The sequence below is a fragment of the Lathyrus oleraceus genome, chromosome 7 (assembly GCF_024323335.1).
Source record: "Lathyrus oleraceus cultivar Zhongwan6 chromosome 7, CAAS_Psat_ZW6_1.0, whole genome shotgun sequence".
In the NCBI taxonomy this organism is placed as follows: domain Eukaryota; kingdom Viridiplantae; phylum Streptophyta; class Magnoliopsida; order Fabales; family Fabaceae; genus Lathyrus; species Lathyrus oleraceus.
In genome coordinates this window covers 133,393,595-133,465,683 of record NC_066585.1, presented here as the reverse complement: position 1 = coordinate 133,465,683, position 72,089 = coordinate 133,393,595, and the positions used below count along the sequence as shown (strand labels likewise).

The window sequence follows — 72,089 nt, the reverse complement described above, 5'->3', positions numbered from 1 at the left end:
TTTGATGTGATTCGTGATAGTTAGAAGGTGATAAGGTTCGTAGCTGCGATTGGAGAATCGGGTTCGAGTTGAAGTCTTGGCAGGTTCTTTCTTGAATAAAACCATTAGGGTTTTGTCCTCCAATACGGGTTTGTGTTTGGGGGTTTTTGGACGAATCGCTTCATCAATATCCAGCCGAGCGAAGGTGATTGAGAAGAGGAAGTCTTCTTCAGTCTAGTAGCGGATTCCGTGGCATTGAAGTGAAGGATTCGGGTTCGACTCGTTGTGTTTGAGATCAGCCGGGCCGAGGGTTTGAAGAACGGAAGATTCTTCAACAAAGGGGCTGGAATCGGAGGTCTAGCATCAACGATCGAAGGTCTTGATTCATCTTGAATCAAGGAGCAAGGATAGGAAGCATCATTCAACACATTGGAAGTTCTGTTGTTTACGTGCTTTGCAATCCTTGTATAAACGATTAAATTTCACAGGTGATATCTAATTAATCATCTCAATTCTATTTTTAGAATTGAGGGCAGACGTACCCCGAAGCGAGGACGGCGGGGGAACTGCCTCATCAAATCTGCGTCTTCTTTAATTTTCTGCATAATCTGTTTTTCAGCTTAAAATTTAAGTGATTTCAGTTTAAGCAATTTTTCACCAAACGTTGATATAAGTTGAGTAAGAGTTTAAAACTGCTGTTTGAATACTAAGTACAATATTATATTGTACTAGGATAAATTGAATCACTTACTCAACTCAAATATTACTTGGAGTGTTTATGCACACCAAGTGTTTGTAAAATTTGCTTAAGCCAAATTGTCTTAAGTTTGCATCAGTCTAAATTTGGTGTTTTGATTCATTGGAACTAGGCTTGCTAGTTAGTGAATTATATCCTTGATTGTGCAATTAGTGTAGTGACTTGTATCTCAATCTATCACTTATCCATTAGCTTAACGCATATCCGGTTTTCCAATAACGGTTTGTTTAGACTAAAATTTTCCTCGGCCGCTTCCGCATTTTAAAACAAATTTTCAAAACCAATTTTCTTTTAAATTGGTAGCGCCGACTCAAGTTTTTAATTGGGATCTATTCAACCCCCCTTCTAGATCCGTGCCATAGTCTAACAGAAGCATACCTTAAAACCTCAAGTGTTGAAAAAAATGAAAACATGTTCCGAGGCGGGAAAAAATTGAAGATATTATAACACATGAAAAACGGATCAAAAGTCATTACAAAATATGAGAGCTGCAAAGCAACAATATCTTAAGGAGATCAACAGCGGCTTAAAAGCCCCAAATAAACTGTTTTTGAGCCACAAGAGGCACATCAATCGCAATCGTTGTACTATTTTCATTAGCTAGCAAACAAGAAAGACGAAGGTCAGGTAGGGAAGTGTTGGGGGGAAGTAGCTCATGTTGCCGCTAATAACGACTCACGAATCTAGTTATTGGAGGTAGTGGCCGCAGGAAATTGACTTCTAGGAAGCTATAGTGACTTATGTATGGTGCACTGTGCAACACTCCTCGAAAAACAAGTCTAGTTCAATTGGTTCATTAGTATTGGCTCAGGTCAGGTCACATCATGCTATCACTTGTTAATAAAATATTTTTGTTCTCATTTTTTACATCTCCCTCTTGTTTTTTTTTGGATTTTATTACGAGATTCTCTCTCTCTATATATATAACATCTAGTTATTGGAGGTAGTGGCCGCAGGAAATTGACTTCTAGGAAGCTATAGTGACTTATGTATGGTGCACTGTGCAACACTCCTCGAAAAACAAGTCTAGTTCAATTGGTTCATTAGTATTGGCTCAGGTCAGGTCACATCATGCTATCACTTGTTAATAAAATATTTTTGTTCTCATTTTTTACATCTCCCTGTTGTTTTTTTTTGGATTTTATTACGAGATTCTCTCTCTCTATATATATAACGTGAAAATTCTAAAATAGGAATTATAAAAATCTAAGTCATTCCTATACATACATCACTGATTAACAATACTTTAAGGAGATCAACAGCGGCTTAAAAGCCCCAAATAAACTGTTTTTGAGCCACAAGAGGCACATCAATCGCAATCGTTGTACTATTTTCATTAGCTAGCAAACAAGAAAGACGAAGGTCAGGTAGGGAAGTGTTGGGGGGAAGTAGCTCATGTTGCCGCTAATAACGACTCACGAATCTAGTTATTGGAGGTAGTGGCCGCAGGAAATTGACTTCTAGGAAGCTATAGTGACTTATGTATGGTGCACTGTGCAACACTCCTCGAAAAACAAGTCTAGTTCAATTGGTTCATTAGTATTGGCTCAGGTCAGGTCACATCATGCTATCACTTGTTAATAAAATATTTTTGTTCTCATTTTTTACATCTCCCTCTTGTTTTTTTTTGGATTTTATTACGAGATTCTCTCTCTATATATATATAACATCTAGTTATTGGAGGTAGTGGCCGCAGGAAATTGACTTCTAGGAAGCTATAGTGACTTATGTATGGTGCACTGTGCAACACTCCTCGAAAAACAAGTCTAGTTCAATTGGTTCATTAGTATTGGCTCAGGTCAGGTCACATCATGCTATCACTTGTTAATAAAATATTTTTGTTCTCATTTTTTACATCTCCCTGTTGTTTTTTTTTGGATTTTATTACGAGATTCTCTCTCTCTATATATATAACGTGAAAATTCTAAAATAGGAATTATAAAAATCTAAGTCATTCCTATACATACATCACTGATTAACAATACTTTAATTGGAGATGCAGGGGATCAAACCCTGTACCTCTCGCATGCAAAGCGAGCGCTCTACCATTTGAGCTACATCCCCATATATAAAATTATTCTTGAATTTTTAAACTCAACAATACAGTATTATTTCATCAAAACTAATGGTAAATAAGTTGCATGTTTGATACAAACACATTTATTCATGCAAAGAAGAAAGAACAAAAAAAAAGTCAAATAAATCTAAATCTTCTTTTTTTTATAAATAAAATTACTTTTAAATACTTGTGTTAGCCCTTCAAAAGTCATATAATCACCTTTACGTGATACTGTCAATATTATGGATTAACAATCTAAATTTAGAACAAATTGATTGAGAAAAATTAGCACCGAATGAACATAAGCATTTAAAATGATTTTATATGGAAAATAGCACAATTAAAAAAAGAATGGAAAAATGATACATATTGATTCTATATCTTTCAATTATTGTGTGTGAGAAATACTCTTTTTTTACCTGACACGTATATAATTGTGAAATAGATATATGAAAAAAGAGATTAAAGATATAGAAGCATACCTTAAAACCTCAAGTGATGAAAAAAATGAAAACATGTTCCGAGGCGGGAAAAAATTGAAGATATTATAACACATGAAAAACGGATCAAAAGTCATTACAAAATATGGGAGCTGCAAAGCAACAACATCTTAAGGAGATCAACAGCGGCTTAAAAGCCCCAAATAAACGGTTTTTGAGCCACAAGAGGCACATCAATCGCAATCGTTGTACTATTTTCATTAGCTAGCAAACAAGAAAGACGAAGGTCGGGTAGGGTAGTGTTGGGGGGAAGTAGCTCATGTTGCCGCTAATAACGACTCACGAATCTAGTTATTGGAGGTAGTGGCCGCAGGAAATTGACTTCTAGGAAGCTATATTGACTTATGTATGGTCCACTGTGCAACACTCCTCGAAAAGTAAGTCTAGTTCAATTGGTTCATTAGTATTGGCTCAGGTCAAGTCACATCATGCTTTCACTTGTTAATAAAATATTTTTGTTCTCATTTTTTACATCTCCCTCTTGTTTTTTTTGGATTTTATTACGAGATTCTCTCTCTCTCTCTCTCTCTCTCTCTCTATAACGTATACATCACTGATTAACAATACTTTAATTGGAGATGCAGGGGATCGAACACTGTACATCTCGCATGCAAAGCGAGCGCTCTACCATTTGAGCTACATCCCCATATATAAAATTATTCTTGAATTTTTAAACTCAACAATAAAATATTATTTCATCAAAACTAATGGTAAATAAGTTGCATGTTTGCTACAAAACATTTATTCATGCAAAGAAGAAAGAACAAAAAAAACGTAAAATAAATATATATCTTCTTTTTTTATAAATAAAATTACTTTTAAATACTTGTGTTAGCCCTTCAAAAGTTATATAATCACCTTTACGTGATACTGTCAATATTATGGATTAAAAATCTAAATTTAGAACAAATTGATTGAGAAAAATTAGCACCCAATCAACATAAGCATTTAAAATGATTTTATATGGAAAATACCACAATTAAAAAAAGAATGGAAAAATGATACAGAGTGATTCTCCATCATTCAATTATTGTGTGTGAGAAATACTCCTTTTTTACCTGACACGTATATAATTGTGAGATAGATATATGAAAAAAGAGATTAAATATGTAGAAGCATACCTTAAAACCTCAAGTGATGAAAAAAAGGAAAACATGTTCCGAGGCGGTAAAAAATTAAAGATATTTTAACACATGAAAAACGGATCAAAAGTCATTACAGAATATGAGAGCTGCAAAGCAACAACATCCTAAGGAGATCAACAGCGGCTTAAAAGCCTCAAATAAACAGATTTTGAGCCACAAGAGGCACATCAATCGCAATCGTTGTACTATTTTCATTAGCTAGCAAACAAGAAAGATGAAAGTCGAGTAGGGAAGTGTTGGGGGGGAAGTAGCTCATGTTGCCACTAATAACGACTCATGAATCTAGTTATTGGAGGTAGTGGCCGCAGGAAATTGACTTCTAGGAAGCTATAGTAACTTATGTATGGTGCACTGTGCAACACTCCTCGAAAAGCAAGTCTAGTTCAATTGGTTCATTAGTATTGGCTCAGGTTAGGTCACATCATGCTTTCACTTGTTAATAAAATATTTTTGTTCTCATTTTTTACATCCCCCTCTTGTTTGTTTTGGATTTTATTACGAGATTCTCTCTCTCTCACTAACGTGAAAATTCTAAAATAGGAATTATAAAAATCTAAGTCATTCCTATACATACATAACTGATGAACAATACTTTAATTGGAGATGAAAGGGATCGAACCCTGTACCTCTCGCATGCAAAGCGAGCCCTCTACTATTTGAACTACATCCCCATATATAAAATTATTCTTGAATTTTTAAACTCAACAATACAGTATTATTTCATCAAAACTAATGGTAAATAAGTTGCATGTTTGATACAAAACATTTATTCATGCAAAGAAGAAAGAACAAAAAAAACGTCAAATAAATCTAAATCTTCTTTTTTTTATAAATAAAATTACTTTTAAATACTTGTGTTAGCCCTTCAAAAGTCATATAATCACCTTTACGTGATACTGTCAATATTATGGATTAACAATCTAAATTTAGAACAAATTGATTGAGAAAAATTAGCACCCAATGAACATAAGCATTTAAAATGATTTTATATGGAAAATACCACAATTAAAAAAAGAATGGAAAAATGATACAGAGTGATTCTCCATCTTTCAATTATTGTGTGTGAGAAATACTCCTTTTTTACCTGACACGTATATAATTGTGAAATAGATATATGAAAAAAGAGATTAAAGATGTAGAAGCATACCTTAAAACCTAAAGTGATGAAAAAAGGAAAACATGTTCCGAGGCGGTAAAAAATTGAAGATATTATAACACGTGAAAAACGGATCAAAAGTCATTACAGAATATGAGAGCTGCAAAGCAACAACATCCTAAGGAGATCAACAGCGGCTTAAAAGCCTCAAATAAACAGATTTTGAGCCACAAGAGGCACATCAATCGCAATCGTTGTACTATTTTCATTAGCTAGCAAACAAGAAAGACGAAGGTCGAGTAGGGAAGTGTTGGGGGAAGTAGCTCATGTTGCCACTAATAACGACTCATGAACCTAGTTATTGGAGGTAGTTGCCGCAGGAAATTGACTTCTAGGAAGCTATAGTGACTTATGAATGGTGCACTGTGCAACACTCCTCGAAAAGCAAGTCTAGTTCAATTGGTTCATTAGTATTGACTCAGGTCAGGTCACATCATGCTTTCACTTGGTAATAAAATATTTTTGTTCTCATTTATTACATCTCCCTCTTGTTTGTTTTGGATTTTATTACGAGATTCTCTCTCTCTCACTAACGTGAAAATTCTAAAATAGGAATTATAAAAATCTAAGTCATTCCTATACATACATCACTCATTAACAATACTTTAATTGGAGATGCAGGGGATCGAACCCTGTACCTCTCGCATGCAAAGCGAGCGCTCTACCATTTGAGCTACATCCCCATATATAAAATTATTCTTGAATTTTTAAACTCAACAATACAGTATTATTTAATCAAAACTAATGGTAAATAAGTTGCATGTTCGATACAAAACATTTATTGATGCAAAGAAGAAAGAACAAAAAAAAAAGTCAAATAAATCTAAATCTTCTCTTTTTTATAAATAAAATTACTTTTAAATACCTGTGTTAGCCCTTCAAAAGTCATATATGAAAGAGAACGGCGATCTAAAATGCAGCAGAAATTAAAATTTTCTCCTTTAGTGATCCTTACGAATGGGCATGATCAGTGATAGAATATTTACCTCTTGTGACGATTGAAACCTTTGATGCAGATCTACGAAGCGATCACAAACGTTGAACGACGACAACGCCTCTACTCAGTCCATACGAACAGATTCCTTCAATCTCAGTGCTAGCTGCTATGAATGAAGGCTTTGAGAGAGAGAGAGAGAGAGAGAGAGAGAGAGAGAGAGAAAACAAAAAATGCAACTGCAAAAAAAGAATGCTTCTGCACAAGGGTTCTATTTATAGAACCACTTGTGTAGGCTTCAAGCTAAAAGGCCCACTTAAGTGTATGTGGCCCATATCTTATAATATGCCCAAAATCACTTAAGACCACGGTACCTTCCCAAATTTCATATTCTATTTAAGTACACCATATCTTACGATGTTCTACAATTCACTTAAATGCACCGTGTCACATCACGCGAAAAACCGGCGGGAAAACAAGAACAACAGAGCCGCCACCGTGCGTTATTTATCCCAAAAGAGGGAAAGGAAACGCTCAGAGTAAACCTGGAAAAGACATGGTCTCGCGACCAGAGAGAAATGGGATCGGGAGTCGGTTATGCGAAGGGAAGGTATCAGCACCCCTACGCATCCGTCGTACTCGACGGGATCCACGCACAATAGGAAGGAAAATGGTTGCTAAAACGCTGCTCAAACTCACACACACTGGCTGAAAGAGACACAAGAAAACAAAAGAGACTGACTCGGCAGAATATCGCATCCTGGGCCTACTTAGTCTATCAGGCATAGACATCAGAGTCAAAGTAGTTCGGACTGGGGAAACGACACATGCTCGCTAGGATATCGCATCCTATGCATACGTATCTCCTTTGGACGAAGGAGAATCAGAGCATTCGTAGCTCGGCTGACACACACACAAACAAACACTGGCAAAGGCAAACGTGGAGCCTGAATGCCAATCACTGGACTTACATCAGCATCCGAACCAAAACACACACAAAGAGGCAAACGTGGAGCCTGAATGCCAATCACTGGACTTATATCAGCATCCGAACCAACAAACCCACACTGGAACCCAAATGCCACTCGATGGACTTACATCAACTTCCAGGCACACAACAAGACAAAACAAAGACACAGGCGCCCGGAGAGATCAGCTCATCTCCTGCCTACGTACCTCATCTGGTATGAGGATCAGGGCGACGTAGTTCCCCTACGCAGGGAAAAAGGACTAGCCTAACCAGATAACAGAGGGAGACACAACACTAGGGAGACTACGACTCGAGCCTAGATGTTGTCATGCAAAGTCGTCCCTAAGTTAAGGTTTCTAGCTAACTTGCACGGGAAGCAAGCCTATCCTAAACGTGACTTGCACAGGAAGCAAGCCACACCTAACCTAACTTGCACAGGAAGCAAGGGTCTCGATTGCAACTAGGGCAAGAGAAAAGGGAGGTCTCAATCGCAACGAGGGCGAGAGAAAAGAATTAGTTGTTAGTTGTTAGTCAAACTCGACAAGACATCGCATCTCGTGCCTACGTATCTCATCTGGACATGAGAATCAGAGTTGCCGTAGTTCGGCTAAACTATTCCCGTTGCTTTGTGTTTTTTAAGTGGACAACGTCACTGCACAATCTACCTGATGCTCGACCTTTGGAGACTTACTCATCTGTAGTAGAAGGAGTTAACGTATCCTTAAGAGGGGATAATGTGTTTGTGTTTTAAGAAAGCTCAAGCAAGAAAGGAAGTCCTATACGAAGGAACCGTGCTACCTTAATTGACATGCAAACGAGACTACGCGGAGTCTGACAAACCTAGGGGATACAATCACACCACACAAACACATACAAGCACATACAACATAAGATAAACACACCAACAAGGGGCTCAAACATCAAGGTTAGGTTTTAGTCGAGGGGTCATATCAACCTCAACAAACAAACCTCTGGAATTGGGTGAATGGTGCTCTTAACCTTGCCATTAAGGGGCTAAGGTGAAGCAGATGAAAGGTGAGTGAAGATAAGACTTCACAGCTCTTATCCCTGGCCTGGGAGAGCTTAAGACAAGAATGTGTGGGTTCAGAAAGTGGGAACCCTTCTACACATTTGATACTGACTCAACTGTACAATTGTACAAGATCTTGGGTTTGTATCTGCAATGCATCAACACAGTGGTGTGAGCAAAGCAGATGACACACAGAATAGCAGGGGATAGGTTGCATATCCCTTGATTCTGCCAATTGCCTCTTCACTTAGGAGGTCTTTGACTATGTACAAGGACAAATTAAACATACACAAACATTGCCTCTTAAGGAGGACTTCAGACAGTTGCCTGGCCAAGTAACAGGCCAGGTCTTCCAGACTACATGAAGATTAAGGGATATACCTCAATGCAAATTGCTTATACAAGCAAAGCAAAGCAAAAAGTTCACAAGGAACTAAGCAACTAAAAGCACCTGAAATAGTCAAGCAGATGTTAGTATGCAACTCAAATCAAAGCAAAAGGAAACAGACATTAACAGTTAGTCAGAAGCAAATGAATGTGCAAGGCACAAGGCTTAAGGCTTGAGAGCCAAGCCACCTACAAAACAAACAAGTTAGACAAAGATATTCAAGCAAACTCATATCAAAAGAATTGGCCTCATTGGTCATTTTTTGGTCAACCTGAAAACACAAGCTCAAAAGTGAGTAACAGGACCACTAGGGCAAGCCTAGGGTCAAAAGAGAATGAAAAAGTCAAAACAGCAAAGGGCAAGCATTCCAAATCATGTTTAATCAATCAAGAAACAATCCCAATTGGGTTCATGTTCATATCATGCATCATCATCATTTCATAAGCAAAAGAAGTCAAAGCATGGCAAATGAGAGCTCCTAGGAGTCAACAGAAAGACTTGCATCAAAAGTCAACTCAAACATTTCCAAAAATCACCAAATAAATCATGATCAATCCTAACACATATCATGGTAAGCATGTCAAATTTCATCTCATTTGGACAAGTGGAAGGCAGTCAATGAAAATCAGAAAGTCAAAGCAATTTTGAACATGCTCAAAGAAGTCAACCAAACATGCATCAACTTAGAAAAATCATAAATCAGAGATGGTGTATGATAAATGAATGGGACTAAAACCATGGCAAAGATGAGGATGTCTAGTTATCTCATGTAAATTTTCATGTCCATATAATAAAGTATGAGAATTTCACAAATGAAATGGCAACATGCATCACATGAGGTCAACATTTTGGTCAAACAGGGGAGAAAATCTCAAACAATTAGGAAATGCCTCAAATAATTCCACAAAAAATCACATGCCAACTAGACATATAAGAGCTCAATCATGCAAAAAATCAATTCATTTGGAGGTCAAGAAGCATGGATACAAAAATCATGAAGTTAGACATCATTGGTGTGACACAAATTGTCACACCCTACTTCAAAAATTCACAACTCTCAAACCACATAAGATAAATTCATGATCTTTACATCAAAATAAACATGAGTGAGTCTGGTTTGAGCACAAAAAATTTCAAGTCCAAAAGATAAATCATGACCATTTCACAAAGGTTTTGGTAGAATGTACAAAATATGCATACATGTCACTAATCCTAATGCCAAGCAAAAACCAATGATCACAAAATTCTGGAAAAATTATGATAAAAAAGTGGAAATCATGATGAAGATGATGCAAAAATTCCCATGAGATTTGGAATTAAAATGAAATAATTATGAATTTTGCAAGTTTGATGATCAAATAAAATGAAAATGAGAAAATAAAATGAAAATGAGAAAATAAAATGAATTAATATTGAATTTAAATGGACCGGATGGCAAAGCTGTAATTATGGACTTCATTTAATAAAACGGTGCCGTTTTGGGGCACGGATTGGAATGTTTTCATTGGTTGGCATGGGGAACAGTAACATGCATACGTGATTGGGGCAAAATCTGGGCATGGCTTGAAGAATTCTAGGGTTTTCTAACACACAGCAACAACATTCATCACCTTCAAATCGTGTTCAACAAATTTTCCCAGAAATCTCAATTGAATACACTAAACGACTCAACAAACAACCAATAACATGAATCCAGCATTGATTTTCATTAAAACACAGTATACATCATGAATCGAGCAAGGATCAAAAACAACATCAAACTTCATTTCAGCATAACTCCATAAATATCCAACCATTTCATGCTATTCAAAGCTCAAAATACTCAGGAACAAAAGATCTACACAATACATATCATGGATTTGAGAAATAGAGAGATCGAGTTCTTACTTATTTTTGAAGAATGTTGGGATTCAGTTGCTATTTGGCTAGTATGAGCTCGAACAGATGAAGATTTAGCCTCTACAAGGTGAATGGTGAAGTTACTTTGGCTCCATGAAGCTTGGAACAGTTCAAACCCAACTCTGCCATGGATGATGCTTTGAAGAAAACAGTCGGGCAGGAGGCTTTCCAGTTGTGGAATGATGGTGGAAATGGGCTCTCAATGTTGTTTGGATGGTGAATCAACAAAGCTTGCTCGTGGTCTTTTGAGTTTCTTGACAGATTTTGAAAAAATGGCAAGAAATGAGGTTTTGAGAGAGTGAGTGATTTTCTCTGTTTTTGTGGCTGCTAGGGTTTGCTTCAGAGATAAAATGATGAATATATACCCTGTTTAATGGTACTGATCAAGGTTCATGAAAATGTGGAATGGAGTTGGTGAAAAGTGTACTTTTTGCCAATTTTCAAGCAAGTTGGGGATGGGTGTGTGTACTGCACGAAAATGGGCCTCCAACAAGTCTCAAATGTCATTTCTGAACATATTCCAATGGCCAAAGTGATTACAAATGGTTATTTTAAAAGGTCAAAATTTCACTTCACTTGAAATTAATTCAAGTAAGTCAAAAAATGCCATTTTGATCCATCATGTTTTGGTGAGTGATGGTTACATTTTTGGAATGAGGAGGTCAAATGTGACTTGTTGGAAAAAACCCCACCAAATTTGGCCAAATGGTTTGAGAGATATGGCCTTTTGAAGTTCAAAAATTTCTGAAAATGATTTGATCATAACTTGCCAACCATACATGGGAATTGAGTGTTCTTGGACTTTCTGGAAATGGGAGAACAAGATCTTCAACTTTCATGTTGGGCAAAAATTCATTTGAAGCTTGTATCATGATGTAAGTTTGAGGATCAAGACTTTCCATTTTTGGCAAGTTTCAATTACAGGTCCAGTTTCTATTTTTGGAAATTTCTGATCTGGCTTCAAATTCTTCCATGATGGTGTTTGACATGATATATGAGGCCTATTGGGACATGAATAAGCTCTCTCAAACCAAATCCATCCATCCAAACCATAAAATCAAGCCCAGTTGACCAAGTTTGACTTTTTAGGGTTTCTGACTGACTGTGCATTGACTGATGACTTCTGAACATCCAATCCTTGACCAAAACACTTCAAATGGATCCCCAAGTCATGTGAACATGTTGGGCCAACCCTAGGGCCTTGGCTCCTTGAGAAATGCACTTGCTTGCTTGACTGACTGATCTCCTGACCAGTTTGACCTAGTTCTCTTGATTGGCTTGCACTTGAGGCAAATAGGACAATGCAATGTTATGCAGTGGACCATGTTATGTTATGACCTAATATGAGAATGTATGTACAATGATAGGTGCAAATTTGAGGTGCTACAGCTGCCCCTATTCAATCAGCTGGGAACCCGAATGGATGAGAGCAACGGCTGTCAGACTTTCAGGGTAAACAGGGATTGAATACCAAGAACCGTAGAAATTTGCACACTGCTGGATATGATACAAGAAGAACCACGTCATTTACTGATGACGCCTGCAATTGACAACTTCAGAAAAGCGAAACCATTTACCGATGGTTAGAAACTGGTAACTTGATATTTACCGATATCAACTTCAGCAAGACCATTTACCGATGGCTGCTGGGAAACAACTTCTGAAGTAAAAGGAAGCAAAACCATTTACCGATGGTGGCTTCAAAGAAACTTGACATTTACCGATATCAACTTCAACCCGACCATTTACCGATGGCTACTGCAACTGGGGATCCGCTATTTACCGATATCGAAGAAAACGGGGCCATTTACTGATGGCGGATAAAACTGGTTTTTCAATATTTACCGATATCGAAGCATACAGGGCCATTTACCGATGGCGTCTCCACTTGGGGAGGAACAAAATCTTTGTGGTGTAATCAGACAAGATGTTTACCGACGACTTCTGGGGATCTTGATTTTATCAACAAGGAAACAAAGCATGACCAGACATTTACCGATGACTGGGATGAGACTCGACGTTTACCGACATCGAAAGATGATGTTTACCGACATCAAAACAAACGACCAGACATTTACCGATGACCGGGGAACACTTCACTAAGGAAAAAACGAATATTTGCAACTGGAAACCAGTTAGGACGTTTACCGATGACTCTACTGGGGATTTAGCTGGGGATTATCAGACATTTACCGATGACTGCAGAAAAGACTCGATGTTTACCGACATCGAAAGATGATGCTTGCCGACATCAAAAAATGACCAGACATTTACTGATGACTGGGGAGAAAACCCGATGTTTACAGACACCGAAACAATGGTGTTTACCGACACCCAAAATGATGACCAGACATTTACTGATGACTGGGGAGAATACCCGATGTTTACAGACACCGAAACAATGGTGTTTACCGACACCAAACAAAGAAACACACGCGAGTGCTAGTATGACACTTACCGGTATCACAAGAACGACTTTTTAGATATGTCAAGGCAAGGTTGACCACTTGCTGGGGGTCTCACTGGGGAGAAACAAACTTTCTGTCACCAACGGGTGAGGTAATAAACCTTTGTGGGGATATCAAACCTGAATGCTGTCAAGAGCAACTGTAGCAGACGTGTTGCACCGATGTTGAACAAAATGATCCGCCTCTGCCGGGGATATGGTCTGGTGAGGTTAACACATGAATGCATATGTTTGAATTTTTCAATGGCGTAATGTTCCATATTGAATGGGAATGCTATGCAGTTTGAGGATGCAATGATCACTAAAAATGCAAAAAATGCAAAAATGATGAAAAACTTCGGCTGGGGAGCCAAAACTGATCGGGTACTCCAACTCTGCGGGGAGACTCTGCAAGGAGAGCAACGACTTCTCACTCATGTTGGAGAATAGCACTGCTGCTGGGGGAAGGTAAACTCCGCTGGGGATATCCTTCAGTCCACAGATAGGATAAATGCTGGAGATAAATTTCAATGAGTCTGCCTCACTCGGGAGGAAATCGGCAAATACAGGCCTGCTGGGGATAGGCAATCCTTAGATCTGTTGGGGAATAGAAGGCACTATCCACAGACGTCTCTGCAGGGTAACATAGCTCTGATAGCTTCCAAACTTGCTTGGGGAAAATATCTGCTGAGGAAACGTCCTCACAGATGCCAATCCTGAAAAACAGCACAACAAAATGCCCCCAGGGGATACATGGACAAGATACGCTCAAGTGTCCTCAACATTCAAAATGATTTTCAAATGTTTCATCATCCTGCAAGCTATTGTTTAGCCTTCATGTTTTTATATGCGATGCTTATCAAAAAATTCGGACATTTTTGCAAACAAAACAGTAAAAATAAAAACAAAAGAGCCATTTATCTGAATAACGACTTTTATTGATTGAAAATGTGCCTGAAAAGGCAAATACATTGGGGAGCAATTCCTAGGAAGAGGTAATTGCGCACAAAAGGAAAAAATCTATCCTAATGGCAATGTGAACACGGCATCCACTATTTCCCAATTCTGTTATAACTCACAGATCATCAGTTTTCCTCCCAACTCCTTGCTTTCTGAGAAGAATGACTGGACGGATCACATCTCTCGAGATGGCAGACGACAAAGCTTGATGAAGTACAGACAACTCAGACTGTAGTCTTCGCTTTAATCCCTCTTTTGGCTGGATCGCCCTTTCGGGTTTTCAATCCACCGGGATACCCATTTTTGCCTAAGCCGCCCTTGCGGGTTTTCGACTTACCGGGTGTACAAATTCTTTTCATTTTATCCCTAATTTTTGCCCGAACCTTTCCTTTCTGTTTTTTGGTTCGCCGAGATGCCCATTTTTGCCTGGACTCTTTTTTTCTTTTTGTCCAGCGGGTCAATTTATGCGAAGTATTTTTTGACTACATCTGAGTTAACAGGGGACGGAAAATCTTCACCATCCATAGTTGTAAGCATCAAGGCTCCACCGGAGAAGACCTTCTTCACAACATACGGACCTTCATAATTAGGAGTCCACTTGCCCCTGTTATCTGCACCGGGAGGGAGGATCCTCTTCAAAACTAGATCACCGATCTGATAGCTTCGAGGACGCACTTTCTGATCAAAGGCTCGCTTCATCCTTCGCTGATACAACTGTCCATGGCATACAGCTGCTAGCCGTCTCTCTTCGATAAGGCTCAACTCGTTAAACCTTGTTCGAATCCACTCGGCTTCGTCCAGCTTGACATCCAATAAAACTCTCAGAGAAGGAATCTCCACTTCAACAGGTAGGACAGCTTCCATACCATACACAAGGGAGTAAGGGGTTTCCCCGGTCGACGTACGTACTGAGGTACGGTACCCATGCAAAGCGAAAGGCAGCATCTCATGCCAATCCTTGTACGTAACGACCATCTTCTGCACAATCTTCTTGATATTCTTGTTCGCCGCTTCTACAGCACCATTCATCTTCGGTCTGTAAGGAGAAGAATTGTGATGTTCAATCTTGAAATCTTTACAAAGCTCTTTCATCATCTTGTTATTGAGATTCGAACCATTGTCAGTGATGATTCTCTCCGGAACTCCATAACGACAGATGATTTCCTTCTTGATGAACCGGGTAACCACTTGTTTGGTAACGTTAGCATAGGAAGCTGCTTCCACCCATTTGGTGAAATAGTCAATCGCAACCAAGATGAAGCGATGTCCATTCGAAGCAGTGGGCTCAATCTTCCCAATCATATCAATGCCCCACATGGCAAACGGCCAAGGCGAATTCATGACATTCAGAGGGCTTGGTGGTACATGCACCTTATCAGCATAGATTTGACACTTATGGCACTTCCGAGCATACTTGAAACAATCGGATTCCATAGTCATCCAGTAATAACCCGCTCTCAACAATTTCTTAGCCATTGCATGTCCGCCGGCATGAGTACCGAAGGAACCTTCATGAACTTCCTGCATTAACATGACTGCCTCGGGTCTGTCCACGCATCTGAGCAAGACCATGTCAAAGTTTCTCTTATACAGCACATCATCTTGATTCAAATAGAAGCTTCCAGCTAGCCTTCTCAGGGTTTTCTTGTCATTCTTCGACGCACCTTCAGGATACTCCTGAGTCTTGAGGAAGTTCTTGATGTCATAATACCACGGCTTCTCATCAATCACAACAGACTCGGCTGCAAACACATACGCAGGCCTCTCGAGTCGATTCACCGCAACATGTGGCACATGATTCCACCAATGAACTTTGATCATTGACGACAAAGTTGCCAAAGCATCAGCCATTTGATTCTCATCCCGAGGGACATGGTACAACTTCACCTTCTTGAAGAACGTCAGTATTCTTCTGGTGTAATCTCTATACGGAATCAAATGCGGCTGATTCGTATTCCAATCTCCATTGACTTAATTGACCACTAGAGCTGAATCTCCAAATATATCAAGAGTTTTGATCCTCAGGTCAATGGCTTCTTCTATCCCCATGATACAAGCCTCATACTCAGCTTCGTTGTTGGTGACGTCAAACGTCAATCTGGCAGAAAAAGGTATATGAGCACCTTTAGGATTGATCAGCACCGCACCCACACCGTTACCGTTCATATTCACAGCCCCATCAAACATCAGTGTCCATTTGCCATCCGGGTCCGGTCCTTCCTCGACAAGAGGCTCTTCGCAATCTTTCATCTTAAGATACATGATGTCTTCATCAGGGAACTCAAACATCATAGGCTGATAATCTTCAATCGGTTGCTCGGCGAGGTAGTCTGACAGAATACTACCTTTGATGGCCTTTTGTGACGTGTACTGAATATCATATTCTGTTAGAATCATCTGCCAACGAGCAACGCGTCCGGTGAGAGCCGGTTTCTCAAAGATGTACTTCACTGGATCCATCTTAGAAATCAATAAGGTAGTATGGTTCAACATATACTGCCTCAGTCGGCGAGCAGCCCAGGCCAAAGCACAGCAAGTTTTCTCGAGCAGTGAATATCTTGTTTCACAGTCGGTAAACTTTTTGCTAAGGTAGTATATGGCATGCTCTTTTCGACCAGACTCGTCATGCTGTCCCAATACACACCCCATCGAGTTCTCAGTCACTGACAGGTACATTATCAGAGGTCTCCCTGGAACTGGAGGTATAAGGATTGGAGGTTTCTGTAAATACTCCTTTATCTTATCAAAAGCTTTCTGACAGTCATCATTCCACCTGATTGCTTGATTCTTTCTTAGCAATTTGAAAATTGGTTCACACGTGGTAGTTAGGTGAGATATGAACCTTGCAATGTAGTTCAATCTCCCTAAAAACCCACGGACTTGCTTCTCCGTTTTCGGTTCAGGCATCTCTTGAATAGCTTTGACTTTTGCTGGATCAACCTCAATCCCTTTTTCACTGACAATGAAGCCTAACAGCTTCCCTGATCTCACCCCAAACGTACACTTGTTCGGATTCAACCTCAGCTTGAACTTTCTCAACCGGTCAAACAGCTTCTGCAAATTAACCAGGTGCTCCTCTTCTGTCTGCGACTTCGCAATCATATCATCTACGTACACTTCAATTTCTTTGTGCATCATGTCATGAAAAAGAGTCGTCATTGCCCTCTGATAGGTAGCACCAGCATTCTTTAGCCCAAATGGCATCACCTTATAGCAGAACGTGCCCCAAGGTGTAATGAATGTCGTCTTTTCCATGTCCTCTGGCGCCATCGTGATCTGGTTATATCCGGAGAAACCATCCATGAAAGAGAATACCGAGGATTGAGCCGTATTATCAACCAATACATCAATGTGAGGTAATGGGAAATCGTCTTTCGGACTCGCTCTATTCAAATCCCGGTAATCGACACACATTCTGACTTTACCATCCTTCTTCGGCACAGGAACGATGTTGGCCACCCATGGGGGATAACTCGTAACAGCCAAAAAACCCGCATCCCACTGCTTCTGAACCTCTTCCTTGATCTTAGTTGCCATGTCAGGACTCGTTCTACGAAGCTTCTGCTTGACCGAAGGACATCCTTCTCTGAGAGGTAATCGATGCACCACAATGTCCGTATCCAACCCAGGCATATCTTGATATGACCAGGCGAATATCTCCACATATTCTCTCAGCATCTCAATCAGCCTCCTCTTGACAGAGTCCTCTAAAGCAGCCCCAATCTTGATTTCTCTTTTGGCGTCCTCAGTACCCAAATTAATAACCTCCAACTCCTCCTGATGAGGTTGGATGACCCTTTCCTCCTGCTTCAGCAATCTGACCAATTCTGCAGGGAGTTCACAGTCTTCCTCACTCTCCTCTTCAGCTTGGTAGATGGGATTGTCGAAATCATACTGAGCCATAACAGAACTGTTCATAGTGAATGCCATAAGATCGCTTCTGCATGTTTAATGCTTTGTTTTAGAAAAAAGAGTTCAATAAAGTCACAAAAAACAAAAACATTGCCATTTTTATTGTTTTTGAAAAAGGATGAAAACAAAAAATAGAAAGACAGGGATCACAAAGTTTGATTTCAAAAAATGTCCTTCATTAATGATAATCATTAAAACATGATGAGGCCCTACAATGAATCACTACGCCTTGGGCAGATCGTAGGATTTTCATGCAAAATGACAAAACAACAGAAAATTACTCTGTCAGAAGAGTAACTTGAACCACTTCTTCAGCCGTCCAGTTGTTGATAGACCCCCCTGGTGCACACGGGCGAACCCAGTTGTCCAGATCACAATCACTGTCACAGTCTTCACTACCGGTTGCAGAGACGTCGCCATGATTCATCAGCCCAGCGCTGGTAAAGGTACTCGGACCCGCTTGACCATTCTGCTCTGCTTGGAGAGGCTCATAACCAACGCCAAATTTGTCTTCTTTGACAGGCAAGTCCACCATCTTGCCCCAGCCTTCAGCTTTGCCAGAATCAACAACCTCCTTAGCCTGCTTGTAAGAAGTAATTGAAGCACCTGGCTTCCTCTGCTCAGCGTACGCCACTTTCTCAAGAGCCACAGTCTCAAACGCCTGGCATAAGGTTTCGTGGATCTCGCCATCCACCTCAACATACTTGAACGAGGATAGATGACTCACCAAAATCTCTTCTTCACCGCACACAGTCACAATCTGACCGTTCCAGACATACTTGAGTTTTTGATGGAGAGTTGACGAGACTGCCCCTGCTGCATGAATCCATGGACGCCCCAATAAACAACTATAGGCGGGCTGGATGTCCATAACATAGAAGATGATATCGAATACCTCAGGACCTATCTTCACAGGCAAGGTAACTTCCCCACACACAGAACGTTTGGATCCGTCGAAAGCACGAACGATCAGGTCACTGGGAGTAAGCACAAACCCTTCCACATCAATCTTCTTCAGAATCTGCTTAGGCAGCACATTCAGCGACGACCCGGTGTCTACCAATACGTGAGACAACACTGCCCCTTGCACTCCATGGTGATGTGCAAGGCTTTGTTATGGTTTCGCCCTTCAGGCGTTAAGTCCAGGTTGGTGAATCCTACACCATGCCTGGTGCTCACATTGGCCATCACACCCTCCAGTTGATTGACAGAAATCTCCTGAGGCACGTAAGCCAGATTCAACATCTTCAGCAAGGCATTACGGTGTGCCTCAGAGCACAACAACAGTGAAAGTATAGAAATCTTGGACGGAGTTTGATTCAACTGATCTACAATCTTGTAGTCACTCTTCTTGATTATCTTCATAAACTCCTCCACGTCCTTCTCAAATGTCCCCTCGGGCGCTTCCTTCTGGACAGGTTCTTCCTCAACCACAGCTTGCTTACCCTTTGCTTTGGCGAGAGCCTCAGCATTATTGTCCCTCAAAGGCTGCGGTGCGAACAGACGACCGCTTCTGGTAAAACCTCCTGGACCCCCTACATTATCCACAGCCGGACCAACAGTTGCAGGAACTCTATTCGGTAAACCAATTGTCACTGGAGTTTGATTCACTGGTCTCGTCTGACTTTCAGCCCTTCTGTAACTGCGGTGAGCATTATCATACTTCCACGGCACGGCTCTACTATTCTCAACAGCCCTTCTTCCAGACGCGGCGATAGTAGTTGGAGCACTGATGGTTACAGGCACGGAAATGGTAACTGGGGTACCATTTGTTGCAGGTGCACTAACGACCCTTTGTCCACGTCCTTCAGACGGTTTAAAGTAAATGGTGATAGTTGACACTGTTCCACGATCTTTTACAGCCCTACTGAATTGCAAACAACCCTCATCCATCATACCCTGGATACCGGCCCTTAACTGGTCGCAACCATTCTCAGATTCTGCACAGCCCAAACAATCCTCATCACAGCCCGAGTAGACACCCCCATTCAGCAGACGGCCCTTCACAACTAGCAGAGAAGTCTGAACATCATCAACATTAACAACCAGATCTTCAGCTTCTTTCCCCTCAATATTGTTCACTCTATGCCCACCATGCTGAGGCATAGGGTTGTTTACGACGTTAGGCACTGGAGCGAAGTTGATTGCTTTGGCATCGATCAAATCTTGGACCTTGTGCTGGAGAGCCCGACACTTCTCAGTATGATGCCCTGGTGCCCCAGAGTGAAAGTCACAACGGACGTTGGCGTCGTACCCAGGAGGCAATACTGTAGGCGGAGCCATTGTACGCAACTCAACCATCCCCAACCTGAGTAGTTCGGGCAGCAGTTCGGCGTACGACATGGGTAGCGAATCAAAACGTCGATCAGGCATCCTTTGTCTGGGCTGATACGGACGTTGCTGTTGTTGTTGTTGTTGCGGTTGTTGAACTCTTTGTTGTTGTTGTTGACGAGGTTGAGGTGCCGGAAGGGTCACTGCAGCAACCTGACAACGTTGACTTTTGTTCTGATCTCTGCGGTATTGAACAGCATTAGTTTCACCCTCTCTTCGACGAGGTGCCCCAGCAAACGGCTTCTTAGAAGAAGAGGAACCAGCATCTTGGATCTTCCCAGTTTTAATCAAGCTCTCAGTCCTCTCTCCACAAATGACAACATCAGAAAAACTACCGAATGAGTAGCTCCCCATCCGGTCCATAAACACACCCTGAAGAGTGCCGATAAACATATCTGTCAACTCCCTCTCCAGCATAGGGGGTTGAACTCTAGCAGCCAGTTCACGCCACCTCTGGGCGTACTCCTTGAAGCTCTCTCCGGATTTCTGACATAGACTCTGCAGCTGAGTCCGGCTCGGTGCCATGTCCATGTTATGTTTATATTGCCTCAAGAAGGCCTCACCCAGATCCCTCCAGCATCGGATCGAATCTCTCTTTAATTCCATGTACCAGTCCAAAGAAGCCCCAGATAGACTATCTTGGAAAAAATACATCCACATCTTTTCATCATCGGTATACGCAGAGATTTTTCGATAATAAGCCTGCACATGGGTGCGAGGGCAAGAAGTACCGTTGTATTTATCGAAGGACGGTGCTTTGAACTTGTAAGGGATTCTCAAACCTTCCACCAACCCCATATTGGTAACATCAAAACCGAGAGAATTTTGACATTCCATAGCCCGGATCTTCTCAGCAAGGGCATCAACTTTACGATCCCTCTCATCAACCCTTCCCAGAACGTCTTCGTCTTCACTGAGCAGAGTGAACATATCCTCTTGTCTGTCAACAATCGGAACAGGATTACGGGCCGGGGCACGGACTGCTCTGGCATTAGCGGCATCTGGAGCAATAGGTTGACCGTTGATTCGAATACCCCCCAACTCATCACCTACAGCATAGTTGTTGATGGGTACAGCAGCAGCAACATTATTATCATTGACCGGGCCTCCCTCTGGCGGAGCATGGTTGACCGGTGGAATTGCAGCCTCTTGTCTCTGAACCATGGCTCGAAGTTCTTCTTGACCTTGTGCAACCCCTTGCATCATATTCATAAACTGGGCCATGTTAGCCTTCATCTCAGCCAACTCAGCTTGAACTTGATCCATACCTCTCTGTTGATTCAGTCTTGTTGAGTAGCGGTGCGGACGTTGATCAGCTATCCTGCCTGAACAGGAACCAAGAGTGAGAAGTCACGACCAAGAACACCTGTTATGCAAAATGATATGAGTATGGTGCTAATGATGCGTATGATGCACATGATATGTTCATTCCTCAGGCATTCAAAGAGCCTGAGTCATCCTCAAAAGATGGCAACCTGCAGCAAGAACAACATAGAAGCACAGAAACAACATACACAAGAGTGATGAGTACAAGGTGAAACCAACAACCTCATCTATATGAGTAACAGGATCATACAACAAAGTCGACAAAGAAAGTCCAAACAATCGGAGTACAACAATGAATCCCATCCAACAAGCCTGGAGGTGATTCTCAACATACATATCAAAGATACAAGCTAAGACAAACGGCCTCCCGGAATGAGAGTCTTCAAGTACTGACACTGGTCTATCAACAGGTCACATTCTGAACATTCTGGCAAAAGAGTGATCTTCTCCTTCAGTTGTCGTCTAAGCTCTACCACTTCTCCTCCAAGGTGGTTCTCTGATGCCTGTCTCAAGTCTACTTCCTTCTTCAACTGGATGTCTTTATCTCTGAGTTGCTTCTCCAAGTCTCTGATCTTCTTCTGATAGCTGGCCTCAACTCTCTGCAACCTCAAGCACTCCCGATGTTCTGCATCTAACATGCTCTCCATCTCCTCGTAGGATCTCTTCTTGCTTCTCAGTCTGCTAGCATCTTCTTCTCGCACTCCTCTGAGTTGATGAGCCAAATTCAACCTATCAGCTTTGGCTTTGTACAACTCCATCTGGGTATCTTGCTCCTTCCCTCTCAAACGGCGATTCTCCATCAGGGTTTGCTTGTAGTGCTCCGCAGGCACACTCTCAGCAAGGATCAAAGGTGGTTGCTCCTGCAACGGCTCCATCCTATCGTAGGGTAACAACAAAGTTTCTACTCTCTCCTTGACCCAATCAGTGTAATCAGGCATAGCAACGGCAAACTTCTTCCCTAAGACAGATCCATCCTTCATACCAATAGACTTCCAAGCTCTTCCTATTTGCTCCAATCTATCCGGGTCACTCTGCTTCTCAAAATACACACTTTCTGCTACCTCAGCCTCAAGTGGTCTTCCCTTCATCACAAACCCCAACTGGCGGAGAGAAAGAACCGGGTTGTAATTGATGCAACCCCTAGTCCCTATGAGTGGCACATTACGGAATCCTCCACAGCTCATAATGACGTTACGCACATCCATCCGGTAAGATTGCCATCTGATATCATAGGAAGTAAGAGACATAACCCTCTGAGTCCACTTATGCGTGCTCTGAGCATCCACAAAAGGTCCACTGACTGGCAGGAGAGACAAGAACCATCTGAGCAAAAGCGGGAGACAACACCTGATAGCCCCACCCTTACCATGCCTACTGTGAACAGCATAGTAAGTGTCAGCTAACAGAGTAGGAACTGGATTTCCTCCAATGAAAATACTGACTGCAGCATAGTCAACAAAATTGGGCATACTCGGAAACAGGACGATCCCATAGATCATGACGGCCAACTGAGCATGAAAGGCTTCCCAACTTCCCTTCTCTGCTTCTTCTCTAGCTACCCTCAACAGAAACTTCAAAGGCAATCCTACAACATCCCCACTGGACTTCCAACTATCACTGACTTCCTTGATACCCAAATGGAGAGCTCTGGCAACAACTCTGAAATCAACCTCCTTGGGCACATCCAAGAAAGGAACCTGATACCGGACCGGGACACTCAGCAGAATGGAGTATTCCTCAAGAGTAGGCGCCAACTGATAATCTTGAAAGGTGAAACAATGAAGCTCTGGGTCGTAGAACTGTAGAAGAGTCTGCAACGGCACTGGATCGACTACCATCTTCAACAGTGTCAGAATATCTCCATACTGGTCAACAAACCCCTTCTGGTTACCACTGGTCATAAGGTTGCTCAACTCAATCAGAGACGTCAAAGGTTCACGGTGAAAGCTGTAGGAACAAGTCTTCCGCTTCAACTCTGGGACTGTTGCCATCTCTATCAGTGAACAAGCTCTGGAATGTACCTGAGAAATGATATGCATGCAGGGATTAGCCTTTTTTTTTTCTTTCCTTTTCTCTTTTTTTTCTTTTTTTTTTTTTGCGTATTTTTTTTTAAAAATAAACATGTTATGATGCAAATGATGCAGACAAGACTGGTTGGCTGTGTCTCTCAGAACACAGGATCAAAACTTCGGCTTGAACTCGGAACCACAAATTCATCTGAAACCCAAAGTCATCTGAGACCCCAAAATTCTGAACCAATAGTCACCAACAGGATCACAAGTCACCAACAAGTCACCAACAAGTCACCAACAAGTACCTGTACCTGTAATAATGATCATCCCCTCCCCACTCACGGGTGTCGTCTAGGCCAGGGTAAGGTCGAGAGAAACGCAGCATAAATAACCTTTCGCAGAACATCATCATATACACACCCGAAGTATGTAACGATAATGCCCCACCAGGGTCTGAACTGCTCGTGATATCAATGTTCCGCTAAGTGGCGCAATACCACCCGCTTCCCATGAATCACTCTATTCCTAAGTATCCTAGATTTCACTCATAGCCTGGGTATTGGGCCTTTTACCTCATGTAACTCCCACCCCAACAGAGAGAAACAGACAACCAGCCATCCAGGTGAACAGATGAATATGAATGCAAACATTAATGCAAACATAAATGCAAACAATAAATAAATGAATGCAATAAATAACAGCAAACAGCAACCAAAACCCTAACCTAGAGAGCGCTAGGAGAGACTCGCTTAGGGAAGATGGACCAGCACAGGTCAACTTCTCTATTATCCCCAGCAGAGTCGCCAGCTGTCGCATCACGCGAAAAACCGGCGAGAAAACAAGAACAACAGAGCCGCCACCGTGCGTTATTTATCCCAAAAGAGGGAAAGGAAACGCTCAGAGTAAACCTGGAAAAGACATGGTCTCGCGACCAGAGAGAAATGGGATCGGGAGTCGGTTATGCGAAGGGAAGGTATCAGCACCCCTACGCATCCGTCGTACTCGACGGGATCCACGCACAATAGGAAGGAAAATGGTTGCTAAAACACTGCTCAAACTCACACACACTGGCTGAAAGAGACACAAGAAAACAAAAGAGACTGACTCGGCAGAATATCGCATCCTGGGCCTACTTAGTCTATCAGGCATAGACATCAGAGTCAAAGTAGTTCGGACTGGGGAAACGACACATGCTCGCTAGGATATCGCATCCTATGCATACGTATCTCCTTTGGACGAAGGAGAATCAGAGCATTCGTAGCTCGGCTGACACACACACAAACAAACACTGGCAAAGGCAAACGTGGAGCCTGAATGCCAATCACTGGACTTACATCAGCATCCGAACCAAAACACACACAAAGAGGCAAACGTGGAGCCTGAATGCCAATCACTGGACTTACATCAGCATCCGAACCAACAAACCCACACTGGAACCCAAATGCCACTCGATGGACTTACATCAGCTTCCAGGCACACAACAAGACAAAACAAAGACACAGGCGCCCGGAGAGATCAGCTCATCTCCTGCCTACGTACCTCATCTGGTATGAGGATCAGGGCGACGTAGTTCCCCTACGCAGGGAAAAAGGACTAGCCTAACCAGATAACAGAGGGAGACACAACACTAGGGAGACTACGACTCGAGCCTAGATGTTGTCATGCAAAGTCGTCCCTAAGTTAAGGTTTCTAGCTAACTTGCACGGGAAGCAAGCCTATCCTGAACGTGACTTGCACAGGAAGCAAGCCACACCTAACCTAACTTGCACAGGAAGCAAGGGTCTCGATTGCAACTAGGGCAAGAGAAAAGGGAGGTCTCAATCGCAACGAGGGCGAGAGAAAATAATTAGTTGTTAGTTGTTAGTCAAACTCGACAAGACATCGCATCTCGTGCCTACGTATCTCATCTGGACATGAGAATCAGAGTTGCCGTAGTTCGGCTAAACTATTCCCGTTGGTTTGTGTTTTTTAAGTGGACAACGTCACTGCACAATCTACCTGATGCTCGACCTTTGGAGACTTACTCATCTGTAGTAGAAGGAGTTAACGTATCCTTAAGAGGGGATAATGTGTTTGTGTTTTAAGAAAGCTCAAGCAAGAAAGGAAGTCCTATACGAAGGAACCGTGCTACCTTAATTGACATGCAAACGAGACTACGCGGAGTCTGACAAACCTAGGGGATACAATCACACCACACAAACACATACAAGCACATACAGCATAAGATAAACACACCAACAAGGGGCTCAAACATCAAGGTTAGGTTTTAGTCGAGGGGTCATATCAACCTCAACAAACAAACCTCTGGAATTGGGTGAATGGTGCTCTTAACCTTGCCATTAAGGGGCTAAGGTGAAGCAGATGAAAGGTGAGTGAAGATAAGACTTCACAGCTCTTATCCCTGGCCTGGGAGAGCTTAAGACAAGAATGTGTGGGTTCAGAAAGTGGGAACCCTTCTACACATTTGATACTGACTCAACTGTACAATTGTACAAGATCTTGGGTTTGTATCTGCAATGCATCAACACAGTGGTGTGAGCAAAGCAGATGACACACAGAATAGCAGGGGATAGGTTGCATATCCCTTGATTCTGCCAATTGCCTCTTCACTTAGGAGGTCTTTGACTATGTACAAGGACAAATTAAACATACACAAACATTGCCTCTTAAGGAGGACTTCAGACAGTTGCCTGGCCAAGTAACAGGCCAGGTCTTCCAGACTACATGAAGATTAAGGGATATACCTCAATGCAAATTGCTTATACAAGCAAAGCAAAGCAAAAAGTTCACAAGGAACTAAGCAACTAAAAGCACCTGAAATAGTCAAGCAAATGTTAGTATGCAACTCAAATCAAAGCAAAAGGAAACAGACATTAACAGTTAGTCAGAAGCAAATGAATGTGCAAGGCACAAGGCTTAAGGCTTGAGAGCCAAGCCACCTACAAAACAAACAAGTTAGACAAAGATATTCAAGCAAACTCATATCAAAAGAATTGGCCTCATTGGTCATTTGTTGGTCAACCTGAAAACACAAGCTCAAAAGTGAGTAACAGGACCACTAGGGCAAGCCTAGGGTCAAAAGAGAATGAAAAAGTCAAAACAGCAAAGGGCAAGCATTCCAAATCATGTTTAATCAATCAAGAAACAATCCCAATTGGGTTCATGTTCATATCATGCATCATCATCATTTCATAAGCAAAAGAAGTCAAAGCATGGCAAATGAGAGCTCCTAGGAGTCAACAGAAAGACTTGCATCAAAAGTCAACTCAAACATTTCCAAAAATCACCAAATAAATCATGATCAATCCTAACACATATCATGGTAAGCATGTCAAATTTCATCTCATTTGGACAAGTGGAAGGCAGTCAATGAAAATCAGAAAGTCAAAGCAATTTTGAACATGCTCAAAGAAGTCAACCAAACATGCATCAACTTAGAAAAATCATAAATCAGAGATGGTGTATGATAAATGAATGGGACTAAAACCATGGCAAAGATGAGGATGTCTAGTTATCTCATGTAAAATTTCATGTCCATCTAATAAAGTATGAGAATTTCACAAATGAAATGGCAACATGCATCACATGAGGTCAACATTTTGGTCAAACAGGGGAGAAAATCTCAAACAATTAGGAAATGCCTCAAATAATTCCACAAAATATCACATGCCAACTAGACATATAAGAGCTCAATCATGCAAAAAATCAATTCATTTGGAGGTTAAGAAGCATGGATACAAAAATCATGAAGTTAGACATCATTGGTGTGACACAAATTGTCACACCCTACTTCAAAAATTCACAACTCTCGAACCACATAAGATAAATTCATGATCTTTACATCAAAATAAACATGAGTGAGTCTGGTTTGAGCACAAAAAATTTCAAGTCCAAAAGATAAATCATGACCATTTCACAAAGGTTTTGGTAGAATGTACAAAATATGCATACATGTCACTAATCCTAATGCCAAACAAAAACCAATGATCACAAAATTCTGGAAAAATTATGATAAAAAAGTGGAAATCATGATGAAGATGATGCAAAAATTCCCATGAGATTTGGAATTAAAATGAAATAATTATGAATTTTGCAAGTTTGATGATCAAATAAAATGAAAATGAGAAAATAAAATGAATTAATATTGAATTTAAATGGACCGGATGGCAAAGCTGTAATTATGGACTTCATTTAATAAAACGGTGCCGTTTTGGGGCACGGATTGGAATGTTTTCATTGGTTGGCATGGGGAACAGTAACATGCATACGTGATTGGGGCAAAATCTGGGCATGGCTTGAAGAATTCTAGGGTTTTCTAACACACAGCAACAACATTCATCACCTTCAAATCGTGTTCAACAAATTTTCCCAGAAATCTCAATTGAATACACTAAACGACTCAACAAACAACCAATAACATGAATCCAACATTGATTTTCATTAAAACACAGTATACATCATGAATCGAGCAAGGATCAAAAACAACATCAAACTTCATTTCAGCATAACTCCATAAATATCCAACCATTTCATGCTATTCAAAGCTCAAAATACTCAGGAACAAAAGATCTACACAATACATATCATGGATTTGAGAAATAGAGAGATCGAGTTCTTACTTATTTTTGAAGAATGTTGGGATTCAGTTGCTATTTGGCTAGTATGAGCTCGAACAGATGAAGATTTAGCCTCTACAAGGTGAATGGTGAAGTTACTTTGGCTCCATGAAGCTTGGAACAGTTCAAACCCAACTCTGCCATGGATGATGCTTTGAAGAAAACAGTCGGGCAGGAGGCTTTCCAGTTGTGGAATGATGGTGGAAATGGGCTCTCAATGTTGTTTGGATGGTGAATCAACAAAGCTTGCTCGTGGTCTTTTGAGTTTCTTGACAGATTTTGAAAAAATGGCAAGAAATGAGGTTTTGAGAGAGTGAGTGATTTTCTCTGTTTTTGTGGCTGCTAGGGTTTGCTTCAGAGATAAAATGATGAATATATACCCTGTTTAATGGTACTGATCAAGGTTCATGAAAATGTGGAATGGAGTTGGTGAAAAGTGTACTTTTTGCCAATTTTCAAGCAAGTTGGGGATGGGTGTGTGTACTGCACGAAAATGGGCCTCCAACAAGTCTCAAATGTCATTTCTGAACATATTCCAATGGCCAAAGTGATTACAAATGGTTATTTTAAAAGGTCAAAATTTCACTTCACTTGAAATTAATTCAAGTAAGTCAAAAAATGCCATTTTGATCCATCATGTTTTGGTGAGTGATGGTTACATTTTTGGAATGAGGAGGTCAAATGTGACTTGTTGGAAAAAACCCCACCAAATTTGGCCAAATGGTTTGAGAGATATGGCCTTTTGAAGTTCAAAAATTTCTGAAAATGATTTGATCATAACTTGCCAACCATACATGGGAATTGAGTGTTCTTGGACTTTTTGGAAATGGGAGAACACGATCTTAAACTTTCATGTTGGGCAAAAAATCATTTGAAGCTTGTATCATGATGTAAGTTTGAGGATCAAGACTTTCCATTTTTGGCAGGTTTCAATTACAGGTCCAGTTTCTATTTTTGGAAATTTCTGATCTGGCTTCAAATTCTTCCATGATGGTGTTTGACATGATATATGAGGCCTATTGGGACATGAATAAGCTCTCTCAAACCAAATCCATCCATCCAAACCATAAAATCAAGCCCAGTTGACCAAGTTGGACTTTTTAGGGTTTCTGACTGACTGTGCATTGACTGATGACTTCTGAACATCCAATGCTTGACCAAAACACTTCAAATGGATCCCCAAGTCATGTGAACATGTTGGGCCAACCCTAGGGCCTTGGCTCCTTGAGAAATGCACTTGCTTGCTTGACTGACTGATCTCCTGACCAGTTTGACCTAGTTCTCTTGATTGGCTTGCACTTGAGGCAAATAGGACAATGCAATGTTATGCAGTGGACCATGTTATGTTATGACCTAATATGAGAATGTATGTACAATGATAGGTGCAAATTTGAGGTGCTACACACCGTACCTTACGGTGTTCCTTAGTTACTCTATCTCTCATCAATCCGTCCATTGTGTGTGACCCTGTAGGTTTTCGCAGCATTGGCAATTATATTAAACCACATATTTAACATAATAAACAGTGAGTGGTATCTAGCAACACATCACTGCTACCCAAGACACGAAAATGTCATGTGATCTGACAAATCCTTCTGTGATAATACTTATGTGCATAATTACCCTTTTTCCCTTATGTCTATATTGAACACAAGGCATAGACCGTGTCATCCTTGTCCAGTTCAATATTGGGCCCATAGACATTTATCCTGTTATACAGGATGGGGAAATTTCATCTAGGTCACTCATGTCCCTCAGCATGCTTCGTGGAGTACCCATCAACTGTCTTTATGGTTATCCAGTTACGGACAATGTTTGATCAGCAATAAAGCACTCGACTCTACATCTAGGGTCCATAGTGGTTTCAGGTCGAAGGGTGGTATACACCATTATCACCATGATAATAACTTATGACACTTTCCATAACTTTCTATATGGTACTCTCATAGCGGGTCAATCCAGTATAAATATTACTCTTAATATTCATACCTATGTTTAAGACTTGATAACTCCATATCTATGATCCATGAGATGTGATCATCAGTCTATATACATAATAGTCTTAATGCTTTAATGTTATCCCACCTCACAATAAAGCTTGACTACGGATACTTTAAGAATAGTGTCCTTATGTTTAATGTGATCTCATGATCAAGTCACACTTGATACATTAAACGGACTAGCTATCCTAGGGACTTTATTAAACAAACATAATAAAGAAAAAGCCTTTTATTATTAATAAATAATTCGATACAAGTACCAAAAGTATTAGCCTCTAGGGCTTACACCAACAATATTATCACCTTTAGGTGATAATGTCAATATTATGGATTAACAATCTAAATTTAGAACAAATTGATTGAGAAAAATTAGCACCCAATGAACATAAGCATTTAAAATGATTTTATATGGAAAATAGCACAATTAAAAAAAGAATGGAAAAATGATACAGAGTGACTCTCCATCTTTCAATTATTGTGTGTGAGAAATACTCTTTTTTTACCTGACACGTGTATAATTGTGAAATAGATATAGGAAAAAAGAGATTAAAGATATAGAAGCATACCTTAAAACCTCAAGTGATGAAAAAAAGGAAAACATGTTCTGAGGCGGGAAAAAATTTAAGATATTATAACACATGAAAAACAGATCAAAAGTCATTAAAAAATATGAGAGCTGCAAAGCAACAACATCTTAAGGAGATCAACAGCGGCTTAAAAGCCCCAAATAAACGGTTTTTGAGCCACAAGAGGCACATCAATCGCAATCGTTGTACTATTTTCATTAGCTAGCAAACAAGAAAGACGAAGGTCGGGTAGGGAAGTGTTAGGGGGAAGTAGCTCATGTTGCCACTAATAACGACTCACGAATCTAGTTATTGGAGGTAGTGGCCGCAAGAAATTGACTGCTAGGAAGCTATAGTGACTTATGTATGGTGCAATGTGCAACACTCCTCGAAAAGCAAGTCTAGTTCAATTAGTTCATTAGTATTGGCTCACGTCAGGTCACACCATGCTTTCACTTGTTAATAAGATATTTTTGTTCTCATTTTTTACATCTCCTTCCTCTTTGTTTTGGATTTTATTACGAGATTCTCTCTCTCTCTATAACGTGAAAATTCTAAAATAGGAATTATAAAAATCTAAGTCATTCCTATACATACATCACTGATTAACAATACTTTGATTGGAGATGCAGGGGATCGAACCCTGTACCTCTCACATGCAAAGCGAGCACTCTACCATTTGAACTACATCCCCATATATAAAATTATTCTTGAAAATTTAAACTCAACAATACAATATTGTGTCATCAAAACTAATGGTAAATAAGTTGCATGTTTGCTACAAAACATTTATTCATGCAAAGAAGAAAGAACAAAAAAAAAAGTCAAATAAATCTAAATCTTCTTTTTTTTATAAATAAAATTACTTTTAAATACTTGTGTTAGCCCTTCAAAAGTCATATAATCAGCTTTACGTGGTACTGTCAATATTATGGATTAACAATCTAAATTTAGAACAAATTGATTGAGAAAAATTAGCACCCAATGAACATAAGCATTTAAAATGATTTTATATGGAAAATACCACAATAAAAAAAAGAATGGAAAAATGATACAAAGTGATTCTCCATCTTTCAATTATTGTGTGTGAGATATACTCCTTTTTTACCTGACACGTATATAATTGTGAAATAGATATATGAAAAAAGAGATTAAAGATGTATAAGCATACCTTAAAACCTCAAGTGATGAAAAAAAGGAAAACATGTTCCGAGGCGGTAAAAAATTGAAGATATTATAACAATGAAAAACGGATCAAAAGTCATTACAGAATATGAGAGCTGCAAAGCAACAACATCCTAAGGAGATCAACAGCGGCTTAAAAGCCCCAAATAAACAGTTTTTGAGCCACAAGAGGCACATCAATCTCAATCGTTGGACTATTTTCATTAGCTAGCAAACAAGAAAGACGAAGCTCGAGTAGGGAAGTGTTGGGGGGAAGTATCTCATGTTGCCACTAATAACGACTCATGAATCTAGTTATTGGAGGTAGTGGCCGCAGGAAATTGACTTCTAGGAAGCTATAGTGACTTATGTATGGTGCACTGTGCAACACTCCTCGAAAAGCAAGTCTAGTTCGATTGGTTCATTAGTATTGGCTCAGATCAGGTCACATCATGCTTTCACTTGTTAATAAAATATTTTTGTTCTCATTTTTTACATCTCCCTCTTGTTTTTTTTGGATTTTATTACGAGATTCTCTCTCTCTCTCTCTCTCTCTCTCTCTCTCTATAACGTGAAAATTGTAAAATAGGAATTATAAAAATCTAAGTCATTCCTATACATACATCACTGATTAACAATACTTTAATTGGAGATGTAGGGGATCAAACCTTGTACTTCTCGCATGCAAAGCGAGCGCTCTACCATTTGAGCTACATCCCCATATATAAAATTATTCTTGAATTTTTAAACTCAACAATACAATATTATTTCATCAAAACTAATGGTAAATAAGTTGCATGTTTGCTACAAAACATTTATTCATGCAAAGAAGAAAGAACAAAAAAAACGTCAAATAAATCTAAATCTTCTTTTTTTTTTATAAATAAAATTACTTTTAAATACTTGTGTTAGCCCTTCAAAAGTCATATAATCACCTTTAGGTGATACTGTCAATATTATGGATTAACAATCTAAATTTAGAACAAATTGATTGAGAAAAATTAGCACCCAATGTATAAGAGTATATTTTTCACTTATATGAGAATGATATTTTACAGAGATTTGCATCAGTATATAAAGCTATAATACATGATGATAATTAAATAGAATTAGCTAGAGTAATGCCTAAACTATAGCTACTGTTTGTTAACTACTTGACAGGATCAAATGCTAATAATAACCAATAACTCTCATTTAATTATTTGATGACCAATTCAAATTATTTCTTTCATTGGTCCATTACGCCCCTCAAGATGAAGGTTCCATCAACGACCTTTATCTTGGACATGAGTTCAGTGAACTTGGTTGTGGGAAGTGGTTTAGTGAGTAAATCTGCCAGCTGATCCTTGGTAGACACATGTGTTACGATGAGCTTGTTGGTTTGAACCTGTTCTCTGACAAAATGATAATCTAATGATATATGTTTCATTCTTGAGTGAAGTACAGGATTGGAACAAAGGTATGTGGCACCCACATTGTCACACAATAGTCGTGGAGGGTCATGCATGGGTATTCTTAGTTCATGCAGTAAGTTTTGGAGCCACATGATCTCAGTGGTAGCGGTAGCAACTGCACGATATTCAGCCTCAGTAGATGACCGTGCTACAGTTCTTTGTTTTCTTGAGAGCCACGAAATTGGGTTGCCTCCGAAGAAAATGATATAAGCTGAGGTAGATGTGCGATCATCATTGTTCCCACCCCAATCTGCATCAGAGTATGCTAACAAGTTGTTTGCAGCAGTTTTGTGTAGCATGAGACCATGATTAATGGTTAGTTTGATGTATCGAAGGATGCGTTTTAAGTGCTGTAGGTGAAGGGAAGTTGGTTTATGCATAAATTGGGACAATTTATTGATGCAGTATGATAAGTCTGGACGAGTAAGATTAAGATACTGAAGTCCTCCTATAATTCTACGAAACTCCGTGGCATCGGTGGATGATGTACCATCGTGAAGTTGTAGCACTGCTGTGGAGGAAAGTGGTGTGGGAGATGGTTTCGCCCCCTCCATGTCAAACTTTTGTAAGAGGTCACGAATGTACCGGTGTTGAGAAAGAAAAATTCCAGAGCTTGTTGGTATGATTTCAATACCCAAAAAGTAGTGAGGTTGTCCCATATTTTTCAAAGAAAATCATTGAGATAGTGCCTTGATGAAGCTTTGAAGGAATGTAGAGTTGTTACCAGTGAGCAGCAAGTCATCTACATAGACTAAAAAGTAAGCCTTGGTATCACCCGAGTGATAAATGAACAAGGATGGATCACTTTTGCTTGTTTGAAATCCATATGCAATAATAAATTCCTTCAGAGAATCATGCCATGCTCTTGGTGCTTGCCGTAGGCCATAGATGGCCTTGTGAAGTTTACAAACATAGTTGGGATGTGTTGCATCTTTCATACCTGGCGGTTGGTCCATGAAGACCTCTTCTGTAAGAGCTCCTTGTAAGAACGCATTGTTCACATCTAGTTGGTGCATTGACCACTGATGAGAGATTGCTAAGGTAAGAATAATCTTAATTGTTTGTGGGCGAACAACTGGTGCGAATGTCTCCTTGAAGTCAATGCCAGGACATTGTATGAAACCCTTGGCAACAAGACGTGCCTTGTAGCGAGCAATGGAACCATCACTATTTCTCTTGATACGAAATAACCATCTACATCCAACAATGTTTTGCCCTGCCTTAGGTGGTACAAGTGAGAATGTGCCATTTCTTATTAAGGCTTCAAATTCATCAGCAATTGCCTGACGCCAATGGGCATGTTTCATTGCCTCACGGATGTTTGAAGGTTCCAAATTCTCAGGTAGAGGGTGTTTTGATGCAGTATACATCCTTTTTGGCTTGAATATATTATTTTTCGACCTTGTGATGATTTGGTTTGTTTCAGTAGTAGGGGTTGTAGAGGTATTAGGAATGACAATAGGTGTAGTAACTAGAGTAGGTGGATGAGTATCATTACCTGACATTGTATTTGAAACCAAGAGATCCTCCTCTTCATGGGGCATAACGTGTGACTCAAGTGGTGGTTGTTGAAGGATAGGTATGATGATATGAGGTGATTGTGGTATGTTGGGTATGCTTAGAGATGGTGGTGGTGTAGATTTGACAAGTTGGTTGTATGGAAAAATGTGGTCAAAAAATTTGACATGCCTAGAGGTGTATATTTTGTGATTTGTTGGGTCAAGACATAAATAACTGTATTGGGATTCTGCATATCCTAAGAATATGCAAGGTTGAGATCGGGGTTGAAGTTTATTTGAGACATAAGGTCGCAGCCAAGGAAAACAAAGGCATCCAAAGGAATGAAGATGTGATGTTGTTGGGCTTTTCTTGTGTAAGACTTGATATGGTGATTTCATGTTGAGGATAGGAGTTGGTAACCTATTGATTAGGTACACTGCTGTCTTGAACGCAAAGGACCAGTATTCGGGAGGTAGATTTGACATATGTAGTAAGGCTCTTCCAGTTTCAACTACATGTCTGTGTCTCCTTTCAGCTGGAGCATTGAGTTCAGGTGTATGTGGTGATGTGGTGAAATGAGATATGCCATGTGTGTGGAGAAATGATTTTAGTTTGATGAATTCTCCTCCATTATCAGAGTGCAATGAAATGATTTTTTCTTTGAAGTAGTTTTCAGCAAGATTTTTGAATGTGGGAAATACATTAGAGACATCAGATTTATTTCTTAATGGATAGAGCCATACATATTTGGTGAAGTGATCAACAAGAAGTAAATAATAGGAGAAACCATCTAAAGACTTGATGTGGGATGGACCCCATACATCAGTATATATAAGTTCTAATGGTTTTTGTGTTTTGATACTGGAAATGGAAAAAGGTAATTTGTGACTCTTAACACTATTACATGATAGACAAGGTTGTTGGTGGCTCTTTATTTTGTGAGATGGTAGGAGATGTCTCAGTATGCGATCAGATGGATGCCCCAATATGTGATGCCATGGTGGAGGAGTGTGTGTGGTTGTGACAAGTGCCTGAGGTAATGATGATGGATGGGGCATGTGGTAGAGTCCATTGCTATGCTGTCCTTTTAGAAGAGGTTCTCTTGTCTTCAAATCCTTTATCAAGAAATGATCAGAAAAAAATTCAATGGAAATTGGATTAGTGTGACATAGAGATGAAACAGACAATAGTTTTTGAGTAATTTTAGGCACATGTAAAACATTTGAAAGATGAAATGATTTAGAAGGAGTTTGTAAGATAATTTTATCAATGTTAGAGATGGTGTGTCCAGATCCATCACCAACCAGAAGTTGATCTGAACCTGTGTAAGGTTGAGACAAGTGCAGGTTATCCAACTCATTTGTTATATGATGAGAAGCCCCTGAGTCTAGGATCCAATCTGCTGCACCAGAAGGCATGGCCCTAGTATGAAGAGCAGTAGGTGGTTGATGCTTTGGAGGGTAGCCATGCAATTTGTAGCAGACCTTGGAAGTATGGCCTGGTTTGTCACAAAATTGACACACTACACGCCTTGAGAAGCCCGGTGATGTTGATCTGGACATTGTGTTATTGTGGTACTGTTTTGGTGTTTTGTTGTAGAATTGTTTTCCTTTGTGTGCAGTGTTTGCAGTGGCAATGAGAGGAGTTTCTTGCACAGGTGTATCCCTCTTTAAATAACTTTCAAAATCAGAAAGGAGATCGTGAAGATCATCAAATCCGATAGGATTTTCTCTAGTTCTTAGAGAAGCTATTACTTCACGATATTCAGCTCCAAGACCATTCAAAGTGTGGATGACAAGGTCGACATCGTCCACCGGAGAGTTGATGATGGAGAATTCATCAGATAAGGCCTTGATGCCATGGAGGTATTCAGAAATAGATTGTGATCCTTTTGTGAATCGAGAGAGTCTCTCTTTTAAGTGCATAATTCTTGCACGAGTTTTGCTTGCAAACATCTTGGTGAGAATGTCCCAAGCTTGTTTTGAGGTTTTGACATTCCCCAACATGGTAATAATGCTTGGATCAACAGATGATATGATGGCATGCAGGATCAGTTATTCCTGTCTTTTCCAGCGTTTGTATGCTGGATCAGTTTGGGTTGGACTGGCAGTGGTGCCATCAACATAGCCAATGAGATCATACCCTACAAGGAGTGCATTGAATTGCACTTGCCAAGCAGGAAAATTGTTGCTGCTCAGTTTCACTGACGAGTGAGTGTTTAGGGCAATAACAGAATTGGTATTTGGTGTAATAGAAATTTCAGATGTTGTCGAGGAAGACATGGTGAGATTGTGGATCGGTTTTGCTGTAAAGCTAGTAAACTACTGATACCATATAAGAGTATATTTTTCACTTATATGAGAATGATATTTTACAGAGATTTGCATCATGATATAAAGCTATAATACATGATGATAATTAAATAGAATTAGCTAGAGTGATGCCTAAACTATAGCTATTGTTTGTTAACTACTTGACAGGATCAAATGCTAATAATAACCAATAACTCTCATTTAATTATTTGATGACCAATTCAAATTATTTCTTTCATTGGTCCATTACAATGAACATAAGCATTTAAAATGATTTTATATGGAAAATACCACAATTAAAAAAAGAATGGAAAAATGATACATAGCTATTCTATATCTTTCAATTATTGTGTGTGAGAAATACTCCTTTTTTACCTGACACGTATATAATTGTGAAATAGATATATCAAAAAAGAGATTAAAGATGTAGAAGCATACATTAAAACCTCAAGTGATGAAAAAAAGGAAAACATGTTCCGAGGAGGTAAAAAATTGAAGATATTATAACACATGAAAAACGGATCAAAAGTCATTACAGAATATGAGAGCTGCAAAGCAACAATATCTTAAGGAGATCAACAGCGGCTTAAAAGCCCCAAATAAACAGTTTTTGAGCCACAAGAGGCACATCAATCGCAATCGTTCTACTATTTTCATTAGCTAGCAAACTAGAAAGACGAAGGTCGGGTAGGGAAGTGTTCGGGGGAAGTAGCTAATGTTGCCACTAATAACGACTCACGAATCTAGTTATTGGACGTAGTGGCCGCAGGAAATTGACTTCTAGGAAGCTATAGTGACTTATGTATGGTGCACTGTGCAACACTCCTCGAAAAGCAAGTCTAGTTCAATTGGTTCATTAGTATTGGCTCAGGTCAGGTCACATCATGCTTTCACTTGTTAATAAAATATTTTTGTTCTCAGTTTTTACATCTCCCTCTTGTTTTTTTTGGATTTTATTACGAGATTCTCTCTCTCTCTCTCTCTCTATAACGTGAAAATTGTAAAATAGGAATTATAAAAATCTAAGTCATTCCTATACATACATCACTGATTAACAATACTTTAATTGGAGATGTAGGGGATCAAACCTTGTACCTCTCGCATGCAAAGCGAGCACTCTACCATTTGAGCTACATCCCCATATATAAAGTTATTCTTGAATTTTTAAACTCAACAATACATTATTATTTCATCAAAACTAATGGTAAATAAGTTGCATGTTTGATACAAACACATTTATTCATGCAAAGAAGAAAGAATAAAAAAAAAGTCAAATAAATCTAAATCTTCTTTTTTTTTATAAATAAAATTACTTTTAAATACTTGTGTTAGCCCTTCAAAAGTCATATAATCACCTTTACGTGATACTGTCAATATTATGGATTAACAATCTAAACTTAGAACAAATCGATTGATAAAAATTAGCACCGAATGAACATAAGCATTTAAAATGATTTTATATGGAAAAAAGCACAATTAAAAAAAGAATGGAAAAATGATACATAGTGATTCTATATCTTTCAATTATTGTGTGTGAGAAATACTCTTTTTTTACCTGACACGTATATAATTGTGAAATAGATATATGAAAAAAGAGATTAAAGATATAGAAGCATAACTTAAAATGTCAATTGATGAAAAAAATGAAAACATGTTCCGAGGCGGGAAAAAATTGAAGATATTATAACACATGAAAAACGGATCAAAAGTCATTACAAAATATGGGAGCTGCAATGCAACAATATCTTAAGGAGATCAACAGCGGCTTAAAAGCCCAAAATAAACGGTTTTTGAGCCACAAGAGGCACATCAATCGCAATCGTTGTACTATTTTCATTAGCTAGCAAACAAGAAAGACGAAGGTCGGGTAGGGAAGTGTTGGGGGGAAGTAGCTCATGTTGCCGCCAATAACGACTCACGAATCTAGTTATTAGAGGTAGTGGCCGCAGGAAATTGACTTCTAGGAAGCTATAGTGACTTATGTATGGTGCACTGTGCAACACTCCTCGAAAAGCAAGTCTAGTTCAATTGGTTCATTAGTATTGGCTCAGGTCAGGTCACATCATGCTTTCAGTGGTTAATAAAATATTTTTGTTCTCATTTTTTACATCTCCCTCTTGTTTTTTTTGGATTTTATTACGAGATTCTCTCTCTCTCTATATATATAACGTGAAAATTCTAAAATAGGAATTATAAAAACTAAGTCATTCCTATACATACATCACTGATTGACAATACTTTAATTGGAGATGCAGGGGATCAAACCCTGTACCTCTCGCATGCAAAGCGAGCGCTCTACCATTTGAGCTACATCCCCATATATAAAATTACTCTTGAATTTTTAAACTCAACAATACAGTATTATTTCATCAAAACTAATGGTAAATAAGTTGCATGTTTGATACAAACACATTTATTCATGCAAAGAAGAAAGAACAAAAAAAAAGTCAAATAAATCTAAATCTTCTTTTTTTTTATAAATAAAATTACTTTTAAATACTTGTGTTAGCCCTTCAAAAGTCATATAATCACCTTTACGTGATACTGTCAATATTATGGATTAACAATCTAAATTTAGAACAAATTGATTGAGAAAAATTAGCACCCAATGAACATAAGCATTTAAAATGATTTTATATGGAAAATACCACAATTAAAAAAAGAATGGAAAAATGATACAGAGTGATTCTCCATCTTTCAATTATTGTGTGTGAGAAATACTCCTTTTTTACCTGACACGTATATAATTGTGAAATAGATATATGAAAAAAGAGATAAAAGATGTAGAAGCATACCTTAAAACCTCAAGTGATGAAAAAAGGAAAACATGTTCTGAGGCGGTAAAAAATTGAAGATATTATAACACATGAAAAACGGATCAAAAGTCATTACAGAATATGAGAGCTGCAAAGCAACAACATCCTAAGGAGATCAACAGCGGCTTAAAAGCCTCAAATAAACAGATTTTGAGCCACAAAAGGCACATCAATCGCAATCGTTGTACTATTTTCATTAGCTAGCAAACAAGACAGATGAAGGTCGAGTAGGGAAGTGTTGGGGGAAGTAGCTCATGTTGCCGCTAATAACGACTCACGAATCTAGTTATTGGAGGTAGTGGCCGCAGGAAATTGACTTCTAGGAAGCTATAGTGACTTATGTATGGTGCACTGTGCAACACTCCTCGAAAAGCAAGTGTAGTTCAATTGGTTCATTAGTATTGGCTCAGGTCAGGTCACATCATGCTTTCACTTGTTAATAAAATATTTTTGTTCTCATTTTTTACAGCTCCCTCTTGTTTTTTTTGGATTTTATTACGAGATTCTCTCTCTCTCTCTCTCTCTCTTTCTCTCTCTATAACGTGAAAATTCTAAAATAGGAATTATAAAAATCTAAGTCATTCCTATACATACATCACTGATTAACAATACTTTAATTGGAGATGCAGGGGATCAAACCCTGTACCTCTCGCATGCAAAGCGAGCGCTCTACCATTTGAGCTACATCCCCATATATAAAATTATTCTTGAATTTTTAAACTCAACAATACAGTATTATTTCATCAAAACTAATGGTAAATAAGTTGCATGTTTGATACAAACACATTTATTCATGCAAAGAAGAAAGAACAAAAAAAAGTCAAATAAATCTAAATCTTCTTTTTTTTTATAAATAAAATTACTTTTAAATACTTGTGTTAGCCCTTCAAAAGTCATATAATCACCTTTACGTGATACTGTCAATATTATGGATTAACAATCTAAATTTAGAACAAATTGATTGAGAAAAATTAGCACCGAATGAACATAAGCATTTAAAATGATTTTATATGGAAAATAGCACAATTAAAAAAAGAATGGAAAAATGATACAGAGTGATTCTCCATCTTTCAATTATTGTGTGTGAGAAATACTCTTTTTTTACCTGACACGTATATAATTGTGAAATAGATATATGAAAAAAGAGATTAAAGATATAGAAGCATACCTTAAAACCTCAAGTGATGAAAAAAATGAAAACATGTTCCGAGGCGGGAAAAAATTGAAGATATTATAACACATGAAAAACGGATCAAAAGTCATTACAAAATATGAGAGCTGCAAAGCAACAACATCTTAAGGAGATCAACAGCGGCTTAAAAGCCCCAAATAAACGGTTTTTGAGCCACAAGAGGCACATCAATCGCAATCATTGTACTATTTTCATTTGCTAGCAAACAAGAAAGACGAAGGTCGGGTAGGGAAGTGTTAGGGGGAAGTAGCTCATGTTGCCGCTAATAACGACTCACAAATCTAGTTATTGGAGGTAGTGGCCGCATGAAATTGACTTCTAGGAAGCTATAGTGACTTATGTATGGTGCAATGTGCAACACTCCTCGAAAGGCAAGTCTAGTTCAATTAGTATATTAGTATTGGCTCAGGTCATGTCACACCATGCTTTCACTTGTTAATAAGATATTTTTGTTCTCATTTTTTACATCTCCCTCTTGTTTGTTTTGGATTTTATTACGAGATTCTCTATCTTTCTATAACATGAAAATTCTAAAATAGGAATTATAAAAATCTAAGTCATTCCTATACATACATCACTGATTAACAATACTTTAATTGGAGATGCAGGGGATCAAACCCTGTACCTCTCGCATGCAAAGCGAGCGCTCTACCATTTGAGCTACATCCCCATATATAAAATTATTCTTGAATTTTTAAACTCAACAATAAAATATTATTTCATCAAAACTAATGCTAAATAAGTTGCATGTTTGCTACAAAACATTTATTCATGCAAAGAAGAAAGAACAAAAAAAACGTAAAATAAATATATATCTTCTTTTTTTTATAAATAAAATTACTTTTAAATACTTGTGTTAGCCCTTCAAAAGTCATATAATCAGCTTTACGTAATACTGTCAATATTATGGATTAAAAATCTAAATTTAGAACAAATTGATTGAGAAAAATTAGTACCCAATGAACATAAGCATTTAAAATGATTTTATATGGAAAATACCACAATTAAAAAAAGAATGGAAAAATGATACAGAGTGATTCTCCATCTTTCAATTATTGTGTGTGAGAAATACTCCTTTTTTACCTGACACGTATATAATTGTGAGATAGATATATGAAAAAAGAGACTAAAGATGTAGAAGAATACCTTAAAACCTCAAGTGATGAAAAAAAGGAAAACATGTTCCGAGGCGGTAAAAAATTAAAGATATTTTAACACATGAAAAACGGATCAAAAGTCATTACAGAATATGAGAGTTGCAAAGCAACAACATCCTAAGGAGATCAACAGCGGCTTAAAAGCCTCAAATAAACAGATTTTGAGCCACAAGAGGCACATCAATCGCAATCGTTGTACTATTTTCATTAGATAGAAAACAAGAAAGACGAAGGTCGAGTAGGGAAGTGTTGGGGGGAAGTAGCTCATGTTGCCACTAATAACGACTCATGAATCTAGTTATTGGAGGTAGTGGCCGCAGGAAATTGACTTCTAGGAAGCTATAGTAACCTATGTATGGTGCACTGTGCAACACTCCTCGAAAAGCAAGTCTAGTTCAATTGGTTCATTAGTATTGGCTCAGGTTAGGTCACATCATGCTTTTACTTGTTAATAAAATATTTTTGTTCTCATTTTTTACATCTCCCTCTTGTTTGTTTTGGATTTTATTACGAGATTCTCTCTCTCTCACTAACGTGAAAATTCTAAAATAGGAATTATAAAAATCTAAGTCATTCCTATACATACATAACTGATGAATAATACTTTAATTGGAGATGAAAGGGATCGAACCCTGTACCTCTCGCATGCAAAGCGAGCCCTCTACTATTTGAACCACATCCCCATATATAAAATTATTCTTGAAGTTTTAAACTCAACAATACAGTATTATTTCATCAAAACTAATGGTAAATAATTTGCATGTTTGATACAAAACATTTATTCATGCAAAGAAGAAAGAACAAAAAAAACGTCAAATAAATCTAAATCTTCTTTTTTTTTATAAATAAAATTACTTTTAAATACTTGTGTTAGCCCTTCAAAAGTCATATAATCACCTTTACGTGATACTGTCAATATTATGGATTAACAATCTAAATTTAGAACAAATTGATTGAGAAAAATTAGCACCCAATGAACATAAGCATTTAAAATGATTTTATATGGAAAATACCACAATTAAAAAAAGAATGGAAAAATGATACAGAGTGATTCTCCATCTTTCAATTATTGTGTGTGAGAAATACTCCTTTTTTACCTGACACGTATATAATTGTGAAATAGATATATGAAAAAAGAGATAAAAGATGTAGAAGCATACCTTAAAACCTCAAGTGATGAAAAAAGGAAAACATGTTCTGAGGCGGTAAAAAATTGAAGATATTATAACACATGAAAAACGGATCAAAAGTCATTACAGAATATGAGAGCTGCAAAGCAACAACATCCTAAGGAGATCAACAGCGGCTTAAAAGCCTCAAATAAACAGATTTTGAGCCACAAAAGGCACATCAATCGCAATCGTTGTACTATTTTCATTAGCTAGCAAACAAGACAGATGAAGGTCGAGTAGGGAAGTGTTGGGGGAAGTAGCTCATGTTGCCACTAATAACGACTCATGAATCTAGTTATTGGAGGTAGTGGCCGCAGGAAATTGACTTCTAGGAAGCTATAGTGACTTATGTATGGTGCACTGTGCAACACTCCTCGAAAAGCAAGTCTAGTTCAATTGGTTCATTAGTATTGGCTCATGTCAGGTCACATCATGCTTTCACTTGTTAATAAAATATTTTTGTTCTCATTTATTACATCTCCCTCTTGTTTGTTTTGGATTTTATTACGAGATTCTCTCTCTCTCTCACTAACGTGAAAATTATAAAATAGGAATTATAAAAATCTAAGTCATTCCTATACATACATCACTGATTAACAATACTTTAATTGGAGATGAAGGGGATCGAACCCTGTACCTTTCGCATGCAAAGCGAGCGCTCTACCATTTGAGCTACATCCCCATATATAAAATTATTCTTGAATTTTTAAACTCAACAATACAGTATTAGTTCATCAAAACTAATGGTAAATAAGTTGCATGTTTGATACAAAACATTTATTCATGCAAAGAAGAAAGAACAAAAAAAAAGTCAAATAAATATAAATCTTCTTTTTTTTATAAATAAAATTACTTTTAAATACCTCTGTTAGCCCTTCAAAAGTCATATATGAAGGAGAACGGCAATCCAAAATGCAGCAGAAATTTAAATTTTCTCCTTTAGTGATCCTTACGAATGGGCATGATCAGTGATAGAATATTTACCTCTTGTGACAATTGAAACCTTTGATGCAGATCTACGAAACGATCACAAACGTTGAACGACGACAATGCCTCTACTCAGTCCATACGAACGGATTCCTTCAATCTCTGTGCTAGCTGCTATGAATGAAGGCTTTGAGTGAGAGAGAGAGAGAGAGAGAGAGAAAACAAAAAATGCAACTGCAAAAAAAGAATGCTTCTGCACAAGGGTTCTATCTATAGAACCACTTGTGTAGGCTTCAAGCTAAAAGGCCCACTTAAGTGTATGTGGCCCATATCTTATAATATGCCCAAAATCACTTAAGCCCATGGTACCTTACGAAATTTCGTATTCTATTTAATTATGTAGATGTTTGATTGGCTGCATTTTATGTTAAAACACTAACTGGACTCTAATGTCTTGACTGATGTCATGACATGCTTTGGAGATGTTTGATTGGCTGCATTTTGTGTTAGAACATCTAACTGTACTCTGATGTCTTGATTGATGTCATGACATACTTGAGTAGTATGCTGCAGGTTTAGCTAATACAGGATTTACTGAATGTCAAACTGGGTGTTATGACATTCATCCCTGACAGCAGATACTGAGTTTTAGAATAGTTGGTTGTCTGTTATAACTCAGTATTTATCTCAGTCTGTTTATTCAGGAGAATAACAGACCTGGCATAAGGCCTACTGTCTGAATGTCAAACTGGATGTTATGACATTCATCATTGACAGCATATACTGAATAATAGGCAGGTTGGTTTTCTACTACAGTTCAGTATGTATCTCAGTCTGTTTATTCAGGAGAATAACAGACCTGGCATAAGGCCATTCTGTAAATGTCAAATTGGATGTTTTGACATTTATTATTGTAAGCTGATACTGAAGTATATACTGGTTGGTCTTTTACAGTATAGCATTTTATACAGTCTGTTTTCAGAAAAATAATAGACTTAGCATATGGTCTATGTTCTGAATGTCAAACTGAATGTTGTGACATTCATTCCTGACAGCATATGCTAGATTGTAGGATGGTTAGTTTTTCTGTTTCAACATTTTTCTCAGGCTATTCTTCAGGAATTCAACAGCTGAGCTAAAATCTAGGAAACTAACAACTGAGCTACATTTAGTGAACCTAACAAATAACCTATTTGTTAGCACCCTAATATGTGGAAATTAGGTTAACTTGCTTAACCTTAATTTTAGGAAATACAAGTACAAGGCCCAAGTGCTGCAATATAAAAGGATGACAATCCTTCATTCAGAACTCGGGGATTTTAGGCGTGAAGATTTTATTGTTCCATCATACTTCACTGCTGTATTTTTGTGCGTGTCTTGTATTAGGTGTATCTTGTGAGCCAAGCAATTATCACCTAGATGATTGCATTGGACAAGGGTGTTCATTGAGTTGTAAGTGTTGTGTCACTCTAAGCTTTTAAGCGTGAGTGTTGTGTATCTTGATTAAAGCTGTTAAGCACAATCAAGAGTTGTTTGAAGTGTGACTTCACGATTATCTTTAAACTTAATTAAAGGTTGTAATCACTGAGGTGATTGAGGGGGAGTGAGTAGGAACTCTGATCTTAGTGTAAGATTGAAATTGCATTGGGTAGGTATTAAGTGATAGGATTAAACAGTTGGTTTAAGGTCTGAATTAATACTACTAATAGTGGATTTCCTCCCTGGCTTGGTAGCCCCCAGACATAGGTGTGTGTGACACCGAACTGGGTAAACAATTCCTTGTGTTATTAACTGCACTTTATTTTTAAGTTCTGCATAATTCTTGTCTGCGCAGAATTGGATGTCATAGCATCCCGTGTGACATCGAAAGTCTGTTAACTAGAATTTCAATTGGCATCAGAGCAGGCACCCTGCCTGTTAATTTCTGGGTGAGATCTAGGGAAGTTACTTTCTAGTACCATGGACAAGGATGTAGGATACTCAAATAGACCACCCATGCTGGATGGTTCTAACTATGATGACTGGAAACCTCTTTGTATAGCCTTCTTAAGGTCTCTAGACAGCAAGGTCTGGAGAGCTGTCAACAAAGGATGGGAATATCCAATGAAGACAGGTAAAGATGGAGTCAATATACAAATTCCTGAAGAAGAGTGGGACAAGGAGCAAGAGGCATTGGCCCTTGGAAACTCTAAGGCATTGAATGCACTGTTCAATGGAATAAGTAAGAACATCTTCAGACTGGTGCATCACTGTGAGCTGGCTAAAGAAGTTTGGGATACCCTCAAGATAACTCATGAAGGTACCTCCAAGGTGAGGATGTCTACACTTCAGATGCTGACCACCAAGTTTGAAAATCTGAGGATGAAAGAGGATGAGACTATTCATGACTTCCACATGAATATTCTTAAAATTGCCAACACGTCTGGTGGCTTAGGAGAGAAAATGGCTGAAGAGAAACTTGTAAGGAAGATTCTCAGATCATTGCCAAAGAGATTTGCCATGAAGGTCACTGCTATAGAAGAGGCTCAAGATATCTGCAATATGAAGGTTGATGAGCTTATTGGGTCTCTCCAAACCTTTGAAATGGGCTTATGTGAGGATGCTGAAAAGAAGAACAAAAGCATAGCTTTTGTATCAAATACTGAAGAGGATTCAGAAGAAGGAAACACTGGAGGGAATGAAAGAATTTCAGAAGCCATAGCCATGCTTGGAAGACAGTTCAACAAGTTCATAAAGAAGGTTGATCAACAGGGTAGACCTAATGTCAAGAACTCTTCATCTGACATCAGTAGAAGGTCAAAATATGAAGAAAAGGTCACTCAAGGCAGGGGAATCCAGTGCCATGGATGTGAAGGTTATGGTCATATTAAAGTTGAATGCCCTACCTTCCTCAAGTTGCAAAAGAAAGGGCTATCTGTCACCTGGTCCAAAGGAGATTCTGAGAGTGAATCTGAAGGAGAATCTGCTAAACATGTCACTGCTCTGACCAGTGTGTGTGCCTCTGATGATGACTCAAGTGGAGATGAACTTACCTTTGATGAACTTGTTGCTTCATATAAAGAACTATGTGTCAAAAGTGCAGAAGTGTGTATCCAAGGAGAAAAGCAGAAGAAACTCATCAAAGAGCTGGAAGCTGAGAACCAAAAGTAGCTGACAGTCATAGATGGTCTGAATGGTGAGATATTTGTGCTGACATCTAAGCTAGAACAAATGACAAAATCCATCAGAATGCTGAATAAAGGAACTGACACCTTGGAAGAGATTTTAAGGTTGGACAGAAGTCAGGAACCATGTCTGGTTTAGGCTTTGCTAAGAAATCCTCAACTGAACTCAAAAGATCAAAGGTTGAAGTTCAGAAACTCAAGCAGAAGTCACAACTGATGTCTCAACATCAGGGAACCAGGATGAGTAACCATCAGAAGAAGAAATTTCAGAGATGGAGATGTCACTACTGTGGTATATTTGGGCACATAAGACCCTTCTGCTACAGGCTGCATGGTTATCCTAACCAGACCACTCAAGACAGACCTAAGCAGAAGGCATCTAAGCATACTGCCCCCATTAAGAAACAAAAATGGGTTGCTAATCAGACACCTCAAGTCAGACCTAAGCAGCAGGCATCTAAGCATAATGTCCCCATTGAGAAACAACAGTGGGTTGCTAAACTAGCTCACACATCTCCAAGGGCATCTACCAGACAAGACTGGTATTTTGATAGTGGCTGCTCAAGGCATATGACTGGGATGAGCAACTTATTGGTGGATCTACAACCTCATGCTACCAGGTATGTGACATTTGGTGATGGAGCTAAAGGAGAAAGCAAAAGTGTTGGTAAGTTGGACTGTCCTGGAGTCCCAAAACTGAGTAATGTGCTGTTAGTAAAAGGACTAACTGCTAACCTCATCAGCATAAGCCAACTATGTGACCAAGGGTTCAATGTACAATTCACTAAGGGAGGATGTGTGGTGTTGAATGGTTGCAATCAGGAAGTTATGAGAGGAGCCAGATCCAAAGATAACTGTTATCTGTGGGAATCTAAAGACTCACTCTACTCCTCAAAGTGCCCCTTAGCCAAGGAAGAGCAGGAAGTGAAGTTGTGGCATGGAAGACTTGGACAACTTCATGTAATAGGAATGAAGAAGATCATATCCAAGGAAGCAGGTAGTGGAATCCCAAATAGGCTTATGGATGAAAGAAAAGGGTGTGGAAAATGCCAGGTTGAGAGCCATGGGTTACCCTCATCTATTAGACATCATCAAAATGGTGTAGCAGCAAGGGAGAAACAGAAATATGTATCATTGTCCACTGCAGAAGCTAAGTACCTAGCATCTGGTAGCAGGTGTTCACCACTGGTATGGATGAACCAGATGCAGACTAAGTACAATGTCACTCAGAATGTCATGACATTGGATGGTAGTCAGATTGACAAATTAAGGGACAAAGTGGGAATGTGCGCTTCTGAGAAATTATAGCAACTAATGATGTTAGTTATTTACTGTTTAGTAAGTCAACTTATTAAACAATTGATAGTGCACTCTGATTGGTCAACAAATAATAGACATTGCTCGTGCAACAAGCGTTTCCTATTCCATCGTTTCAACTTTCAGTCTTGCAAACTTTCTCCCAAAGAAACTGTTCAACTCTCCTCCGAGATATTCATCATGTCGCACCAATCCGACTCAACTTCCTACACGACCATGTCTGATTCCTCCAGCTCTGAATCTTGCAACCCTAACCGGAAAGATCCTGTGGCTGACGCTGCAAATATGTCTCATGCAAGAAGACCTAAAGAAACGATCTTCGGATTCTCCTCAGCAATCGCAATTGATGAACAAACCAGGGAAGGCTCGAGGTATGTGCACAATGCCATTGCAACTATTGTAACTGAGATACTATCTGGTAATCAGAAGGTTCCTGGGGTCTCCATTCCCTTGAACACTATCATACCTGATAATGTTGAATGTCAAGAAAACGCAGTCGTCTTAAGAAAGAATGTATCTGACGATGCTGAGCAAACTGATGCTCATGAGGGGTCAAAAATTGACAAACCCTTAGACAATGTGGGGGGTGAGGAGGTCCGTGTCACTCATGATGTCAATGACAACCCTAAAGCTGACACAGTTAATTTGGAAGAGTTCTCTGATAATGAACTGTTGACCTCAGTTGTCCCTAGCATAGCCAAAAGGGTTAGGACTAGGAGAGAAAAGAAGACTGTGGTGCAGAGGTCCCCAAAAGGGAAGATTGATGTGGCAACTTCTTCCAATCCAAAGGTGACAGAGAGTTCCCTCAAAAGGAAAGGGCATGGGCCTGCGAAATCTTGGAGCAAAGAGGTGCCCAAGAAAATGAAGACCAAGTCTGTTGTTGTGGAGTCTGGTTCAGATGTCCCATGTGATGTCACAACATCTCTGTCAAAGAAGAAGCCAACCACTAGCAAGCTGGCTGCTAGGGTCAATCCAGTATAAATATTACTCTTAATATTCATACCCATGTTTAAGACTTGATAACTCCTTATCCATGATCCATAAGATGTGATCATCAGTCTATATACATAATAGTCTTAATGCTTTAATGTTATCCCACTTCACAATAAAGCTCGACTACGGATACTTTAAGAATAATGTCCTTATGTTTAATGTGATCTCATGATCAAGTCACACATGATACATTAAACGGACTAGCTATTCTAGGGACTTTATTAAACAAACATAATAAAGAAAAAGCCTTTTATTATTAATAAATAATTCGATACAAGTACCAAAAGTATTGGCCTCTAAGGCTTACGCCAACAATATAATCACCTTTAGGTGATATTGTCAATATAATGGATTAACAATCTAAATTTAGAACAAATTGATTGAGAAAAATTATCACCCAATGAACATAAGCATTTAAAATGATTTTATATGGAAAATAGCACAATTAAAAAAAGAATGAAAAAATGATACAGAGTGATTCTCCATCTTTCAATTATTGTGTGTGAGAAATACTCTTTTTTTACCTGACACGTATATAATTGTGAAATAGATATATGAAAAAAGAGATTAAAGATGTATAAGCATACCTTAAAACCTCAAGTGATGAAAAAAAGGAAAACATGTTCCGAGGCGGTAAAAAATTGAAGATATTATAACACATGAAAAACGGATCAAAAGTCATTACAGAATATGAGAGTTGCAAAGCAACAACATCTTAAGGAGATCAACAGCGGCTTAAAAGCCCCAAATAAACGGTTTTTGAGCCACAAGAGGCACATCAATCGCAATTGTTGTACTATTTTCATTAGCTAGCAAACAAGAAAGATGAAGGTCGGGTAGGGAAGTGTTGGGGGGAAGTAGCTCATGTTGCCACTAATAACGACTCATTAATCTAGTTATTGGAGGTAGTGGCCGCAGGAAATTGACTTCTAGGAAGCTATAGTGACTTATGTATGGTGCACTATGCAACACTCCTCGAAAAGAAAGTTTAGTTCAATTGGTTCATTAGTATTGGCTCAGGTCAGGTCACATCATGCTTTCACTTGTTAATAAGATATTTTTGTTCTCAATTTTTACATCTCCCTCTTGTTTGTTTTGGATTTTGTCAATATAATGGATTAACAATCTAAATTTAGAACAAATTAATTGAGAAAAATTATCACCCAATGAAAATAAGCATTTAAAATGATTTTATATGGAAAATAGCACAATTAAAAAAAGAATGGAAAAATGATACAGAGTGATTCTCCATCTTTCAATTATTGTGTGTGAGAAATACTCTTTTTTTACCTGACACGTATATAATTATGAAATAGATATATGAAAAAAGAGATTAAAGATGTAGAAGCATACCTTAAAACCTCAAGTGATGAAAAAAAGGAAAACATGTTCCGAGGCGGTAAAAAATTGAAGATATTATAACACATGAAAAACGGATCAAAAGTCATTACAGAATATGAGAGCTGCAAAGCAACAACATCTTAAGGAGATCAACAGCGGTTTAAAAGCCCCAAATAAACGGTTTTTGAGCCACAAGAGGCACATCAATCGCAATTTTTGTACTATTTTCATTAGCTAGCAAACAAGAAAGACGAAGGTCGGGTAGGGAAGTGTTGGGGGGAAGTAGCTCATGTTGCCACTAATAACGACTCATTAATCTAGTTATTGGAGGTAGTGGCCGCAGGAAATTGACTTCTAGGAAGCTATAGTGACTTATGTATGGTGCACTATGCAACACTCCTTGAAAAGCAAGTCTAGTTCAATTGGTTCATTAGTATTGGCTCAGGTCAGGTCACATCATTCTTTCACTTGTTAATAAGATATTTTTGTTCTCTTTGTTCTCAATTTTTACATCTCCCTCTTGTTTGTTTTGGATTTTATTACGAGATTCTCTCTCTCTCTCTCTCTCTCTCTCTAACGTGAAAATTCTAAAATAGGAATTATAAAAATCTAAGTCATTCCTATACATACATCACTGATTAACAATACTTTAATTGGAGATGCAGGGGATCGAACCCTGTACCTCTCGCATGCAAAGCGAGCGCTCTACCATTTGAGCTACATCCCCATATATAAAATTATTCTTGAATTTTTAAACTCAATAATACAGTATTATTTCATCAAAACTAATGGTAAATAAGTTGCATGTTTGATAAAAAACATTTATTCATGCAAAGAAGAAAGAACAAAAAAAAAGTCAAATAAATCTAAATCTTCTCTTTTTTATAAATAAAATTACTTTTAAATACCTGTGTTAGCCCTTCAAAAGTCATATATGAACGAGAACGGCGATCCAAAATGCAGCAGAAATTAAAATCTTCTCCTTTAGTGATCCTTACGAATGGGCATGATCGGTGATAAAATATTTACCTCTTGTGACGATTGAAACCTTTGATGCAGATCTACGAAGCGATCACAAACGTTGAACGACGACAACGCCTCTACTCAGCCCACACGAACAGATTCCTTCAATGTCAGTGCTAGCTGCTATGAATGAAGGCTTTGAGAGAGAGAGAGAGAGAGAGAGAGAGAGAGAGAGAGAGAGAGAGAGAGAGAGAGAGAGAGAGAGAGAGAGAGAGAGAGAGAAAACAAAAAATGCAACTGCAAAAAAAGAATGCTTCTGCACAAGGGTTCTATTTATAGAACCACTTGTGTAGGCTTCAAGCTAAAAGGCCCACTTAAGTGTATGTGGCCCATATCTTATAATATGCCCAAAATCACTTAAGCCCACGGTACCTTACCAAATTTCGTATTCTATTTAAGTACACCATACCTTACGATGTTCTACAATTCACTTAAGTGCACCGTACCTTACGGTGTTCCTTAGCTACTCTATCTCTCATCAATCCGTCCTTTGTGTGTGACCCTGTAGGTTTTCGCGGCATTGGCAATTATATTAAATCACATATTTAACATAATAAACAGTGAGTGGTATCTAGCAACACATCACTGCTACCCAAGACACGAAAATGTCATGTGATTTGACAAATCCTTCTGTGATAATACTTATGTGCATAATTACCCTTTTGCCCTTATGTCTATATTGAACACAAGGCATAGACCGTGTCATCCTTGTCTAGTTCAATATTGGGCCCATAGACATTTATCCTGTTATACAGGATGGGCAAATTTCATCTAGGTCACTCATGTCCCTCAGCATGCTTCGTGGAGTACCCATCAACTGTCTTTATGGTTATCCAGCTACAGACAATGTTTGATCAGCAATAAAGCACTCGACTCTACATCTAGGGTCCATAGTGGTTTCAGGTTGAAGGCTGGTATACACCATTATCACCATGAGAATAACTTATGACACTTTGCATAACTTTCTATATAGTACTCTCATAGCGGGTAAATCCAGTATAAATATTGCTCTTAATATTCGTACCTATTGATCGGTCACCATTTCCAATGAATTCCCACCTTTTATCCGACATATTTTCATCACTTTGGTAAGACTTGTGGTTGTTTCTAGTTGTTTTACAGTCATTTAACATATGTTGTTAGTTTATGATCGCATTGCATGTTGTTACACGTTTTTGTACAAAAAGCCTCTTTTATACTTCGATTTGGTAGTGTTGTTGTTACAGGTTGTTGCATAGGTTAAAAAGGGCTAATAGCTGATGGTTGGATGCTCTGAAAGGAAAAAATACAAAAATACAGCAAGTCAACACGGGCCCCCGTGTGCATCAACACGGCCCGTGTTGTTTGTCAAGAAAGGAGAGCTCTAAGAGGTAAAATAGAGGTTTAACACGGGCACCCGTGTGAATCCACACGGCCCGTGTTGATGCCTCTGTAGCTTGCTCTGAAAATACACATTTTGAAGAGCACACACGGGCACCCGTGTGAATCCACACGGCCCGTGTTGATGGGCGCGGCTGAGAAACTTCACTTTTTGTCATGTGGATCCATTCTGCTCATTAAGGGTATTTTGGAATTTGTGCTGGGAGAAAATCCATCAGAGAAGCTATTAGAAGACTTGGGAGAAAGGAAGAAGGACACTTTTGGACGTACGAAAGAAAACACTGCACTGAAGAGATAGCTACTATGGAGGATTTGAAGATGGCGAGATTCAAGGGCATCACCCATTGAAGATCAAAATCTCCTAATTCTTTGTAATGTTTAATTTCTATACTATGATTTCTTTGAATACTATGAGAGGCTAAACCCCCAATGCTAGGGGGGTGGTCCTGATTTGATCTGATGTTATGAATTCTATCTAAGGATTTCCCTATTACTCTGTTACGAATTTCAATTCAATTGTGTGATGTGCGTATGCTTTTGTATCGGACAAATACAATTAGATCTATGACTATCAATAACAGGATTGTGATTGTTAGGGTTTTCACACAATTGGGTTTATAATTGTATCACCTAGGACTAGGAACTTTTGTAAATCACCATAAACCTTGATATTGTTTATGATTAAAACCAATGATTAATTGAATGGACATTTGAGTAAGAATTGGTAGTTTAATAGTTTCTTCCTTAAGGACTTAAGGAAGAACATTCTGAGGTTAGGTAATTGGATGATTCATGTGTATTAAGGAAATCTTGACTGAATTCATAACTGGTTAACTCAACCACTCACCCTAGCATATTTTATCTTAATCAATTATTTCTACTATCTTTTTGTGTTTACTATTATAAATTCACAAACCCAACCAAACCCTTGTCTTTTTATTCAAATAGAATAAGAAGTAAAATAAGCATTTCCTACGCAATCCCTGAGATCGATACTTGGAAATAAAAACTCCTTATTACTACATCGGTAAAAATAGTACACTTGCTATTTTTTCCGATCAAGTTTTTGGAGTCATTGCCGGGGATTGCCAAAATACCTATTTTAATTTTTATTCTATTGAAATTTTGTTGCTCGTCAACCAAAAATTTATCTGTGACAATCTTGTTATTCAATTCTAATACTTGTCTAACTTGTTTATGCGAGGTAAGGCCTCAGCAGATTTTTCTTTTGACGCAGATCCAGAAAGAACTCTTCGCGCTAGACTGAGACAAGATAAGCGAGAAAAACTGGAATTAGCAGAGAAAGCAGAGGAGGAAGTTGCTTCAGTGCACTCAGAGAATTCAAATTCAGAAGCAGAAACAACTCCCGAGGTCATGGCTGCAGAACCACCACCACCAGAGAGACTTCTCGGTGACTATGGTGGAAACAACACTTCGGGTGGTCGTATGACAATTGTCAACCAACCGGTTAATGTAGAACAATTTCAGCTGCATCCCAGCATAATTAATCAACTCGAAAGGCGATCCTTTTCTGGAAGAGTGAATGAAGACGCCAACAAGCATCTCCAAAGGTTTTTAACTATGAGCACAACGTTGAAAATGCCTGGACATAACGAAGAGGTAATAAGGCTTTGTATGTTCCCATTCACTTTAGCTGATGAAGCCGAAGAGTGGTTCTATTCCTTACCTGCTGGCAGTATCACTACATGGGAGTAGATGGAAACAGCATTCTTGCATGAATATTTTCCTGCATCAGTGTCACTGAGAAAAAGATACGAGATCCTAAATTTCAAGCAGAAGGAGGGTGAGTCACTAGGAGATGCCTATAAAAGATTCAAGAGAATCCTAGTGGCTTGTCCTACTCACAACATGGATGAAATTGAGCAGATGCAAATGTTTGTTAGTGGTCTTCGAATTCAAACGAGACAAATCCTTGACTCAGCAGCTGGTGGCTCAGCTAACTTTGCAACAACCACCGGTATGAAGAAGATAATTGAAGCAATTGCCTCAAATGAGCATCTGGAGTTGTATGATAGCGTGTCAAGCAAATCCGCAGTAATTGATTTGAAGCTTGAAACAAAAAAACAAGTAAAAATTGAAGAAGCAGTTGCTGCAGAGGTGGAGAAAAGGTTGAAGGCACTAAACATAGGTGCGCAAAAAGTGGCTCAAGTACAACAGGCACCTAACGATGTGTGTGGCATTTGTAATGGACCACATAATACTGTTCATTTCTTTCCAACACCACAGCAGATAGAAGATATCAAGTTTTTAAAGCAAAACAATCCCTACTCCAACACATACAACCCGGGGTGGAAGAATCATCCCAACTTTGCATGGAGGGATCAGAAAGGGAATGTGCAACAGCAAGTACAAGGCCAATATCAAAACCAATATCAGCAACAGCAACAACAAGTCCCAAAGAAGGCAGATTGGGAGATTGCAATTGAAAAGATGGCAGCTCAAAATGGGCAATTTGAAGAAGAGACTAGAAACAATCAGAAAAACACCGTCGCATCCCTAAAGAATCTCGAAATTCAGCTGGGGCAGATAGCCCAACAACTGGCAAGTTCTCGAACACCAGGTTCCCTACCAAGTGAAACAGTTCAAAATCCGAGAGGTCAGGAGAATTTTAATACTGTCACAACGACAGAGAAAAATGCTGCTAAAAAGAAAAAAATTACATCACCGAGTGAGCCGACTCAAGAAGAAACTACAAAAGGAACTAAATTGGTGATTAAGTTGCCCTACCCTCAGAGAATGACAAAGAAGGAACCTAGTGAGTCAGACTTGGAGAAATTCATGACAATGTTTAAAAGGATTGAGGGTCATATGGCTTTGTTTGAAGCACTTGAAAGGATGCCCGTGTACAAGAAATTCGTGGAAGAGGTAATGGCTGAAAAGAAACCAACCATTGAAGAACAGTGTCGCATCCGCGAAAAACAACCAGCGGGAAAAACAAAACAAACAGAGCCGCCACCGTGCGTTATTTATCCCAAAGAAGGAAAGAAAACGCTCGAAGTAAACTTGGAAAAGACATGGTTTCGCGACCAAAGAGAGATGGGATCGGGAGTCGGTTATGCGAAGGGAAGGTATTAGCACCCCTACGCATCCATCGTACTCGACGGGATCCACGCTCAAAAGAAAAGAAAAAGGTTGCTAAAACTGCTCACAAACATCACACCCACACACTGAAATAACACAGGTGGGAAAAGAGAGGAAAGGGCTCGCTAGGATATCGCATCCTATGCCTACGTATCTCATCTGGAATGAGAATCAGAGCTACCGTAGTTCGGCTCACGCACGCCGAAACAAAACACACGCCAACAGGCAAACATGGAAACCGAATGCCAATCGCTGGACTTACATCAGACTCCGAACCAACAAACACACACTGGAAACCAAATGCCAATTGCTGGACTTACATCGGACTCCAAGCACACAACAATAGGATACGGAATGCCAATCGCTGGTCTTACATCCATCTCCTACACACAAGAAGGATGAACAAACAATAAGTTAATAGGGAGTCTGGAACTCGAGCCTAATAACTGTCAAGCAAACACACACAAAAAGAAAAAGGATGCCCGGAGAGATCTCGCACGATCTCCTGCCTACGTACCTCATCTGGTATGAGGATCAGGGCAACGTAGTTCCCCTTAACAGGGGAGAAACTTTCTCCTAACCAGAGACTGGGAAATGACAAACTAGAAGGGAGACTGACTCGAGCCTAATAGTTATCATGTAATCCACAATGGTCCTAGGTTGAGGTTTCTATCTAACTTGCACAGGCAGCAAGCTATCCTAATCAGGACAAACAAAGCAAACGTACACACAATTAGCACACACTATATACAAATAAAGTGGGCTCACACAAGGGTTAGGTTGTGAATCACAAGCCAACTGTAATCGGGTGTAATTAGCTCTTAACCCTAACATTGAGAGTTAGGGTGAAGCAGATGAAATAGGAAGTGAGGGGTGTGCCTCACAGCTCTTACCCCTGGCCTGGGAGAGCTTGACTCAAATAGAAGGTGTGGGAGTTCAGAAAGTTGGAACTCTTCTCCACAAGACTGACTCAACAAAGATCTTGGGTTAATATCCACAATGCATCAACACAAGGTGTGTGAGCAAAGTGGATGACGCACTGAATAGTAGGAGATGGATTGCACATCTCTTTTATCTGCCAATTGCCTTATCAAAGGTCTTTTCCTGCTTGGCACAAAAATAAACAAACACAAGCATTGCCTCTTAAGGAGGGCTTCAGACAGTTGCCTGCCCAAGTAACAGGACAGGTCTTCCAGACTACATGAAGTCAGTGAATTATACCTCAATTGGTTAAGCAACCAAGCAACAACAAAAGCAAGTTCAAAAGAACTTAAGCAACTAATGTACCTGAAAACAATCTAACTCAGTCAGTATACAAGTCAAAAAGTCAAACAGACAATCCAATAGTCAACAGTACACAATTAAACAGACAAGCATCAATGCACCAAGGCAAAGCACAAGCTCAACTCAAAGCAGCTAATCCACCTATAAGACAACTCAATGTTAATCAACATCAATCAAATAGGTAGCTCAAGCCAATGAACCAATTCCTCAAGGCCATATGCTTCTTGTCCTGAAAACACAACTCAACCATAAGCACAAACCACTAGGACAAGGCCTAGGGTCAAAGTGGGAGAAATAATCTAAAACAGAACATGAAAATTGGCATGAATCAAGCTTAATCAATTAGGAACAATATCCAAGTGGTCTCATATCAATAGCATCAACCAAGGTCATTTCACAAAGCACATAAGCCAAAGCATGCAAGTTGAAAGCTCATTGAAGCAAACAGAATGAACCAATCCACATCAACTCAAAAATGATTCAATAAATCTAAAGAAAAATCATGGCTAAACAGCACACATCATAGGATCAACACACCAAAAATCAAGGCATTTGGACAAGTTTAAGCATGGCAATTAAATTCATCAAGTCAAGGTAAGCATAAATAAGCTCAAAGAAGGCACAAATTGATACATCATCTTAGCACAAGCCTAAAACAGAATCCAAACATGATAAAGACATCCCATCAAAGCCACAATAAACTTCAAAGTGTCTAGAATCAATTTACAAAATTTCAAGTTCATATGATAAACATCAAGCATTTCACAAATCATTGAAGTTCATGACTATCCAAAAGTCCACAAATGACAAGCCAGAAAGGAAAATCCCAAACAAATAAGAAATCATTCCAAAAGTTCCATAAAAATTCATGATCAATCCTAACATCCAGAAGAAGCATCATGCGAAAAATCTCATCATTTGGCATTTAATTGGCATGGTAAAGAAAATCCACAAGTTGAAGAAGCAAAGGTGTGACACACATTGTCACACCTACATTAACCAGATCATATCTCAACAACCAGAAATGCTAAAAATGAAAACTCAACACCAAAATGTCAATTAGGATGTCTAGTTTAAGCATGCAAAGTTTCAAGAGCATTGGATAAAATCTCATCATTTCATGAAGCAAATGGCAAGGTAGGTCAAGAAAACACACACATACACAAACCCTAAGCCAAATTAAATTCCATCCGTGCACAATTTCGGGAAAAAATCTCATAAAATACTAGACATCATGAGGAATAACATGCAAAAATTCCCAAGTCATTTGGATCATCCATCATTGAGTTATGATTTTTCTAAGTGGATAAAAAAATAAAAAAATCATGAATGGGGCATGTATGAACATGGATGAGAAAAGGAACAAAAAATGCAAAGGCAATAATTGAAACTGTCCTCGGCCAGATTCGAACTGAAGAGGAATTTGAATTAAGGCGCTTAACAATGAAACGCGCCGTTTCATTAACATTACGTGGCAAGGCAAATGAATGAGAGCCAATCAGTTTGGCACGCAGGATTCACGTGGACTAGTGCATGGCGGATAACACGAAAATGCATGCAACAAGCGCTAAAATGGATCAAATGCTATCTGGAAACAGAAACCCTAGGTGTTCTTCATGTTCATCGTGATTTTCCAGGTCAAGAACAATTGTGCCAGAAATTAAAAATGAGTACACCAATGTGTTCATCTTTCCATACACAACACGAATCCATGCTTAATTTAACCTAAATCTCACTATCATGAACGGATCGAGCAAGAGAAGTTCCACATGCTAAACTTAAAATCAACATAACTATCTAATTTCTTCATGGAATTCAATGATCTAAATTACAGTGTACTCAGTGATGAAAGATCTACCATAAGCATACATCAATTTCATGAATTAAGGAACTCGAGTTCTAACCTTAATGGAAATGCAGAAATGAAACAGGTTGATTCAGGTCCTGGAAAGTTCAAACAGTTCTTCCTTAGTGCTCATATGAATGAATGAAGGAAGGTTTGGAAGTTAAGCTTGCACGATTTGTCCAGAAAATCCAACTGCCATGGATGAGCTTATGCTTCAACAGTCCTTCAACTTGCACGAAATCTTTGGAATCTTGCTTAAAACTTGTTCTACAATACTCATGGATGATGATTCAATCAAGAATGAAGCAATGTATGTGGCGAAATTTGATGAAAGGTGAGAGAAAAAGTTTGAAGAGATTGGTGAACTAGATCTAGATCTAAGAATTTTGAACTGTTAATCATGAAAACAGTTATGCTTTAGCTTATATATGGTCTGCTAATGATGTATGCTAATCACAATTAAGCAATGCCAAAGTAATTAGTGAAATTGAAGGTGTTTTGGCCAATTTTGCAAATTCACCTCATGTGCATGCATGCAATGCTACAGTGCACGATTTCCTTCTCAATTCACTCGGAAATGTTGTGTAGAAGCCAAGGCAAGTGTAAAAATATGAAAACAATGCATAGTTTTTGAATTTGGAATTTCCCTCCAAAATTCAAATGAAAATGCCAATATTTTTGTAATCAAAATGCATGGCTTATGATGCATGAATTGGATAGTGCATATCAAGAGAGAAATGTTGCAAAAAGAACCACTTCATTTGGCCTTATGGTTTGAAAGTTATGCCTTCTTGAAGTTCAAATTTATCTTGACCATGATTGATCCATATCTTCTCAACCATACATGAGAAATTCATGTTCTTGGACTTTTTGGAAAGGGGAGAGAAAGATCTTCAACTTTCATGTTGGAAAAAATTTCATTTGAAGCACTTTTGATGATGTGATCTTGAGGAGAAAACCTTTCCATTTTTGGCAATTTTGAATTACAAGTCACTTTCTATTTTTGGAAACTTTTCATCTGACCTCAAATTCTTCATTGTTGATGTTTGAAATGTCAAATGAGACTTGTATGGACATGAATGAAGCCTCTCTAACCATCTTCCACCTTCAAATCCATGATTGAATGCACAGTTGACTTTGGTTGACTTTTTCCAGTTGATAAATGACTTGGTCATGCACAGATGAATTTGAGCCCCAATCTCTTGATGAAATGGCTCCAAAATGAAACCCTAGCTTCCACAAGCTCATTATAACCATGTAATGATCCCCATCTCAATGAATACCTCATCTCCTTGACAAACCCTGATTGGCTCAATACAACTGATTAGGGTTAACCAGAGGTTAAAACCCTAATCCCAAGGAAACTTGCCAGGAATAATGAACCTCTTGGTGATGATAAGACCATGATGATGATGACGTACCATTTCAACCAAGATGATGATCAATCCATGAGACCTTTAGGCTTGAACCTTTTAACCTCTTTATCTTCTGAGAAAGACCTAGGAGGATGACTTGCTTATTGTTGCCACATGATATGCAAAGATGGAATGACTAATGTCCTAAAAGATGAAATGCAATATGTTAAGCTAGTCCCAAGAAAGGAGGGCAAATTTTGAGGTGTTACAGCTGCCCCTATTCAATCCACTATGAACCTGTCGATGTGAATAGCCTCGGCTTTCAGATGATCAGGGTGAAGAGTGATTGAATACCAAGAACAGACGAACAATTTGCACTCTTGATGGGAAAACAATTAACAATGCCTGTCAGAATCGGCGAAGAAGCAATCTCGAAAGAAGAATCCGTCTGGTACGGAGAAACGTCGGCTTGAACACCGGAACAGAATGTTGACCTGTACCAAAATAAATGGTAACACAGGAATAACCATGGCCTGAACACCACTTATCCGCTGGGGATTTATTACTCTCTATTTTCTTTTTCTTGAACTCCGAAACTTTCTGATGATTTCCTCTTTTCATTGTTTTTATTGAACCCCGAACAAATATTTTCTCTTGCGCGAATGATCCCGTATCACCGCAATTGAACCCCGACAACTTCATAGTAGTCTTGTTTGCCAAATAATGAACCCCACTCTCCATTTTGAACCCCAGTCGCCTGACGATAATTTGCGATCGCCATTGTGAACCCCGTTCTCCAGAAAACACCTAGTGTCTCCCTTTTGTCCATTTGGACCCCGTTCTCCAGAAAATGCCGCAACACTTCCTTTTCTCCATTTGAACCCCGCTCTCCACTTTCTTGTGATAATTCCGCTGGCAACGCCGGAAATAACACCAAAAATACCACTCTGATGGCGACATATCAGAGGGTACACCTTCACAAAAGGAAGGTAACATGTGCATCTCTTCCTCAGAAGACACCCATAACGACCTCTGTTGGCCTCAGCCAGAGTCTAAGGTGACACATGAACAAAAGATAATCCTGAGGACCTCATCCCGGATATCATCTTCAACTCCAATCTCCATTTGAACCCCACTCTCCAGAAAATGTCTCAACACTTCCTTTTCTCCAATTGAACTGTATTTTCGCGCTGATCGCGTAACGTCCTTTGATTTTATTTCCATCTCCGCCCGACGGAAAATTTTCCTCCAGTATCGTACTATTGGGGAACATTACTAACCTGACGTCATGATGCTAAACTCCTCAGAGTAACATCTCCAAATTCTATCTCGCACGACAGAAATTTCCTCCAGTATCGCACCACTGGGGAATATTGTGGACCCAACACCATGATGCTGAACTCCTCGGAGTATCATCTTCACCGACCGACAAAACCCATTCTCAGATGGTAACCACAGCTTGGGATAACTGATGCTTGCAATGCTGATGCTGATCTTCCAACCAGCGAAACCACTTCTCAAATGGTAACCACAGCTTGAGACTAGCTTATGCTTGCAATGATGATGCATGATTTTTTAGCGCAATGCTACGCAATTTATTATGCAATATGCTATGATCTCTTAAATGATGCATGCATAAAAAGTATCCCCTTCAAGGGACTCTTCTGGGGAGCTCGAGGCACTCCGCTGAGGAACTTGCCAACACTCTGATCTCCACCCCGCTGGGGAATAGCACTGCTGCTGGGAAATAGGCCACCCTTACCAGGAATAACCTCCTCTGCACCCGATCCGCTTGGGGACTTCGCTGGGGAAAGAACCACCAACGCACTCTGTGGGGAAACCAACAATATCTGACCTGCTGGGGATACAACAATCCCGACTCTGCTTGGAGAAACCACTACCAATAGATACCTCCGCCGGGGAATAGCAACCTTCAGGCCTGGCTGCTGAGGAAATACCGATCTCAAACATGCTGGGGAGGTAACCATCCTGACCCTGCTAGGGAAAACACAGACCTTGAATCTGCTGAGGAGGTAACAATCTCAACTCTGCTTGGGGAAACCAGGAAAGTCTGGCACAGAACACCCGTCGACTCGTCGAACCAGGGCATTCACCACCCAAATCCACTGTCAGCTTTCCAATTTTGAGAACTCCCAGACTCGTCTGGACTTTTCTGATTCATAACCTTGTATTCCCGACTTCTCCGTATTCTACGGCGATCGAACTCCTGGGATTCAATACAGACTTTTCAATCTCAGACTTTGAAGAGTCTTCTTGATTAATATCCAGGATCGTCGTACGTCTTCGCCGTATTTTCACCATTCTTCCATTCATTCGTCCCTGATTGGACTCCATGGGGATCTTTTGTCAAAAGCTTCCACATCACAACCTGCAAGTGAGTGAGGATACCTAACAGTACCTGCAAAAAAGATCGTTAGATAAAACCGTGCCCCCGGCGTGTCAAGATTTCAACACTTGGGTCGCTCAACCTTCCGAATAAGATTTCAAGCTTTCAATCTTATAAACATGCATTGGAAGGGACCTGTATGTCTTAAAATGCAAAGATTCTTTATCAAAAATAACTGGATGTTTTTGCAATCAAAGCGGTAATGAAAACAAAAACAAAATTATTTGACTGAATATGCATTTTATTGATTGAAAAAGTGTGGCTCAAAACTGAGCAATACAAAGGAAGCAATTCCTGAAAAGAGGTAATTGCGCACAAAAGGAAAAATCTATCCTAATGGCAATGTGAAACCATGATCTCATCGAGTTCCAACTCGGTTACACCCCATATGTCCTCAGACTCTCCGTGCTTTCTGCCTTCTGAACAAGACGATTCCGACTGATCCCTATCGGGGATTATCCATGTTATATTCAAATTACAAACGATCATGCCAGACGTAGTTGTTCGTTTCAATCCCTCTTTTGCCTGGACTGCCCTTTCGAGTTTTTAGTCCACCGGGATACCCTTTTTTGCCCAAGTCGCCTTTTCAGGTTTTCGACTTGCCGGGTGTACAGTTTTTTTTCTCTTTATATCCCTAATTTTTGCCCGAACCTTTTCATTTCTTTTTCGGTTCGCCGGGATGCCCATTTTTTCCTGGACTATTTTATTCTTTTCGTCCAGCGGGTCTCTTATACGAAGTATTTTTTAACTGCGTCCGCATTCACAGGGGATGGAAAATCCTCACCATCCATGGTCGTTAGCAACAAGGCTCCGCCAGAGAAGACCTTCTTGACCACGAATGGACCTTCATAATTGGGTGTCCACTTGCCCCTTCGATCGTTTTGAGGAGGAAGGATCCTTTTCAGCACCATATCACCTACGTGATACACATGAGGTCGTACCTTTCGGTCAAAAGCACGCTTCATCCGCTGCTGGTACAACTGTCCATGACAAATGGCTGCCAGCCTCTTCTCCTCAATCAGGCTTAACTCTTCATACCGGGTCCTTACCCATTCCGCCTCTTGCAATTTCACGTCCATCAGGACTCTCAAAGAGGGAATTTGAACCTCAACCGGTAACACTGCTTCCATTCCATATACCAAAGAGAAAGGTGTTCCCCCAGTAGATGTACGCACCGGAGATCGATACCCAGTATACAAGCTTCGTACTCAACCACCATGGTTGGTGCATTCAAATGTTATCCGGGCCACAAAAGGAATGTGAGATCTTTTTGGCGTGACCAAAACGACACTAACTCATCCACATTAACCCCATCAGACATCAGAATCCGTTCGGATTCAGGGTCAGAACCCTAGCTTCCACAAGCTCATTAGAACCATGTAATGATCCCCATCTCAATGAAGACCTCATCTCCTTGACAAACCCTGATTGGCTCAATACAACTGATTAGGGTTGACCAGAGGTCAAAACCCTAATCCCAAGGAAACTTGCCAGGAATAATGAACCTCTTGGTGATGATAAGACCATGATGATGATGATGTACCATTTTAACCAAGATGATGATCAATCCATGAGACCTTTAGGCTTGAATCTTTTAACCTCTTTATCTTCTGAGAAAGACCTAGGAGGATGACTTGCTTATTGTTGCCACATGATATGCAAAGATGCAATGACTAATGTCCTAAAAGATGAAATGCAATATGTTAAGCTAGTCCCAAGAAAGGAGGGCAAATTTTGAGGTGTTACAAACAGGTATCCGGTAAGGAACAATATAATGCAAACTCCCTGGAGCAGAACATTCCTAACAAACAAAAGGATCCAGGAACCGTCACAGTACCATGCACAATCAAAGAAAGAACCTTCAAAAAGGTACTAATAGATTCTGGAGCTAGTGTGAATCTGATGCCATTATCGATCTATCACAGGCTGGGTATTAGAAATATCAGTGATATAAAGACCAATCTGAAGTTTGCGGATCACTCAAGAAAAGATGCTTATGGTATGACTGAAGGTGTGCTGGTAACAATAGCGGACTTGACTTTCCCAGTCGATTTTGTAATCCTAGACATACTTGTAGACAATGAGGCACCCATCATTCTGGGTAGACCTTTCATGAAGACGAGTCAATGCAAGCTCGAAATGGATGAGTGCACGTTAACCTTGAAAGTTCACAACAAGAAATAACATTGAATGCTATTGAAGACCAGGAGATAGAGGAAGATACAAAATCTCAGTATCAAGTAGGCTTAATCAGGATATTGAATACTATCAAAGTCTCACCACTGCCAGTAGCCACCCTAAACGGGAAGATTCCTAACATCGAAAGGAAGGTTAAAAAGGAATTGTGGCACAAAGGAGTCAACACTGATAAAAGAGACAACGTCCGAGTTATAGACAAGAGGTGCAACAAGGTTTTGAACCTGAAATACCCTCTATGATAAGGGAAGTGAACTGTCGAGCCATGCGACGTTAAACGAAGCGCTTCGTGGGAGGCAACCCACGCGTTGGATTTCTAATTTATTTCATTTTTCTTTTTCTTTGTGTGTGCTAAAATTTTGTTGTAGGGGAGGAGGAGAATATGAAGGGCAAAGTCACAAACACCTCAAAATGGAAGGAAACCACACAAGTGCAGTAAAACAACAGTAGTCGCTGTGAGTCCCCTTTGTATCTAGATTTAAACATTGAGGTCAATGTTTAGTTCAGGTGTGGGGGGGGGGGGGTTCCTTTCATGTTTTATTTCGTTTTCATTTTGTTCATGTTTTCCTTCATCATTTGTTTTTATTGTTTATCGGTGTGTACAGGGTGATGAGAAATTATGGACGAATCCGGGATCGGTTGTAGTGGATGAAAGACACCCCTCATACTTGTTCTATTAAGGTACCCCAGAAGTTGATGCAACCATGAGAAAGTAAAAGTCGGACACAATTTGGTGACACTGGACCAAGAGAGCGGTATGATAGAACCGAATGGAAAAGAAACCACATGACACTAGGAGGCTTAAGAGCTTGTAAGTTTAACCAACATGGTGAGAATACAAAGGCCAAACACTAAATATCATGAGAGTTCAGCCAGGTATGACTCTATCACTCTGATTTTGCGTATGTTCTTTTGATACTTCACAGCATGACAACACACACTAAGGCAAGTTGTTTGTTTAGCCAGAGCCTTTCTAGCCAACCCTTTTTGTATGTTTACCCTTCGTGAACCCCGTTGAGCCTTAGCCTTTTTGTTTGTAATAAACCCCATATTAACCATTAATCATTCATTTCTTCCATTATTCGGCATGATTGTTGTGAGTTACAAGATGTGCAAAAAGCTAAGTTTGGGGTGGTAATATTGAAAGAAAAGGCAAGTGCATAATAAGAGATCTAAAAGCAATACAAAAAGAAGAGACATGTGTATGTCCAAAAATAAAAAAAAGGAAAAGAAAAATGCACTTGCCAAGACTGAAGACTCTAACACCTGTAAAATGCTCACAGAGAATTGAGTAAAAAGAGTCAAAAGTGAATAAACCCCCAGAGCTATGAGTTAAGCACGAAAAGAAAAAGAGAAAAGCAAACAACATGAATGCCGAGTTCAAAACCATTTGTTATCCATTTCTGTGTCTATCCTACCGCACCCAAACCCCGTTACAACCGAAAAGTCCTCATAAAGTGTGTGGAATCTGCTGTTGTAGTGAAATTAGATGTATTCAAATTTAAGAGTTTGGTATTGCATGTTGTGCTGTGAGTGTAAACACCATAACCATGAGAGATGTTGTGAGTATGTGAAAAAGCTTGCAGGTAACGAGGCTTTTGATGTGGAAATGTGGTGAATTGTTTGAGTCGGGAAAACCGAAAACTTGATTGGAAAGGAAGAACACAAGTTGTGAAGGACAAGGTTGCATTGTGGAAGAGGAATTCGTGGGTGACCTTTGTTTGGACTCAATACATCACTTGAGGACAAGCAATTAGACAAGTTTGGGGTTGTGATCGGTCACCATTTCCATTGAATTCCCACCTTTTATCCGACATATTTTCATCACTTTGGTAAGACTTGTGATTGTTTTTAGTTGTTTTACAGTCATTTAACATATGTTGTTAGTTTATGACCGCATTGCATGTTGTTACACGTTTTTGTCCAAAAAGCCTCTTTTATGCTTCGATTTGGTAGTGTTGTTGTTACAGGTTGTTGCATAGGTTAAAAAGGGCTAATAGCTGATGGTTGGATGCTCAGAAAGGCAAAAATACGAAAATACAGCAGGTCAACACGGGCCCCAGTGTGCATCAACACGGCCCGTGTTGTTTGTCAGGAAAGGAGAGCTCTAAGAGGTAAAACAGAGGTTTAACACGGGCACCCGTGTGAATCCACACGGCCCGTGTTGATGCCTCTGTAGCTTGCTCTAAAAATGCATATTTTGAAGAACACACACGGGCACCCGTGTGAATCCACACGGCCCGTGTTGATGGGCGCGGCTGAGAAACTTCACTTTTTGTCATGTGGATCCATTCTGCTCATTAAGGGTATTTTGGACCTTGTGCTGGGAGAAAATCCATTAGAGAAGCTATTAAAAGACTTGGGAGAAAGGAAGAAGGAAACTTTTGGATGTACGAAAGAAAACACTGCACTGAAGAGATAGCTACTAAGGAGGATTTGAAGACGACGAGATTCAAGGGCATCACCCATTGAAGATCAAAATCTCCTAATTCTTTGTAATGTTTAATTTCTATACTATGATTTCTTTGAATACTATGAGAGGCTAAACCCCCAATGCTAGGGGGTGGTCCTAATTTGATCTGATGTTATGAATTCTATCTAAGGATTTCCCTATTACTCTATTACGAATTTCAATTCAATTGTGCTATCCCTTCAAAAGATATATAATCACCTTTAGGTGATATTGTCAATATTATGGATTAACAATCTAAATTTATAACAAATTGATTGAGAAAAATTAGCACCCAATGAACATAAGCATTTAAAATGATTTTATATGGAAATAGCACAATTAAAAAAAGAATGGAAAAGTGATACAGAGTGATTCTCTAATCTTTCAATTATTGTGTGTGAGAAATACTCTTTTTTTACCTGACACGTATATAATTGTGAAATAGATATATGAAAAAAGAGATTAAATATGTAGAAGCATACCTTAAAACTCAAGTGACGAAAAAAAGGAAAACATGTTCTGAGGCGGTAAAAAATTGAAGATATTATAACACATGAAAAACGGATCAAAAGTCATTATAGAATATGAGAGCTACAAAGCAACAACATCTTAAGGAGATTAACAGCGGCTTAAAAACCCCAAATAATTAGTTTGTGAGCCACAAGAGGCACATCAATCGCAATCGTTGTACTATTTTCATTAGCTAGCAAACAAGAAACACGAAGGTCGGGTAGGGAAGTGTTGGGGGGAAGTAGCTCATGTTGCCACTAATAACGACTCACGAATCTAGTTGTTGGAGGTAGTGGCCGCAAGAAATTGACTTCTAGGAAGCTATAGTGACTTATGTATGGTTCACTGTGCAACACTCCTCAAAAAGCAAGTCTAGTTCAATTGGTTCATTAGTATTGGCTCAGGTCAGGTCACATCATGCTTTCACTGGTTAATAAGATATTTTTGTTCTCATTCTTTACATCTCCCTCTTGTTTGTTTTGGCATTTATTACGAGATTCTCTCTCTCTCTAACGTGAAAACTCTAAAATAGGAATTATAAAAATCTAAGTCATTCTTATACATACATCACTGAATAACAATACTTTAATTGGAGATGCAAGGCATCGAACCCTGTACCTCTCGTATGCAAAGCGAGCGCTCTACCATGTGAGCTACATCCCCATATATAAAATTATTCTTGAATTTTTAAACTCAACAATACAATATTATTTCATCAAAACTAATGGTAAATAAGTTGCATGATTGATACAAAACATTTATTCATGCAAACAAGAAAGAAAAAAAAAGTCAAATAAATCTAAATTTTTTTTTTTATAAATAAAATTACTTTTAAATACTTGTGTTAGCCCTTCAAAAGTCATATATGAAGGAGAACTGCGATCCAAAACGCAGCGGAAATTAAAATTTTCTCCTTTAGTGATCCTTACGAATGGGCATGATCAGTATAGAATATTTACCTCCGTTGACGATTGAAACCTTTGATGCAGATCTACAAGGCGATCACGAACGTTAAACGACGACAACGCCTCTACTCAGTCCACACGAACGGATTCCTTCAATCTCAGTGCTAGCTTCTATGAATGAAGGCTTTGAGTGAGTGAGTGAGAGAGAGAGAGAGAGAGAGAGAGAGAGAGAGAGAGAGAGAGAGAGAGAGAGAGAGAAAGAGAGAGAGAGAGTGAGAGAGAGAGAGAGAGAAAACGAAAAAATGCAACTGCAAAAAAAGAATGCTTCTGCACAAGGGTTCTATTTATAGAACCCCTTGTGTGGGGTTCAAGCTAAAAGGCCCACTTAAGTGTATGTGGCCCATATCATATAATATTCCCAAATTCACTTAAGCCCATGGTACCTTACCATATTTCGTATTCTATTTAAGTACACCGTACCTTATGATGTTCTACAATTCACTTAAGTGCACCGTACCTTACGGTGTTCCTTAGTTACTCTATCTCTCATCAATCTGTCCTTTGTGTGTGACTCTGTAGGTTTTCACGGCATTGGCAATTATATTAAATCACGTATTTAACATAATAAACAGTGAGCGGTATCTAGCAACACATCACTACTACCCAAGACACGAAAATATCATGTGATCTGACAAATCCTTCTGTGATAATACTTATGTGCATAATTACCCTTTTACCCTTATGTCTATATTGAACACAAGGCATAGACCGTGTCATCCTTGTCCAGTTCAATATTGGGCCCATAGACATTTAACCTGTTATACAAGATGGGCAAATTCCATCTAGGTCACTCATGTCCCTAAGCATGCTTCGTGGAGTACCCATCAATTATCTTTATGGTTAACCAGTTACGAAAAACGTTTGATCAGCAATAAAGCACTCGACTCTACATCTAGGGTCCATAGTGGTTTCAGGTCGAAGGGTGGTATACACCATTATCACCATGAGAATAACTTATGAAACTTTGTATAACTTTCTATATAGTACTCTCATAGCGGGTCAATCCAGTATAAATATTACTCTTAATATTCATACCTATGTTTAAGACTTGATAACTCTTTATCCATGATCCATGAGATGTGATCATCAGTCTATATACATAATAGTCTTAATGCTTTAATGTTATCCCACTTCACAATAATGCTCGACTACGGATACTTTAAGAATAGTGTCCTTATGTTTAATGTGATCTCATGATCAAGTCACACTTGATACATTAAACGGACTAGCTATCCTAAGGACTTTATTAAACAAACATAATAAAGAAAAAGCCTTTTATTATTAATAAATCATTCGATACAAGTACCAAACATATTGGCCTCTAGGGCTTACACCAACAGTATAATCACCTTTAGGTGATACTGTCAATATTATGGATTAACAATCTAAATTTAGAACAAATTGATTGAGAAATATTAGCACCCAATGAACATAAGCATTTAAAATGATTTTAGATGGAAAATAGCACAATTAAAAAAAGAATGGAAAAATGATACAGAGTGATTCTCCATCTTTCAATTATTCTGTGTGAGAAATACTCTTTTTTTACCTGACACGTATATAATTGTGAAATAGATATATGAAAAAATTGATTAAAGATGTAGAAGCATACCTTAATACCTCAAGTGATGAAAAAAAGGAAAACATGTTCCGAGTCGGTAAAAAATTGAAGATATTATAACACATGAAAAACGGATCAAAAGTCATTACAGAATATGAGAGCTGCAAAGCAACAACATCTTAAAGAGATCAACAGCGGCTTAAAAGCCCGGAATAAACAGTTTGTGAGCCACAAGAGGCACATCAATCGCAATCGTTGTACTATTTTCATTAGCTAGCAAACAAGAAAGACGAAGGTCGGGTAGGGAAGTGTTAGGGGGAAGTATCTCATGTTGCCACTAATAACGACTCATGAATCTAGTTATTGGAGGTAGTGGCCACAGGAAATTGACTTCTAGGAAGCTATAGTAACTTATGTATGGTGCACTGTGCAACACTCCTCGAAAAGAAAATCTTGTTCAATTGGTTCATTAGTATTGGCTCAGGTCAGGTCACGTCATGCTTTCACTTGTTA

General features: G+C 39.0%; 6 non-coding genes across 6 annotated transcripts; all 6 read right to left on the bottom strand.

Annotated features, from left to right (window-relative positions):
* Positions 1-2,727: 2,727 nt before the first annotated feature.
* On the bottom strand, positions 2,728-2,800 carry TRNAA-UGC (transfer RNA alanine (anticodon UGC)). The gene has a single exon. It is a non-coding gene; the product is annotated as a tRNA-Ala (tRNA).
* A 3,406-nt stretch (positions 2,801-6,206) lies between these two features.
* Positions 6,207-6,279, bottom strand: TRNAA-UGC (transfer RNA alanine (anticodon UGC)). Its single transcript has one exon. It is a non-coding gene; the product is annotated as a tRNA-Ala (tRNA).
* A 33,381-nt stretch (positions 6,280-39,660) lies between these two features.
* On the bottom strand, positions 39,661-39,733 carry TRNAA-UGC (transfer RNA alanine (anticodon UGC)). Its single transcript has one exon. It is a non-coding gene; the product is annotated as a tRNA-Ala (tRNA).
* A 1,117-nt stretch (positions 39,734-40,850) lies between these two features.
* TRNAA-UGC (transfer RNA alanine (anticodon UGC)) lies at positions 40,851-40,923 on the bottom strand. The gene has a single exon. It is a non-coding gene; the product is annotated as a tRNA-Ala (tRNA).
* Positions 40,924-42,021: 1,098 nt separating this feature from the next.
* Positions 42,022-42,094, bottom strand: TRNAA-UGC (transfer RNA alanine (anticodon UGC)). Its single transcript has one exon. It is a non-coding gene; the product is annotated as a tRNA-Ala (tRNA).
* Positions 42,095-52,149: 10,055 nt separating this feature from the next.
* On the bottom strand, positions 52,150-52,222 carry TRNAA-UGC (transfer RNA alanine (anticodon UGC)). Its single transcript has one exon. It is a non-coding gene; the product is annotated as a tRNA-Ala (tRNA).
* Between the last annotated feature and the right edge of the window lie 19,867 nt (positions 52,223-72,089).